We start from the raw sequence: 71012 nt of genomic DNA on the forward strand, positions 1-71012 counted from the left end.
CTTTCTTTCCTTTTCTGCCCACAAAATAGTGAGCAAATAGACATTATTTCTGAGAGGTTTTGTTTCTTTCTTCTGTATAGCTACAGGTATCTCTACCGGTTGTTTGGACTCTAGAATATCTTATCTTGCTTTCCTACTTGCTGAGTAGCTGAGGTTCCTCCTGTAGCTGTAACCAAGAAGCACTGTTATCCTTGTTGGAGAAAGGACCAGCACCCACTGGGGCCAGGGGGTCTATCAAAAAGGAGGCCATAAGATGTGGGAAGCAGCTGGCCAACACTGCAGCCTGTCTGCATGATATGGTGCTCTGTATCTTGTCACCTTTGCACAGGTAGTGCACAGGATTAGTGCTCTGTGCTCCTGCTGCCAACAGGCTAGCAACCAGGACGCTTGCTCTCCACTGTGGCTAACTATCTCCATAATGGGTGGGCAGGAGGAAGGAGGCTCTAGAAGATGGCAGCTGGGACTGGATGTATTGTTGCCAATAGGGAAACCCCTCAGTGAACAAGACTTGCTAGAGCTGAGGCCTGTTCCTGGTGAAGAAAATGTAATGTAACAATGAAAAGTAAATTTTAAACCACTTGTGATTCACCTTTGCTGTAAGAACATGACCAGCTGTGGACTGTCTCCTGAGAAGTCTGGGGTTGAGGTGTGTCTGGGGGAGGAGAGGCCTTATCCTAGCTTTGGCCTTTAATTCTGTTAGTTGTAAAATGTGAGCTTAGGTGGCCTGGCTTGAGTAATAAGATTGGGCTGATAATACCTCTACTGAGAGCAGTGTGCTTGGAATCAGAGTTGATTCACCTGCGTGGCCCTCAGCAATTCATAGGGGAAAGTGTCAGCAGATGTGCAAGACAAGTCCCTTTTAGGCTGTTTCATTTAAGCAGTTGTCGGATGCCCAACAGAGCCCTTGAATGAATTCATACAACTAATTGCTCCAAGTGAGTAAATGAGTCTTACTTAAAAATAATACACCACTTAGCTGTATTTTTTCAACAGAGAGGACACAGGTGCTCATGCCATGTCTAATCTGGGAGAGTGGAGTCTGTGTGGTTCTCAGTGCTGGAGGAAAGGGGTGGTTAGGACAAGGCTTAGTGGCCTTGGTGACCTACCAGAGTAGGTCAGATAGCACTGAAGGAGCTACCAAGCTGTTCCTGAATTTCGTGTCCACTCCTGCCTGTGCTTGTGCGGAGTGGTTGCCTGGAGGTGTGTGCACATGCGCAGTGGGAGGGTTGGGTACCTGATTTTTGTGTTTGAGGGCTTCCCCTCAAGAGGTAGGTTTGCAGAGGGCCTCCATTGCTTGGCGTGTACTCACCAAGGGACTGGCATGCTGTGGTGCTCTGTCCTTCTTCGTTTTTCTCCAATCCTTCTCCTCCTATTTGCACTTATTTGTTCTCTGTGGTCTCGGGTAAACAACTTCTGCAGTCAGTGCCTCTGCCTCTTAATGTGATCACAAGTGAGCTGTTTCTGGGAGTGTTTCTTACGACCATAACGGCTGCCTGAATCCCTGGTTTTGGTGGTGGTTTCTTTGACAGAAACTGTGGCTGTGCACCATCTGTTAAACCAGGACCAGAAGTGATTTCTTGAGTTTTTCTTTGCTTTATTATGTTGAGCTCACACCTGTACAATCCATCTTCAGGCACCAGGCTGGTCCCTTTCAGCATCTGAAAGTCTTTGTGGTTGCATGTGTACTCTGAGACTTTTGCATCCCTTGCCAAATGCCAGGCTGCTGCTGTGCAGGACATGAGACAAAGCAGTGCCTGGAATTGCCTGTTTGGCTAATTCTTGGGTTTGCTGCTCGTGACTAAAGTAATTATCTAAAATATATGCTGATTTAAAGCTTGAGCTCACCACTGGTGTTTTTTTATCTAATGTGTAAAACCTTGTGTAACTGCTCAGAGACTCTAAAACACAGAGATGAAAATGACAGCTTCAGTATTTAAAAAATTCTTGAAGTTTGGACTTCTGAGTTTTCTGGTTATGGATCTTAATGCCTCTGAAATTAAAAAATATTCTAAATTTTTTTTGTTGAGAAAAAGATTGTAACTTTTGAAGAAATAACTTTTAAAAAAATTAATCTGTACTAAAAATTCATGACTCGTGTTCCTCTGAATACGCACCTTCTCATGACTTGCAGCCAGAAACAACCCTTTGTGCCTTGAATTACACCGATGCTGAGGTTGAAGTAGCATTAAAAGGAAATGCTGGTAGCGTGACTGAATGCCAGAAAGGCTGAGCCTACTTCAGCAGTGCGAGCTGCTTCTCATCAATGGCAGCGTGAGGCTCACAAGGGGACAGGGTATGACACTGGTGGCTGCACTTAGCAGTCGATGGCTTCAGAAGTGGGAGGTGAATGTTCTGCCTGGTTTCACCTGGGATTTCAAGTTTTACCAGGGCTTGGTTTGACCAGTGGTTGCAAGTAGCTTTCACTAAGAATGCAAAAGGATGTAACAGCTGAAATATCTGAGAGCTTGCCCTAGGGATAGGGAGAAAACCTTGAAAATTATTAGTACGGTCAGCAAAACTTAAAAAAAAAAGAAAGAGATACAGCTCTTTGACTTTTCAGGTAACAATCTTTGGGTCTGGAGGTAATGTTTGCCTTGCATCAGCTACAAAGCTGTGCCAGTGACCCCCTAAGAGCGATTACTGCTGAGCTGGCAGGCACAGGAAATATAAATATTTAAAGTTTCAAAGGCTCAAAGTAATGAAGTGAGACCTCTGAGATTCTGCTGCAGCCTGTGATGTTTAAGAACAGTCACTGGGTGTGTGTTATTGGGGTTTTATTTGCTGTAATATGTGCTTTCTGTTGCTTCACTCTCAAAGTCCACTTCCAGCAACAGCAGTAGAAACTGTGTAGGTTTAGGCTGCATTCATTAGACCAGCACGTATGGTGCAGTGCCAAAGGGCTTAGGCACTGCCTCTACATACTGACTGAAATGCTCCTTTAATCTTTGTAAAATTACTGCTAAGACATCAGTTCCAATGGTTTTCAGTACTGACATATTTAACGGTTGGACTCAGTGATCTTTTCCAACCAAAACAATTCTATGATTCTCTAGAACAACTCAGTGAGTTCTCCTAGAGCATCAGCAAACCTTGCAGAGGATGAAACTGCTGTGGTATAAACTCCAGACTGATGAAATGCATCCGGTTTCATCCTTAATACTGTAGGTGTGGGAAGCTGAGGTGTCACTATATTCACTTGTCTTCACTTTACTCTTATAACCACCAAATCTTCAAGGGTTTTCCAGCAGAAAGCTGTATGTGGAGTTGAGAAATGCAGCAAGCATGGCAGAGGGTACTGTCTTATGAGAGTGTGAGAGCAATTAGAGAAATTGCAAGAACAAAGACTTATTCTCCATCCCAGGTGGTCAAGGACTGGAGAACGTTCAGTGGCCCACGGGCAGTGTCTGCATTGGCCTATGATCGAATGCTCATTTCTCAAGGGACATGCAGACAAGATCTGGAGGGAATTAAAGCTGAGTCTCTGTTGGTGTCTGTGAGCTATGGATCAGGTCTCAGCCTCTGTCAGTCTGAGCAAAATCTAGAAGCCTTTCTCCTGCCTCTGTCAGCTGATGTCAATACAATAGTCTTCTGCATATGTGATGAAGAAGTTACCAATGGAGAACTTTTAGGGAGCCTTTTGGTTTTGCCAATGTCGTGCTGTGAGAGCTAGGGGAAAAAAAAAACCATGCTGCTTTGAATTTAGTTGGGTTTTCTTTTATATCAAGGGATATCATTAACTTTCATCTGTTACCTGAATGTCCAGGAAGCAAGGGGTCAGGAATAGCTCCTCAGTGCATGGGATGCTGTTTAGACTGTTTTCAGCGTACAGGCATGTGATAATGCTGGACAATTTACATTTTAAATGAAAATGCATCTTGTAATTATCAAAACTTCACTCACAACGAGAAATTATTGTTCTCCCAGTTGTCTGGGAACAGAGCTGACTTGATTGCTGGGAGTGAAAGTGGTCTGAAGATAGTCATCTAACAGCAGCTCTTAAATTTCCTCTTTTCTTAAATAGTGCATATCTGTTTGCTGTGTAGATTAAATTGGATACAACCCCCTCCCTCTGCCCCAAGGTGCTTGGCATCTGGAACTTGCTGGTAGGAGAGTCAAAGTTTAGTCCTTAAATTGTGAAGAGTCTTTCTCCATCTCGCCCCCTCTCAAGTTTCAAGAGGTTTTGTGTTCTTGGGGGTTTAACTATAACATTTGTCCTTTCTAAAAACATGTATATGTATGTGCCCATAGGCTTTTTCTGTCTGCTCTGCAAGCTCTCTCTAAAAGTCTTCTCAAACTTCTTCAGTCTGGTTAATCAGAGGGAAAAAAGTGTTATCCTGATTAGAGGTGGTGTGAGCTCTGTTGCTGCAACCAGAAGCCGTCATAAAGCTGCAGACAAAACTTGTGGCTTCTTCCCAGTGCTGGGTGGTGTCTGGGTCATCTTCCAAGGAAAGCCTGTATAATTCCTGGGGACATGGAAGGCAGCGGCAGTAGGGCAGCAGGCAACACGGCAGAAACACTTCTTTCTCGTTTTTCACATGTTCTCCATTTTGTTCTGCCCTGTTTTTGGTTTGAGGCAAAAGCTTCGCCTTTCATCACTTCCCCATGTGCCACAGAACCGCTCACCACAATGGCTTGTAGGACCTAGTAATTTGTGGCAGGGTCCTTGTCGGCAAATGCCAGCAGCTGCTCTCTAGAGAAAGGGAAGGATGCTTTGCTCTTTCAAGAGCATGTTGTCCTTGGTCTGCATGGCCATGCCTGTTGTTTTCTTAGCATAGATGAAACAACAACTTTCTGTTTTGAATATGTCAATAACTGAAGAGTCTCTTGGGTTTGGGAATTTGACCTTGGAGGCCTTCTGCAAAGTATTGAATTTCGAGTTGAATTCCAGTTGCTCTTCACAAATTTAGTGGCATTTCCTGACCTAATGCTTCAACTACAGTCTCCAGTGCAAAGAGAATGTAGTGAAAACCTCAGACCTCCTCAGAAACCCAGAACTCGGGGCACTTTGAGTCTGAAAATGTAAAACTGGTTCCACTGCTTGAACCTACTGAAAGCAGAGGTTTCCCAAGAATGCTTTTTTTACACCCCCTGCCCCAAAGGAAAATACCCCATCCTTCTCTTGTTGTTTGCACCTGGCCCATTAGCACTGGGCAGGTGGTACCTGTGGAGATGCATTACCTGTGAGTAGGGACGATGCTGTGACCTGCTCAAACTTGCCTTTCCTCCTGCCAGCACTTGCCCGAGGCTGTTTTCTCCACAGACCTTCCCTTCTCCCCTTTCCCATCCTGCCCACCCCCAGTTTCTACCTCATTGCCATCTCGTATCTCTGTTTGGGTTGAACACCCTCAACCCAAATGTGCCTCTGATACAGACAGTGGATGAAACCAATTTTGCAGTAATGTGAATCTACTGGAGTGTGTAATATATCTGTGGAGAGACAGGAGAAACATTTAACAAGTTCGTTACAGACCTAATGAGCCAGGATTCAGAGAGGTGGAACAGCAAACATCTCCATTCTCTGGATGCCGCAAAGCCAAGCCAGGGCTCTGAAGAGGAACTTTCATTTCATTAAACAATTTTATTTTCAAGCAGCACTCAGCATTACTACAGTCGTGCTGGCAGCATTTCCTAGTAGCTAGTCTAAGAGGAAAATCCTTAAACCCTGCAGTTAGTTCAATAGCTAAAATTACTGTTGGACTGTCTGTAACACTGTGGCTCAGCAGTTAAGAAGCCGTTTTACACATTCAGCTTCTGGTGGAATATTAACCAGTCCTGGCGCACAAGAGGCAGATGATTCCTTTTCTAGGGATGAAGTGGAAAGCTAAATGTTATCCAAACTACTGCAGCAAGTTAGTGGTGAAGCGTGCTGGAAAACAATAAAGACCTGAGGCTCTGAATGCCAAGTTCTTTCCATTCAAGTGGTTTGAGTTGTCTCATTTCTTGTGTTTCATTACCACAGCAGCAGCACACTTGATTGCAGAGAAACCACTGTAGAAGCAGGACAAACAGTGTATCAGAAGGTTTCCTCCTTGATCTGAGGCTGCATGGTCTTGGTTCTGGTTGCAGAAAAGTTGGGCGTAGCACAACAGCCTCTGTTCTTGAGGTTTTCCAGCTCATTTTAAATCCTCTGCATTGTGGTGCTCTGGCATGGCTGTAGCCACAGAATAATATTATTGGCCTCCCCGTGGCACAGACAGCAGTTAAAGAGAACTGGGAAGCAGGAAAGGCAGATCCTGCTACAGATGAGTGTGTCCAAGAGCCGGGAGAGAGTGTCTTCAGCTGCAGTGAACAAGGAGAATGGAGGTACAGAAGAGGCTCCAGCTCTTGACTGGGCAAAGTTTCAATTGGTGTCTTTGATCATGTTCCCAATGCTGAAATCCAAGTTGGCTGGTAAAAAATGCCCACGCCTTTTTTTTAGAATACACACCCACATCCATCTCTCTCAAAGCAGTGCTTGGGTGGGATGGCACACACGTGGTGTGGCACTAGCCAGTAACGTGGCCCTGGTGAGGTTCCTGTTTGGCGCTGTGTCTGCCTGTCCCACCCCAGGCATGGTGTGTTCCTAGCACAGTCTGTGCTCATGTGCAGCTCTGCCAGCTGGCACACAGACTCTTTCCTGGGGTGTACCATGGCTCCACAGGTCCCTTTTCTAGGATCTTGCAGCAATGATGGGGAATGACCCCAACTGACTTCCAAGGCCCACACCTGGGCAGTTGTTTCTATTGTGTCTTAGAAGTGTGTTGCCTTTATGGGTCTTTGCCTTAAAGCATTTGCAGTGTGAGTGATACTTACCCAACTCTGTCACCTGAGGAGTCAGATCCCTGCAGTGTGCAACCTTGTGATCGGCTGCTGTCCTGCAGTCTGACAACCTAACAGCCAGAAGTGACTTCTTCCTCTTCCTTATGAAATCTGAGCCCTGGTACTTTGCATGCCTCCTTTCCTCAAATGTTTGTCATTTGGGAAGTTCTTAAAATGACCCTGTGCCACATAATTCAAGTGGAACTGTGATTTGAAGGTTAGTGGAGGAATGTCACACAAGGGATCTTCAAAATTAACGTGGTTAGATACGTCTCTGCCTTGTGAACAGTCAGCAATGGGTGAACTTGTTTGAAGGCAGCAGTTTCCCCGCCAATACCCATGGACATCCTTTAAGTATTTAAAACCCACGTGTGTCTCTGACCCTTACTAGAAGTGTTTCAGTGGCTCTGTTGTGGGGTGGTTGTGGTAGAGTGGTAAGATTCGTTGCCTGTATCTGGCAACTGAGACTAGCAAGTGGCTCCAGTGAGCTAATCTCTGGGGTGTCGTGTCTAGCTTGTCCCTGTAATTCCTTATGGTGTTCTCAGTACTGAAGTCAGGCCATAATTTTTTAAAAAAGCCCATTAATTTCTGTGCTGAAACTGAAACCTGAGCATTGGGGGGCAGCTGATGGGGGAAACCAAATGTCCACAGCCACTTGCTTGTTTGGTTAGCTGGGCTCAGGCTTGGCAAGAGTCAGAGCAAGGCGGGAGCTCTTCTGGCATGTGCCAAATAGCAGAGGTCCCAGGAGCTTGCAAGGCAAAGAGACCTGGGGTGTCCCAAGGGTCTGCCGTGTGCCTGGGAGGCTTCTGTTGGATGCTTTAACCTGCAGGGTGGTGGTGTCGGACAGGTCTGCATAGGTGGATTCCTGTTCCATGCTGGGGAATCATTCCCTCCTTGGGAAATGCCAGCTTGTAAGCGCTGTCAGTTGCTGCGAAGACACAAAGGAGCTGGGTCCGGTGCTAAGGAAAGAGTTGACTCACCACATGGAAAACTAATGACTAGAAGTGAACGAAATAACTAGATTCTGCCTTTGGCTATGGGGATATCAGGAATTCAGTGCTCCCATTTAGTTGCAGCCCTGGGAAAAAGACACTGCAGCCCATCTCTTATCAGAGAACTACTGCTAAATGGAGAAAAGCTGACAGCAAATATTTACCCTTGGATCAATTCTGTTTAAAGTGCAATGTTTGTAGCAGAGCCTGGACACAGGAAGGTGAGGTGTAGGATCAGGGCTACATTTATATAAAGACAGAAGAATATCCCTTGCTTAGAAAGGGAAAGGACCAGAAGATTTTGAAAGTCACGCTATGAGGATCTTAATTTTTGTCCTCACACTGAGTGTTTTCTCATGTTCAGGTAAGTTGCTCAGGATGGAACCATGTCTTCTTTCTCATGACGGTTTCGGGAGCAAAAGTACAAGGACACACTGAATGTCTAATGGAACTATGTGTCTGTCTCAGGGTTTCCAGTGTATGACTATGAACTCCCGGTCACAGAAGAGGCTCTCAATGCTTCCATTGCAAGGATCAATTCCCAGTCATGGGGGAGAAACCTGTATGGTGTCGTCAGGAGCCATGTCACAAGAGTAAGTGTGCAGATGACAGAGATCCTTTACCTGAAGTATGCTTTGCCGTGCTGGAAAACTCTTTTTCACCCAACCCTGGAAACCCAGATTTAGTTGGCGTTTTCTGATGTTGCTTGGAGGAGGGTGGGTTTGGGGCATTATCTGAAGCTATGGCTTTAGGAACCTAAATAGTCTTTGTATGCAGGTTTGTAATTAAAAATACTTCAGGAGTTTAAATTTTCCACCCCCAGAATTGAAATCTTTGAGGGATGTCTTGTAAGATTTTGTTCAAAGCTGGTGTTTTTAAATACCTCCGGTTAACTGCTTTGCTTTGGCCATAAAGTAACCTGGTTCATCTGAAGGTCTCAGCCGAATGTCTGCACTGGTAATTAAATGCCACCACAAACACATTTGGGATTCTTTCTCCAATCTGTGTTTACATTGTCTGTCTCTACACACCAACTCTGGTTTAAATCTGCTAGTGTCTAAATGCAGGCAGGAAACCCTTATCTGTTTTAATTTGTGTTGCTAAGATTTATATTGGATACCCAGCGTTAAGGAGTTAAAGCTTCCTAATTTAAACTTAGCACGCCTATGTTCCTGAACATCTCTAGAACCATTCTGTTTCTATAGATAGCATGTATCAAGTCTTCTGCAAGAATAAATGACAAGATGACTTTTGGATTCATCTAGTTTGGAAAAAAAAAGTGCGCTTGAAAGCAGTGGGGATTTTTTTGTTTGGTTGGTTGTTTTTTTTTTGTTTGTTTGGGGTTTTTTTTGAGTCTCCTGTCTGGAGCTAAAACATTGATTAGACTGTGAAAAGGAGCAAAGAAAATCCTAATGTGTCAACAAAAGGAGCCAAACTCTGTAAAGCTTGCAGTGTGGCATGCCCACTGCCCAGTGAGGCACCTGGGCTGACAAGGAGTGACTCTATAAACCGCATTAATTCAAGTGCTTGCAGTTGTGTGATTTACTTTCCAAAGTCATGTATTTGCAATAGATTTCCCAGCAGTCTGTGTATCCAAAGCTGAGCTGTTAGCACCCTGGTTCCCCCAGAAGAGGAAGTAGCATGCAGGGGTAATGCTATGCTTGTCTACCTTTGACAGCTACAGAGACCCCAGCCGACTCTTGAGCAGTAGGAGGGTCCCTCAATGGCTGTGGGGTTTCAAGTGAAACCCCCATGGAAAGCTGTTCTATGTTGCTGCTACCAAATCTGCCTCAGAGAGTAACGCCTGAGCACAATAAAATACTCTTTCTCACACACAGTAACCTGCTCCGAATTGGGCGCTGACCCATAATGCCCTTATGTCTTGCTTCTGCTTGACAACGAAGCAAGGTTGCCATGTCGTGGGCATAGAAGAATGACAGGCACTAATGATCTGTTGTGTTGACCTTCCTTTTACCAGGTTGACATGTGGAACAGCGATGCTTATAGACTAGAGCTGCAGTTCAGCATTCGGGAAACTGTGTGCCCAAAAGCTTCAGCAAGAGACCCATTCACATGTGACTTCAAAATAGGGCCTTTCGTGGTAAGTGCCTCTGGTGTGAATATGAATTCCCCCCTGCTCTGTGCAGGATGTTCTCAGGGCGTGTTGAAACACTGGTGGTGCTGAAGAATGAAGAATGGCCTGCCTTCTGAAAACAAAACCAAACCCAAACAAATACAACCTACAGCATGGAGTGAGTGTTAGGTGGGAAGTGTCAGTGCTGGGAAACTCTTCTGCCTGGTCAGTGGGGAATACAGGAACTGCTCTGAGCTGAAAAGAGGACGCGTGTCTTGGAGCAGCATGTAGTGAAAGTGTCTGTGTGCTTTGGGGCCAAATCCTGGAAGGAAGGTATGGCTTCTTTTCTAAGATAAGAGGGTTGAAAAACTGACGTTCGACCTGCTTTTGTCTATCATGCATCTAGACACCACATAAAGGTTTATCTTCCTACATAGTGCAGATTCCCACTCTGTGCTGACAGTGCTAATCTTTTTCAGATTTTCAACTCTCTTTTCAGCCTGAAATAAATACGGATCAGGCTCTTGATATAGCTCTGCTGCACTCTGATTCTTAGATGTCCAGCTTCGGTGTAAATATATCATCTTTGCATCTGGGCTTCTCTGTGCACAATTATTTTTGATAAAACATGGCTCCCATTGCAGGCTTCTGCGTGGTTGTGTCCTAAATGCCTGCACAAACCTTACAAAGTGTGTGGAGTAGCTCTTGGTCCCTGTGTGCAATGATGCTGTACAGTGTGTCAGACTTCCACAGAGATTCTCTCTGGTTCTTTGTGCTGCTCCAAGCTGAGCTCTTCTCACCTCTTTTTCCTCTGTGAATGGCTGCCAAACTTATCTGTCCTTCCTGGGAACAGTCTTTAGGGAAGAGGAGGGATTCTGGGAAGGCACTGAGCAGATGGCGCAAAGGCTTTCCTCATAGCTTATAAGTCATGCTACTACCTCAGGAGGTAGTTTACCCCATGGAAGAGAGCGGTAAATGTCTCTCTGAGTATCGCTACTCTTGAGCTAAGCAGCGTCTGTGTGGGTGTAGATGGGACAACATGGAATTGATGGTTGGTGTTAGGTTTTCTTTAAAGACGCAAAGGTTGGCGGCTGCGAAGTTATTGCTGTATCCTAAACAGACACCATACCTCTTCTTGGGGCAATACAATATGAAAGATAGTGTGAGGATCTCTCTTTTCCAAACTTGGGTGCAGATTTTGCTGGAGCTTCTGTCAAATCATGAAGACAAATTCTTTAAAGGGAGTTTAACTTCTAGAGCTGGAGATGCCATCAGCATAGCCCTGCACAGCTCTTCTATTTGTGCTTGGTGATGCCAGAGCCATGAAAAGGATTTGGGGATTTTCTTCTACCTCGAGCAGGCTCAAGGCTTCATACAGCTAACATGCAATCGTGGAGCAATAACTTGTGTTTAGTCATATGCTGCCAGAATATATTCGTCTGGCTGCAGTCTGCTCCAGTAATTTGTTAAGTGTATAATCTTGCTTGAGTTTCTTCCTTTTGGAATTTGTTTTTAAAATCCCTTTACAGGTTCCCACCCACAATGAAACTCCCATGAGAGGGTTTGTACTGTGGCTTTGCTCTACAAGATTTGCTCTGTTTTGATCTGTTACAGCCAACCACTTTCTGCAGAAGTGTTGTGGAAGTCTCCGGTGAGCTGATCTCGAACGTTATTGTGCAGTGCCATCGTGGCACATCCAGCTCCGAATCGATAAGCAGTGAGGAGGTAAGGAAGGGGAAAACTGATTTTTGCTGCCTGGGGGAGGGAAAATTCTGCTCATCCTCTTTTAAGGAGAAGTCACATGTATATGTGTGAACTGCAACTCCTGTTGCCGTTGGAGGTTTTGATCAGAAAACTGTGTGGTCTGAAATCCAGCTGTCTCCTGTAATGCTTCACTTTCTGTCAGCTGAGAGGTTTGACCTTGCTCGATGGATGCCTGGGGAGAGTGTGAATCTCTGTGGCGGTCTGGCACATCCACCAACTCCGATGCTCTTTCTTCATTGACATACAGAGTATGTGCCTGGGGAACAGCGATTGGCACGTCTTACAGACAGAAACAAATACCGATGGCTCTGGCTCTGTTACCAAACCCAGCTCTCAGCTGAGCGTGTAATCACAGTATAGCTGAAGAACATTTGCTCTGCTGAGATTTGTGTTCCCTTTTTGAGCTCTTACTTGGTTTTTAAGGTGTCATTAAATGCTGACCCAGCCTGTGGATTCCTGCTAGCTGTTTTCAAATCATACCAGTGTCCACTTCTTCCGTGAACTGACACTTGAACCTGGGTGCCTGCACCTACAACGCAGATCTACAGTGGGTATTGTGCTTGAGGATTGTGTTCAGGGACCGAAGATAGTTTCACAAGCAAGACGCCAGAGGATATGGACAGCTTTTATTTTTGGAAAGTGCAAGTGACTAAATTGATAATGTCAAGCAAATACGATTCTGTGTCACCTTCTCTTGGTGTGAATTTCCAAATTAGCTTGTCATTTATTTTTTTTTTTTTGTTCAGAATCTCTATTCAGAGCTAGCTAGTGAATGCACCACAGGAATTCTTGATTTGAAGAGCAGAAAGACTGCATGTGAAGGACTGAAATATGTAAGGTAGTCTTGGATGTTCAGTCTGTCCTCTGTGGGTTAAGCGTAACTCTTGTTTAATAGGGCACTCAGTATAAACACTTGCTTTTACAAGCAGAGATCTTCCTGCAAGTCGTATTTAACCATCGCTTAAAATTCAGTACTGCTGCCAATATTCTTGCTGGGGAATATATTTCCTGCAATGTTAATAAGGCAAAAATGCCAAAGGGAATTATTGCACATGAAAAGGAAAGTATTTCTTTCTGCAGAGGGCTGCAGCAACTGCACTGCAGCTCTTGCTCTAGAGCTGTAACTCAGTTCAAGGGATCTCAGCCTGGATCACGGTGGATGGTGCTGGTGTAGCTCCCTTGGTGCTGGTGGCATTTGGGTAGGAGAAGGAATTGTGGTTGGCTGAGGCTGGGATCATAGTACTGAGATAGAGACCAACAAAAGAAGAGTATATAGAGCTTTTAAAAGAGTAATTTGAGATAAATGAGTCAAAGAGGTGCCCTGTGTGACTGCAACAGACTAACTCTGCTTTCCAGGCTCTGCTCTCCTGGCTGTATCTGCACTACAGTAAGATATTAAGTACAAAAGATGTTGACCTGAGAGCCTACCTGCAGCTGCAGCCTTCCTTAGCAACGTCACTGCTTTGCAATAGTATCAGCAGTAATCTTGTTTTCACAGAAATTAATAATGAGGTTTAAAATTACTTCAGGGATCACATAGTACCTGAGTAGATGAAGGAGAGGTGGACTTCTTGACAGATGAGCTTTTTAAAGAAACTTCTTTAATTTACAGATGATGCATATGCCGATAATGGGCCCCAACAGGAGAGGCAGCAGTCGCAGAGAAGGTAAGCCATTTCTGCCGTGCTGGACTGTCCTGGCACACGTTGGTTTGCCTTTTGGTTCATCTTTTTGGGCCATATGAAGGTCATCTGTCTGGGGGAGAAGAAAATATGGAAGACCAGCAGTTTGCTCAGGTCACGGCCAGCTGTTTTTTCCTGTGCAGGGGAAGCTGTGAGGGCATTAGTCTTCAACGTTGAGCAATGCTGAGGTTTGTATACTCTGTGTAAGCGTCTTCTGGAGTGCCAGATTTGTGCTCTCATAACCAGTACTTGTGAGCATCCTTGAGGCTGTCTTGATGTTGTGCAGAATGCTGAATGAGCACGTGTTTGAAAGCATATAACACTCATGTATGTCTCCATATTCTTTCTTAAAAGACATATTTGCTCCTGAAGCCTTCCCTTCAAGGGGAAGAGGCGGCAGCCATGGCGGGTGGTATAAACCCAGATATTTCAGCTCTGACAAGATTGAATAATACAGTTTGGGTGAGTACAATTCAAAGTGTAGCTTTTATGCACCCTAGGTCTGCAGGTTTTGCAGCAGAGTGGCGAAAGTGGCTGCTCAGGATAAAGGAGCTCTTTGTGAATCTGCTTCTTGGCTGCGAGCATGTTAAAAGCCATTTTACTGTAGGCATTTGTAGGACTTGCTTATGGGGAAATTCAGTGACAGAGTACAAACAGTGCTGTCGGCACCCTCGACATGTTGATGGGGTGCCTGCCAGTCTCTGGTGCCTACGGGAAGGCTCACAGAGCAAGGGTCAGACCAGTTGTCAAGGCAGCAGAAGACGTTTTTGATTTTTCCTCTTGTTGCTTCACTCCTAGGAAGATATCTCAACTACAGAGCTCACAGCTTTTGTTCGCTCTCGAGTAGTCCATCCCATATGCTCATGCAAACACCAGTGTCCTGGTGTGCAGGTAGCGTGACCAGTGTACAAGAAACTCAATCTGCTGGCCTGAGTTTGGCGTAGGGCTCCAACCCTGAGCTACCGTTCTGCCTTATTGTCTCCATCTCTCTTGGCTAGCAGAGACATGTTTCTGTCTAATGTTTCACTGATACTTTGAACTTTACCCAAGCTGGTTGCCCTTAGCAGGGGTGTATCACTTGGCTGTGGGATCTGGAACATGCCCTGGCTATGTATTGGCAAAATCACAGATGAGTTATTGGGTGTCCCATTCTGCTGCAGTCCTTCAGCAAGTCACCTGCCATCTTTGCGCTGGTGCTCTCCTCCCATCCATGGCTTGTTGTGTCTATTTATACTGCAAACTCTTGGAGGAATGGCCATGTCTTTGTGCCAAGTCTAATGCAACAGGGCTCCGAGGCCACACACTTCAGCAAACAAAAAATGAATGTGGGAGAACCAAGATGCAGTTTACACAGGGCATGTTTGTTGCAGAGCAGCTGTGAAGGAGATGTTTGGAGCCCAATTAATGGGAATGATAATGAAAGACACTCATGATTCATTGGAGCTGGCAAGGCCTATCCTACACAAACCACCTTTGCTGACCTACTTCTGAGGCTCTATGTGGAAGCAGCTCTAAATGCTGCTGATATTTTACCTGCCATTTTATGGAGTTAATCTAAAGGGAAGTGGTTTTGAAAGAGTTATAGCAACACAGAATGGAGATCATTCCTTGGCATGCTCAACAGTTTTAAAGTAGTTGGGAAAGGAAGAGGAAATTACTTAGCACTACGTTTTTGTGGTTAAAAAGGTTTCTCACACTGTCTTGGATACATATCATTAGCAAGTCTCTGTCCCTGTAGAGAGTGCCAGAACTGAATGCTCCATGTGTGTGGAGCTCAGTTCAGGCCTGCTGCATTGGAAACAAGACAGCTTTAGATGTAGTTTAGGACCGATGACTCACCAAAAACTAACACATGTTATTCATAAGCGTATCCGTGATAAACCTGTATGTGCCAAAGGAGACATACCCGCTGCTCTCCTAGAAACTAGATATGAAAGGAAAACTGAGTCATTCTGCTAGGTCAGGTCTTTGTTTGTAAAAATTATTTCATTAAATCCATGTGCTATTTTAGTTTATCTATGAGCCAGTAAAGGTGATATGCTGTTTTAATCACTGCCTTTCCCCTTACAGGAATCTCTAACTTTTCTAAAGGTCTTTGATCTTCCTTGAGCATACTGCAGTGGCATTCTGGTGTGCCCTCTGTGTCCTTCTGGGTACCTTTAATCCAAGGACATAGTGTGGAAAGACTGAGGATACTAAAGAATAGCATAAAGTTGACTTTCTGTTCCAGAGAAGAGAGGGACAAATTTTTTAAATGCGTGACCATTGCTGGCTTCTGAGAACCAAACCATCTCAGTCTGGCTGGGTGAATTTGGGTTGAACCTTCTTCAACCGATATTCAGAAACGTTGTGGGGAAGGAGATCTATGTGCTCGAAATGGGGAGACATCCTTTTCTTTGCATTTGGAAAATGGCAGGTATCTTAAATTAATTCTTTGGTTCTCAAGAGAAGTTATCCTCATTAAGCAGTAATCACAAATGTTTTGTGTTCCTGAATTTAATGTCTAACAAATCTCTAAATCAGAAGCAAGCTGTAAAATCTTATTGAAGGAGAACATGAAACAAGTGGGGAGAAATTTATGGTTCTTGAAATCCTGTGCAGTTTGAGTTTTAATAATTTCTGCTTGCTCTTGAAGATAGGTTGCAAGTGTCATTTATGGAGCTGTGTTTCATACCAATGTCCTAGGTTTTGGACATCTCAGAGGCCAATACATCAGGAGATTAAGGGAGAATTTCAAAACCCCTCAAAACTCCTTGTTTCTCTTTTTATTGATTTGACTTATTATTAGCTGTAAAGTCTGGAGAGAAGTCTTACGTCTCAATTTCACTTGTATCTAGAATTAGGTGGTTTCATCCACGGGTTTCATTTGGACCCACACGTATCCAAATTATTTCATGTGTTTGAGGCCAGGGAAAGTTATTCATGGCTTTTTTTTCCTGTGTTTTGGCACCTGTGTGATCATGGCTGGCATTATTACAAGCTGTACTGTTATGGCAGTGTTTGGTGGGGCATGGGAAATATGTGCTGTGTTTTGAGATGGCAGTAGCTCAGCTGGCTTGGCTTAGCTGAGAATATTTTGGGGGAGGCTGGGGAAACAGCAATTTAATAATAGAAGACTTACCACTCTTACTCAAAGAACCTGTCATTGATAGGCAAAGCTAGACAAGTTCAGGTAAGAAATAAAATGTGATTTTTTTTTTTTTTTTTTTTACACAACAGTATGGGTAACTGACTGCTGCAAAAATTACTAAGCAAGTGGCTGACAGAGGTTTTTCATGCTGGAATTTACATTTTCTGAACTACATCTTCTTATCTTTTGGGCTAAAGGAATTATTTCAGGGGAATCCTGTGCCTGACTCTGTGCAAGAAACTAGGCTAAACAATCTCACTGGTGCTTTCTGTCTCATTTTATTTATTAGAATGAGCTGAATATTCAAGAGGAAAAAAATCAGTGCAATTCTTATAAAAAGAAGAAATCTTTAAGTCTGCAGTCTTCAGACCTACCAGTTTGCTGATGCCTGCAGGAGTTAGCAAACTGCATATGAAAGAACCACATCAATGATTAATGAGCTTACTCCAGTGACAAGTCCTAATCAGATTTTCTGGATTTATTTCCTAGTGCATCTCCGGAACTGGGGAGATTATAAAATTCACATGTCATGCTGTGGACCAATCTTCCCAACAAATAGCTCGGGCACATGAGTGAGTGACAGCAGGAGAGCCAGCTGCTGTACAACAGCTGATCACTGGTTAACAACCTTAGCCTGCAATGGGCATTGAGGTTGTTCGTTAGCTTGGCCTGCCAGGTATGTGCAGAGCTTGTCGGAGCTGGGTCAGTTGGGGCACGTCAGTGATGCAGTCAATCCCCTGGTGGAACTCTTGGGGAGGAGGGACTCCTGCTCTGAAAGGATGCTGTTTAGCACACACACAATATGAAAGGCTTTTTGAGTGTGCACAGGTATGTAGAATTATGGGTTCTATTAAGCTGGAGCGGCTTAATGGTGTTCATGGCTCTGAATCGCCAAGAGGAGCCTAAAAAATGGCTTAAACTCACCTAACACCTTCAATCCCAGAAAGCAAAAGAAAAGGGCCCCAGCGCTTTGCTCTTCCAAAATCAACTGCCTAAGGCAGTTGTCTTTTGTGGGAGGGAGTCCAACCTATGACTTATGTCTGGAGTCTCACCAGCAATGCTTCATTTCCTTGAATAGGAAAATTAAGAAGCAAGCTCCTGCCTTTGCTTGCAATATACACGTAGATCGTGAACGTTGATTTTCTCTTACTGTCATTAATCACACAAGGAAAGTGTTTTTTTAACAGACAATCAAATTCCTTTTGCATCAAGCCAAGGGGCTGTAATTTCCCCCTCAGGTTTTCTACATTTTCTTAAAATGACTCTCTGGCTGAGTTCTCACCTGGCATAGCTCACTGCTGGCAGGAATGTGGTGATGGCAGTTGTTAGAAGCTGATTAGCAGCTTTGCAGAAGCAGAAGTGAATAGACTGGTATCCTTGAACATTAGGCTTTTTTTTCAATGGAAGAATAACTGGCAGCATTGGGCCTCTTCTCATACCCAAGAAATCCAGGGTCCAGCCTTCAGAGTGAATTGCATGCTTGTTTGTCTGTCTTCTAGAAAAATAATAATGGAGCAGGGTGCATAACCCTCACGGGGCTTGGAAAGAAGAGCTTTTATCCCCAGTGACCTCATTAAGAAGCTGCTTGATTTTAGTTCCAGTCTTGTATTCTAATGGCTTCATATATTCTGTCTTTGTTTTTTCCTCTCCATTCACCCACCCCACTTTCTCCAGGTCTCAGAAAGCAGCTTATTTCTTTCTGGGGGAAAAAATGTGAAGCATCAGAGGGAAGGAAAATCCCTGCAGAATGGGATCTGTTGCACAGTGCATGAGCTCCGTATCAGATCATCTTTGAGAGTGAGACTAGTGCAATTCATTGCTTGGGCAATGTGGAGGAAATGACAGGCTACCGTTATATTCCTCCTGCCTTGGACTCTGTTGTAGCTAAGTCCTTAGTGTCACCTGGTGTCTGTGATATGCTGTAGTAGAGAAGACAGCGTGCTTTCATCTGCTTGGAAGTGAAGGACTGAAATTGAAACAGACTCAGGCAGGACCTTTCCTGATGCTCAGGTCAGGTCAGGGTGCAGGGATGAAGCAGGGGTGTTACAGCAGAGAGGAGAATCGCTGTGACAATCGCTTGTTGCTATTCTGAACGGCAGCGATTTTTGCCTTGCCCTTTGTCCACCTCTTCTGGATCTATTTTGAAGGATTAGACCCACTGCTGCACTGAAGAAACTGTTCCTGCTTCTGGAGGATGCAGAGCTTGGATGATTCCTCAGACTTTACTGTGTCTTTAAGGCCTGATTGCAAGACCCTTAATATAATTCCTGGAGAAAACCAACAGGACTTCACAGGAGGAACAGAAAGGGCTCAGCCATTTTCCAGCATGCTGCTCCATGCTGCATTTTGCAAGCACTAGAAATGAGCTTGTCAAATAATCATGCAGGTTGGGAGGGACCTCTGGAAGCCCAACCCTGACTTAAAGCAGGGCCAGGTTCCTGAGGCAGCATAGCTGAGGTTTGAATATCCTGGGATATAGATCCCTTATCATCTCTGGGCTCCAGGTTCAGTGTTGGAGCACTCTTGGGGGAAGATTTTTCCTTAAACTGAGCTGGAATTTCCCATGATCCCACTTGTTCCCCTTTCTTCTCTTGTCACTTGGTCCCCAGTGATGAGTGTAGCAGCTGGTCCTGGTTCTGTGGCCTGCATCCCCCATCTCCAGGGCTGGGCAGGACCCAGGAGCTCCTGGACAAGCTGCTCTTGGAGGGTCGCTATATCTGTCACTACCACATCTGTGAATGCTCCTTTCTGGCACAAATCTATCCCTAAAATTTTACTAAAAAAATTTGTCATACAGAAAAATTTCAGGTTGCCATGGTGACAAACATGCTGAAGATACACTGTGGGCTACAGAGTGCTGTAGAAGCAGTCACATGTTCTCTTAGAAAAACACATCTCAAATTTGTTCTGCATATTGTAGCTCCTAATTCAGATACGTTTCTCAGAAGACCATACACCAGCTTATAGCCTCAACTATCTCTGCTCTGGAGACTTTACAATATGTGTTGATTTGTGTCCCGTGTAACTTATTTCACTGCTGTTACCTTTTCTACCAGTCTAGTTCTTTTCTCTTTTTTCCTTACGCTAATTAGCAATTGACATGACATTTGTGCACATGTGAAGTGTTTTACCTGTGCAGGTTTCTTTTTACAGATTCCTCATGGCGTGGTTCTGATGCTAAACAAATTAATAAGCAGCTCAATGAAGCTGAATGCATTTTTTCTGAGGCCTACGGATGTGTGGTTAGTTTTGTGGACACAGATTTTGAGCTGTGACATTTCTCCCCCCTCCCTTTTTTTAAAGTAGATTGGAGAATGAGAAGAATCAAGATTCAAAGATCCAGCATATGAAGAAAGAACCTGATGCCATTTCCTTTTCTTTTTCATGGAAAACTATTCTGTAATGAAGTGAGTGTCTTTCCTTAAACTCACTTTCTGCTGTAATGTCAAATGGCCATCGGATGAGTTCATGAGATGCTGAATGCCTGCACTGGTCAGTCGGTAGCTGCCTTCCGATGTGTTAGAGCTCGCTGGGAGGACTCTCAGACACCTAGCATAACTGTGTACACCGTGTGTTGTACCATCTCGTAATGATGCTATTAAAGGATCATTATTCCATCTGTTTGTTCTGCCTTGCTCTCCGGTTGCTTGTAATTTTCTGTAATGCTTGTAGCTAATTATCGATTCTTTCAAAGTAATAAAGGCACTTAATTCCTTTTTCTCTGGGGTGCAGCAGCTGTGGACAAGATGTCATGGTACAATGCCAAAGGTGTGAGTTTTAGCCCATCAGTAATATAGCTTTAATGGGTACTTGACCACTAATGTGGGGAGCTGAGGGATGTTAATGACAGTGATTGTCAGGTGCTAACAAGGCCAGGTTAGAACAGGTCTTTGATGCCACCTTCTCCTGGGAAACAGGTCTTTGTAGTTTTGTCCCTTTCTTTCCCCTCCATGCAACTGAAGGGGAGGCCCTTTGGGAAGGGAAAGGTTACCGTGCAGTTTGGGGTTTTGTTTGTTTGGGTTTTTTAAGGATTTACCACCAATTTTGCTCTTTGGTTATAATTATGGTGTAGGCTGGTATTAGGGCTGTGCTGCTATGCACACCTAGGTCACCTAGTGAGGGTGTGACCCCACTGGACATACGCAAGTGTCCTGGTTTTGCAGGGATAAAATTTATAGAATCACTTTTCTGTTCCATGTTGTTTCAGTTTGTGGCCAGCTGTGGGATGGTGATCAGGGCCATTAGCAGTGAAAGCCAGGGCAGCTGCCCCAGGCTGGCCCACAGGTGTATGCTATAACATTAACATCAGGGTCACTATAAATGGGAAAGCTTGGGGGGATGGGGGCTCTTTGCTCTGCTCTCCTTTCTCCTTTTCCTCTCTTCTCTTCTCAACGGTTGCTATCCTGGAGGGACTTGCCACCACTCTATGAGCTAAGTATAATTTTGTGTCTTTTGTATTAGTATTGATATTGTTTGTTTGGGTTTTTTTATTTTATTAAATCTGTTTAAATTTCAACCCATTGGTCTCCCTCCTTTTCCCAATTCTCTTTCTCAGCTGGGGAGGGGTCTTGGGTGATAGAACAGCTGGTTATTGTTTAGTCCTGGGTGCGGGCTAAAGGGAGACAACAAGTCATTTATAAATAGGCAACAGAAGCCGTTCCTACAGAAGCAGTCATGTAGGAAAGTGTTTTGTACATAGTGAAGGTGCTGAAGGAGTGTTTTGTAGGTAGTTTGGGATAACAGCAAAGGTTCAGCTATATGCTGCGCTGTTTGGTGCAGGGGCCAGATCAGCAGGAGTATAAAGAGTGAGCAGCCCTGCGGTGCAGGGGGTCTCCCTGATGGAGCTGCAGCCCCTGCTTCAAACTGCGCACTGGAGATTCTTGATGCAGCCGAGCTCTTTGGGCGATTAGATTCCCTGCCTGAGTGTTACCTGATGCTGAGATCCCAATGAAATAGTTTTCCTCTTCCCAAGCACTGTGAAGCATGGCTTTCCACTGCTCTTGGCTGCAATGGAAATAAACCAGATAAGGCTTTTGCAGTTTGGGGACTGAATGTGTTTTTCTGTCTTTCTCTGTGTTTTTCCTTCCCTGTTTCCAGCTCTGTTTTTCTCATATGGGAGGGAAGAGGTCTCTGGGAGAGGTGCCTGAGCACTGGAGATCCAGCTAGGTATTTTCTGTTATGCACATGATGGCTTTGTGCCAAAGTGGATCACAATAATAGGTGACTTCCCTGAAACAGAAACAGTCAAATTAGTTGGATACCCGGTGGAATACAACAGTGCCGTTTAGTGCTGAAGAAGTCTTTAAAACATGCTGCCACAACAAATCTGTCTTCTTTAGGAAAAAAGTCTCATCTGGGTTTCAAGATCTGCTCCCCATCCCTGTTGGCTCCCACCACACAGCACACTAGTTTGCAGTTTTGCTGCTGCACTCCCAGTCACTTTTGCTGAGCATCTTCTTCTTGATAGGAATGACTTCACACCTTTGTGCTGATCTTAGGTAGAACCATGACTCTTCATTTAAAAGCTGGTGGAAACAAACAGCTTAGCTGTTTTCAGAAACTCCAGAGCTCAAGTGATTGTGGCCTTTGTCTTCTCATGTAGACATGTATGTCCTCCTGTCCTAGGCAAAGGCTTGGGTGAGCAGAACAGCTTCCTGGGCTGTTCCTCTAAGACCATAACTTGTCTCCTGGAAGGGGAGAGGTGGATTGACACATGAGCCAGATTCATCTGTGCTTATATTATACCCTTTTTTATTTCACTCCTGCTTTTCCCAGTTCCCAACAGACAGTTCTCTTGGCCTAAAAGCAGACATACTTTGCTGATTGAGGGTAGTCACAGGCCTCTGTGTCAGTGGAAAAGGAGGGGAGCATGTTTGCTACAAAATCCTTATGTCATGGCTCTGTATGTCTGGGAAAAGAGACAGAAGACACCACTGAATTTGATAGTGGGTCTTTCAAGACCTAGAGTAGAAAACCTGTCTTTGAGCTAAGGGCTGGCTAGCTGGTGCTGGAATGATGGACAGAGCCTGTCCCTTGCTCTTTTGGGTGCAGTGTGTTTGGGGAAATAACCCCCTGTAAGCAAACAAAAGTGGAGCAATGCTTTCCTTCAGGAAGCTGCCCTCAGTATCACTACTTTACCTTATCTGTCCTCTGCGGACAGAAGTTCAGTGGCAGGGATCTGTCCCCGCAGTGATTTCCATCACTTGTGAGATACACTGACACTGGCAATGTGTGGATGTTTAGTTTATTACACATTAACAGTTATTGTCTGAGCTAAAAAAATCTTACTACTGTTAAAGAATGAAAGCTGGGGTTGCCTCTGACCTCCAAATGTGACCCTTGTATAGAAAAGATCTTCTGATCTCTTAGCACTGCTAACACGGGTGTCCCACGAGCGAAAACTTCTCGGAAGGCAGGACTTTGCAGTCATATCCCTTGGGAATGAGGGCAGGAGCTTGTCTGCAGGCAAGCGCCATTGTAGTGCGTGCGTGGGCTGTGTAATATCACAGAATGTTAGGGATTGGAAGGGACCTCGAAAGATCATCTAGTCCAATCTCCCTGCCGGAGCAGGATTGCCTAGACCATATCACACAGGAACGTGTCCAGGCGGGTTTTGAATGTCTCCAGAGAAGAAGACTCCACAGCCTCTCTGGGCAGCCTGTTCCAGTGTTCAGTTACCCTCACCGTAAAGAAGTTTTTCCTCATATTTATGTGGAACCTCCTGTGTTCCAGCTTGCACCCGTTGCCCCTTGTCCTGTCAATGGATGTCACTGACAAGAGCCTGGCTCCATCCTCATGACACTTGCCCTTTACATATTTATAAACATTAATGAGGTCACCCCTCAGTCTCCTCTTCTCCAAGCTAAAGAGACACAGCTCCCTCAGCCTCTCCTCCTAAGGGAGATGTTCCACTCCCTTAATCATCTTTGTGGCTCTGCGCTGGACTCTCTCTAGCAGTTCCCTGTCCCTCTTGAGCTGAGGGGCCCAGAACTGGACACAATATTCCAGATGCGGCCTCACCAGGGCAGAGTAGAGGGGGAGGAGAACCTCTCTCGACCTGCTGACCACACCCCTTCTAATACAGCCCAGGATGCCATTGGCCTTCTTGGCCACAAGGGCACACTGCTGGCTCATGGTCATTCTGCTGTCCACTAGGACCCCCAGGTCCCTTTCCCCTGCGCTGGTCTCCAACAGGTCTGTCCCCAACTTGTACTGGTACGTGGGGTTGTTCTTGCCCAGATGCAGGACTCTACACTTGCCCTTGTTATATTTCATTAAATTTCTCCCTGCCCAACTCTCCAGCCTGTCCAGGTCCCTCTGAATGGCTGCGCAGCCTTCTGGTGTGTCAGCCACTCCTCCCAGTTTGGTGTCATCAGCGAACTTGCTGACAGTGCACTCTAATCCCTCATCCAAGTCATTAATGAATATATTGAATAGTACTGGTCCCAGTACCGACCCTTGAGGGACTCTGCTAGACACAGGCCTCCAACTGGACTCTGTCCCATTGACCACCACTCTCTGGCTTCTTTCCTTCAGCCAGTTCATAATCCACCTCACTACCCAATCATCCAGACCACACTTGCTCAGTTTAGCTGTGAGGATGCTGTGGGAGACTGTGTCAAACGCTTTACTGAAATCAAGATAGACCACATCCACAGCTTTACCATCATCTGTCCACCGGGTTATGTCCTTATAAAAGGCTATCAAGTTGGTTAAGCATGACTTCCCTTTGGTGAAGCCATGTTGACTGCCTGTCACGGTTTAAAGCTGGGCTGGCTATTAACCAGGTGGCAGATGCTCTCTGTTAATCCTCTCCCCCCCCCGCCCCAAGGGAAAGGGAAAGGGAAAAGGGAGAGAGACTTATGGGTTGGAAAGTTAAAACAGTTTTAATAAACTATAATAATGAAAAAGAATATAATAACAATAATAATAGAAATAACCAAATATATACAAATATGTACAAAACCAAGATCAAGAGCTTGGAAATCCTCCTCAGGCAGAGTTGCTCCCCCCAGTACAGGCAGAGGGGAAAAGGCAGTACCTTTCCCCAGCACGAGCAGAGAGGAAAATGCAATAGCTCACCCTGCCATCACACCTGCAGGCTTTTAACTGGAAAATTGGCAAAGCTGGTACCAATCAGTGGGAGACAGGAGGGCCCCTCCCTCCTGGGCCCCACCTCCAGGAGGCAGTGGGTTAGTGATAAATAGGAAAGTGAGAATGACATGTATGGGATGGAATACCTCGTTGGTCAATCTTGGGTCACCTGTCCTGTCTGCTCCCCCCTGCAGCTGCGACCCCCCTTTGGCTCTTCACTCGTAAGCAGTGAGGAATTTAGCAGTGACCTTGGTTTCTCTAAGACTAATGGGCCTGGTTTGGGCCAAACCAGGACATTCCACCCCTTATTCCATACCATTCACGTCATACTCAGATCACCACTACCTTTCCATTTTCAAATATATATACACATATCACTAGTTTATGATTCATTTCTATACAAAAAGTCCATTAAGTTCATTTGGTTCAGGATTGTGGGTTTCCATCTGGCTAGCAGTCTCTCAGCAGTCTCCCTGGCTAGCAGTCTCTCTTTTGTCATGGTTCGTGCCCACGGGTTGCAGGTTAAAGATGTCAGACTTGAGGAGGTTACTGGACACCACTTGATGAAGCTAGCTCCGGTCTCATCACCACTGTCTTAACCTGAAAGACACTTATGCAGCAACAACATACAGTTCAGAATTAAGTATTCTCACCCAGAATCAGATCACCTTCAGGGACACATCGGACTTCACCATCTTGCAACATCACCCACCAAGTACATCCAGGTCCCTGAGCAAAAGCAATCCCACGAATGGGTTTACCTTTGCCCGTTACAGGAAGAATCCAGACAGTTTTTCCCAATAGATTCCTTTCATGCACCACAGGGACTTTATCTCCTTCTACTGTATGTAGAAGGTCTGACTGAGCAGGGCCAGCTCGATTGATAGATCCCCTGGTGTTAACTAACCAGGTAGCTTGTGCCAGATGCTTATCCCAGTTTTTAAAGGTTCCACCCCCCATTGCTTTCAGGGTAGTTTTTAACAGCCCATTATACTGTTCAACTTTCCCAGAGGCTGGTGCATGATAGGGGATGTGATATACCCATTCAATGCCATGCTCTTTGGCCCAGTTGTCTATGAGACTGTTTTCGAAATGAGTCCCGTTGTCCGACTCAATTCTCTCTGGTGTGCCGTGTCACCACAAGATTTGCTTTTCGAGGCCCAGAATAGTGTTCCGGGCAGTGGCATGGGGCACAGAGTATGTTTCCAACCATCCGGTGGTCGCCTCCACCATGGTAAGCACATAACGTTTACCCTGGCGGGTTTGAGGGAGTGTAATGTAGTCAATTTGCCAGGCCTCCCCATATTTATATTTCAACCACCGCCCCCCATACCACAAAGGTTTTAACCGTTTGGCTTGCTTAATTGCGGTGCATGTTTCACAATCATGGATAACCTGTGCAATAGAGTCCATGGTTAAGTCCACCCCTCGGTCACGAGCCCATCTGTATGTTGCATCTCTCCCTTGATGACCTGAAGTGTCATGAGCCCACCGAGCTAAAAATAGTTCACCTTTGTGTTCCCAGTCCAAATCTATTTGGGAGCCCACCGAGCTAAAAATAGTTCACCTTTGTGTTCCCAGTCCAAATCTATTTGGAACACTTTAGCAGCTTGATCCGCTTGTTGGTTGTTTCGATGTTCCTCAGTTGCCCGACTTTTAGGTACGTGAGCATCTACATGACGTACCTTCACGACTAGTTTCTCTAGCCGAGCAGCAATGTTATTTTGTTGATCACCTCTATCGGAATCTGGCGACGCCTATCTTGCCATTTAATCCCTAAAAACTGGATCTCCCGGGCAGGTCCCTTGACCTTGCCCCTTTTTATGGCAAAACCAGCTTTCAGAAGAATTTGGATTATTTTCTCCCCTTTGTCAAAAACTTCTGCTGCTGTATCACCCCACACAATGATGTCATCAATGTATTGCAAATGTTCTGGAGCTCCACCCTTTTCTAGTGCAGTCTGGATCAGTCCATGGCAAATAGTAGGACTGTGTTTCCACCCCTGGGGCAGTCGATTCCAGGTGTACTGGATACCTCTCCAGGTAAAAGCAAACTGTGGCCTGCACTTTGGTGCCAAAGGAATAGAGAAAAATGCATTAGCAATGTCTATGGTGGCGTACCACTTGGCTGCCTTTGACTCCAGTTCGTATTGAAGTTCTAGCATGTCTGGCACAGCAGCACTCAGCGGTGGCGTAACTTCATTTAGGCCACGATAGTCCACAGTTAATCTCCATTCTCCATCAGACTTTCGCACTGGCCATATAGGACTATTAAAGGGTGAGCGAGTCTTGGTAATCACTCCTTGATTTTCTAATTGTCTAATCAGTTTATGAATGGGGATCAGGGAGTCTCGATTGGTGCGATATTGTCGTCGGTGCACTGTGGTAGTAGCAATTGGTACCTGTTGTTCTTCAACCTTCAGCAACCCCACAACAGAAGGATCTTCTGAGAGGCCAGGCAAGGTAGACAGCTGTTTAATGTCCTCAGTCTCTACAGCTGCTATACCAAAGGCCCATCTATACCCTTTTGGGTCCTTAAAATACCCTCTCTTGAGGTAGTCTATGCCAAGGATGCACGGAGCATCTGGGCCAGTCACAATGGGGTGCTTTTTCCATTCGTTTTTAGTTAGGCTCACTTCGGCCTCCAATACAGATAACACTTGAGATCCTCCTGTTACTCCTGAAATACTGATAGGTTCTGCCCCTTTATGATCAGATGGCATTAGGGTGCACTGTGCACCAGTGTCTACCAGGGCTCGATACCTTTGTGGTTTTAATGTGCCAGGCCATCGAATCCACACAGTCCAATAAATCTGGTTGTCCCTCTCCTCCACCTGGCTGGAGGCAGGGCCCCCCTAATTAAGAAATGGATTCGTGCTGCTCACAGGGACTGGACCTTCATTTCTCCTATTCACACTTGGGAAAAAGTGATTTGAGGCCCATCTCCCCTGACTGGGGTCCTGCTCACTGGTAACTGGAGCAGCCATCCTTCTAGAAAAATTCTCTCTGGTATTTCTTTTAGCTTGCAACTCACGTACTCGTGCCTGTAGGGTACTGGTAGGTTGTCCATGCCATCTGCTCATGTCCTCCCCATAACCACGCAGGGCAAACCACAGGATACCTCGTGATGTGTTCCTTTTCCTTTGAGCTGGTCCTGTAGGAGAACGTTTTCTCTTAACAGCTGCAACGCGCGCCTGTGTAGGTAGAGAGTCAAGTTTATTCTCGATCATGGACAGTTTGTCTGACAGTTGTTTAAATGAGTCCTTGTTCTCCTTAGTCAGTTTTTCCACAGCCGAGATGCGTGCCTGCAGTGGGGAAGAAATACTATCTTCATACTGTCTCATACAGTTAGCCATTTCGCTCACAGTAGAACGTGCCATATCATCTTCTCCCCGTACTAATATTGACAATGTATGGGTATATGTCGGTGGAGCATTCTTCACGACCTTCCGGAACATGGATCGGTTGCATTCCACTTCATCAGGATCTACAGGATCTACAATGTCCCGTGGGTGTCTATAAATAATCTCTTGCACAGCCAGTTCTCTAAGGTAGTTAATACCTTTTTCTATAGTGGTCCTTTTGCTTAGGTGGCTCATAACATCATCTTTATAGGGATACCTGCTCTTTACAGCTGACAAGAGTCGCTTCCAGAGACTGACAGTGTTTGACTTTCTTGCGAGCGCCTTATCAATACCACCATCTCTGGACAGGGATCCCAACTGTCTGGCTTCTCTGCCATCTAATTGCATGCTGTCTGCCCCATTATCCCAGCATCGGAGCAACCAGGTAATAATAGGTTCACCGTCATAACGGCTGAAGTCTTTCCTTATATTTCTCAGGTCCTTCAGGGATAAGGAGTGGTAGGTTATCTCTACATCCGAGTCCTCCTCCTGTGATAGTTCTGCTTTAGAAGGACCTTTCTTCTGTGATGGGTCTGCTTTAAAAGGACGATCGAGGAAACCCCCATCTGTGTCAGGCCCTAACTCTGCCTGAGAAGGGCCCTCACCTGGGTCATATGATGGCTCTGTCTTAGAAGGCTCCGAGTCATCATCCTTCACTTCACGAGCTGATTTCTTTTGGTATTTCTTCCTGGTTACAGGAGCAATTGGTACAGATTCGATAGATGCTGGGGTCTGAGTAGATGCAGTGGTTGTCGTGGGAGTGCTGAGAGTCTGAGTAGCTGCAGTGGCCATCTTGGGGGGTGTAGCAGTTGTGGTACAGGCTGCCAAGGTTTCAGTGGGTTTAGTGGCTGTAGCGGCAGTACACACTGTAGGATCTGAGGCTGTAGCGGCAGTACACACTGTAGGATCTGAGGTGGCTGCATAACACTTACAACTGTCCCTGCACTGATATTTAATCTTATCCCACATCAGAAACACATTCAGGACAAACAAAAATAAAAACATGCCACCTAGACAGCACCATCCTAATTTCGCAAAATCTAGTGGAATCAGCTTGGCAGAAAAGGAAAAGGTACTATTTCCCAAAGTAAAACTGGAAGTGTAATCATTAACAGAATCAGCTAAAGGATGCCTGGAGCGTGCAGATGAAGTCGCTGCTACTGATTCGCGATTAAAGCTGCCCATCATTGTGTCATAGAGATAAGAGATCGGAATAGGAACTGCCCAGTTTATCACAGCATAAATCAGTATCAACCCGCATACCAAAACAATACATTTCGACCAGCGCCCACTGCTAAACTGCATGTAAACATTCATAAGAAGCAAGCAATAACACAGTGCCCACGGCAGGTAAGGCATCATTGCAATACTCAACTGTGAAAGAAACTCCATAAAAAGATGAGATAACACAGCATTCAAAAATGACATCACCATCTTCGCTATCTGTTTTAACTTTCCAACCCCTCATAAATCTCAAAGGAAGAAATCTGATACTCTCTCAGCTGAGCTCTCTGGGTCTCCTCCCACCAGAGCCAGGATTCAACTTATCAGAGCAACCTGTTGGAGCTTCTCTCGAGCCCCACGTTGGGCACCAATAAATCTGTCACGGTTTAAAGCTGGGCTGGCTATTAACCAGGTGGCAGATGCTCTCTGTTAACCCTCTCCCCCCCCCGCCCCAAGGGAAAGGGAAAGGGAAAAGGGAGAGAGACTTATGGGTTGGAAAGTTAAAACAGTTTTAATAAACTATAATAATGAAAAAGAATATAATAACAATAATAATAGAAATAACCAAATATATACAAATATGTACAAAACCAAGATCAAGAGCTTGGAAATCCTCCTCAGGCAGAGTTGCTCCCCCCAGTACAGGCAGAGGGGAAAAGGCAGTACCTTTCCCCAGCACGAGCAGAGAGGAAAATGCAATAGCTCACCCTGCCATCACACCTGCAGGCTTTTAACTGGAAAATTGGCAAAGCTGGTACCAATCAGTGGGAGACAGGAGGGCCCCTCCCTCCTGGGCCCCACCTCCAGGAGGCAGTGGGTTAGTGATAAATAGGAAAGTGAGAATGACATGTATGGGATGGAATACCTCGTTGGTCAATCTTGGGTCACCTGTCCTGTCTGCTCCCCCCTGCAGCTGCGACCCCCCTTTGGCTCTTCACTCGTAAGCAGTGAGGAATTTAGCAGTGACCTTGGTTTCTCTAAGACTAATGGGCCTGGTTTGGGCCAAACCAGGACACTGCCCCTAATGATCCTCCTGTCTTTGATGTGCCTAGAGGCAGTACCAAGGACAAGTAGTTCCATTACCTTTCCGGGGATGGAGGTGAGGCTGACCGGTCTATAGTTACCTGGGTCCTCCTTCTTGCCCTTTTTGAAGACTGGAGTGACATTTGCTTTCCTCCGGTCCTCAGGCACCTCTCCCGTTCCCCACAACTTAGCAAAGATGATGGAGAGTGGCCTAGCAATGACTTCTGCCAGCTCCCTTGATAGACGTAATAAAAGCAATGAAAGGCCAGCCCTCGCCAGTATACGTGGGACACGTATATGCTAATCAGATGTGCACTTCTCTAAAAAAAAAAAGCAAAGAAAACACATCTCTCTCTTTTCCTCCAGCAAAATGGATTACAGGTACTTTAAGCTCCTTGCTGCACGTATGCAAATGCCTTCACACCTAGAAGCTGATGTGGCATCTGCTGTGCAGATGTTTATCTGGCACTAGGGAGTAATATTTTCTTTGTCTGCATTTCTCAAGTCTTGCATGGTCTCAAGTCGCTGACTCAAGCACTCGTTACTCCAACATACCAATGATAGTTGCTACGGATGTTCCCTTCCAACTCCCATGTCTGAGAGTTTGGTCTGAAATACCACAACTGTGTCCAAGAGCAAATCTCACTGTGATGGAAGCCTGAAATCATACCGGGGTCCTGGTTCTGTTCATGTTCAGCCGCGTCTTCATGCTTGTGGACTCCCAGCCTCCAAGTACGCTGGTAGGCTCCAAAACTGGCTCCCTCAGAGGGAGCAAGCTCAAATGGAGAACTTCATCATCAAGCCCTTTTTGCACTCCTGCACCAAGAAATATTTTGACTTGTCCATTTGCATGCTACGTTATCTGTGGCCACCCTCCCCAAACTATTACTGACAGTAGCTTTGCTAGGTGAGAAGCAGGGTGTGACACTGGAGTTCCTTAGGTAACATACCACCTTTCTTCGATGTCGTACAAGGTGTTCTGCGTTTAGCATAGAAAGGAGGAATGCTGTAAAAAGCAAGATGCAGGGCAAAGTACACGGAGGAGGAGGCAGGCTCTGTGTAAGCGGGCATCTAGTTTTGTTGTTGGATTTTGCTTGGAGAGTGAAGATTTACGCAGCAGCAGGGACAGGGAGGGAGCTTTCCCCTCACCTCTCAGAGACACTACTTGCGGATGGAAGGAATGTGCAGAGTAGAAATTCTCCTCTTGTAGACTCTGAGGTTGTTCAGAAACTCTGGGACAGCAAAAAAGGGAGCTGTGTCTGAAGGGAGACAGCAAAACCATGAGGTATTAGACTGGGGCTTGCTCCATACAGGGACTTTGTGGTAGTTTGAGCCTTGGCTCACCAGAAGGTAAAAATGTAGCCACCCTTTTACTGCAGAGCATCTGCTGTAGTTGTAGGATGAGGGAAGAAGTGAGGACTTATGTTGATTTGGACTCGTGCAATAATTTGGGGAATGAGTAGGAGCAACTGCAGCTACCTGCTGTGGCGGGGTCAGTGTCAGGAGATCCGTCCCTGAACGCAGCGAGCATGTCCTACGCAGACCTCCTGCACCTCAGTTTGTCCCTCGGGAAGGAGGGAAGCAGCTTACTTTTTACCCTCTATGAAAAGGTAGTAAAACCTGCATTCATGGCAGAAACAGTCCTTTTATATGCGCACTGTCTTTTTTTCTGTACACCCTGACACTTTTTATGCTGATGGTGTCTGAGCAGGAATTCCCATGGTGTAGTATTGATGAAGGACAACACCATACATTGGCATTGCAGAAAAACTGGGCTCAGTTCCCTTATTGGGGGAACACTTGGGGAAACACAGCGGTATTTGGGCTCCAGGGTGCCCCAACGTTTTGTTTCCCAGACCCTCTCTTTGCCATCACACCATAGATGCTCGGTGATCATTGCTGCATGTAGCACTTGACGCTGGCATGGTTTGTGCCACCACGGGAAGCATGCTGGTACGTTGGTAGCCTCACAGCAATTCTGCTCATGTGGCTAGCTGGGAATGGGTGGAATTACCAGCAACAAAGAGGGGCTCAGTGAAACTAGTCTAAAAAATTCCTCAAAGGGCAGAGAACATCTCGAGTGAAAGCTGGATGGAGCCTGGCCCGTGTTAGAAAGAAGATTATTGCTCATCCTGAAGGAATGTGGAGATTTCCTGGCATACACGCTACTGTCAGCAACCTAATCTCAGGTGGGTGACAAACCAGACCGACCCCTGGATGATCTCTCTGGAATGAAGGATAGGCCTTAATTGCCAAACCCTGTGCTGATTCAGAGGAGTGAGATGCTGGGATCCAGTCTTCACTCTACCGTAGAGTGTGCAGTTGTCAGTACGTCTGCAAGCACGAGTTCAGTGTGGAGGCTTGGGAGGGTTTTAAGGAGATGCAGCTGTGCTAGGGATGGAGCCCATCCCTCGTGGCAGAATTAGCAACTAATGCTGAGTATCAGCATCTCTGCTAGGGCTGTTGGTGAGCGTGGCTGGCCGTGTCTGCTCCTGCTTCCCACTGGTGATGCCCACTAGGTGTCAGAATTGAATAAATACAAGGCTGGCAAAGGGGAGACAGGATCAGTTTTCAAATAATTCTGCTTCTTTCTTTTTTTTTTTTCCTTCCGATTTCTGGCCTGCCGTGTGATAAAATCACCTTTGGGGAAGGAGGATCTGTTTGTTTAAATGGTGAAGAGAACAGGGGATGAGGAGGAGAAATGACTGAGACAAAAAAATCCTGGCCAGGTTAGAGTGCTTGTTTTGCATGTGGGAGCCCAGAGCTTAAATTCTGCTCCAGGCACAAAGATGGTTTTGCTTTTTACTCCTAGGGACAGTAGAGTTTCCTTTCTTCTGCATGACAAACTTATCCTTTATGATAAAAGGGCTTTTAATCAAATTTCCCAGCCATCCCCTGCCTTGGACTACAGGCTGTAAGGTGCCTTTGGTAAGAAGCAAGCTAGAGAAATACTGGTTGCAGAAAGGATTTAATTTTATAGTTGAAGTTTTCTACCTGTTACCCTCATCTCTGCTCCTAGCTCTCGTCTCTCCTGTTATTCAAGAGCTCAGCTCACTCACTGCAGCTGGTTAACATTAGCGAGGGCATCCTAATGGCTCTCAAGATGAGGTGCATTAATTAATGCTTGCACAACCAGGAAGAAATTTGCTGCTGTCTGACACTTCACAGCCACCACTGTGTTTTCTCCTTTCAGATCTTTTCCTGGCTTTAAAATCCTCTTTTCTTTCCCCTCTTCCCGGGACAAATTGTTGCCTCAGTCTCATGGTGTAGTGGGGACTCTATGCAGGAAACAGCAACAGCAGATCACGGGAACCTCAGGACAGTTTTCTTGAACGAGCATCTGTGCATATTGCTTGTGGGATTTGGTGGGTCAGCAGTCGGAGCTGCCATGTGAGGACCTAAGAGGGTCTCCCAGCTGGCTTTTGGCCAAGGAGACGTGTTCTTGTAGTTTTCTTCCTGTGGCATTGGTGGGGAAAGCTCATTCTCCTCTATGATGTTCTTACATGCCTTGTTGGCTGATGGTATCAGTCAAGGGTGGCTCAAAACATCTCTCAGGGAAGGAAGCTCTGTGTTGAGTGACTTGTTGAACATGCTTGTCCTGGCTTTAGCTGGTTCTTCTCTTTCCAGAATGTAGTGTTCCTTTCCAACCTACTCTGGGTTTTCTTCATACTGCCTCTGTGTCACTTTCTTGGTTGCAAAGACCAGCAGCCGATTTCTCCCACAGCTTCAGTCCAGGTAGCACCACATGGCCATTAGTGCACTTGGCAATCCTCCATGTGGTGAAGGCTTCTGGAAAGGTGGTGATGATGTGTCTGTGGGCATTGCTTGTTCTCTGTGACAAGCAGGGAGTCTGTGCCAGAAAACCAGTGTTAGATCAGTGCTAGAAAGGGAAGCTTAAAACATGGGTCTTCACTCTTTCAAGGAAGTCAGGCTCCTGGAAGTGGTCTAGGTGTTCATTGCAGATTAAGTCAGGGGAGGTTAAGCTGGAAGAAATGGAGCCCAAGAAGGAAACTGGGATTTCTTGTTGGCCTCCAGAGACCAAAATGGTTTAGGGCATTAGCTGTCTGTGAGATATGGAGTTGAAGGAGGAGACCACCAGGAAAACCGCAGAGGCTGGCAGGATCCCAGGGCTTACAGGCCATGATTAATGAGAACTTAAAAAGAATCTTATGTGCTTTTGGAGACTGAATCCTCTTCTGAGCAGTGGGGAGGTGCTGCTGCTGGCTGAGCCTCCTGATCTGGAACGAATAATGGAGAAAAAAATAACAGCCTCCCAAAGTGAAGGCTGTTGATTTAAACGGGAAAAAAAGCCCATAATCTCATCAAAAAGAGGTACTATGCAGAAGAATGGGTCCAGAAACATTTAAACCTAGAAATTAAAGCAGTAAGCCTCATGTCCACACCAAGCATATACATTGAAATTACCTTGAAAGTGTACCTGGAGTATAGTGATGTAGTGAAGTCTTGGCAGTGCTGTTCTGCAGAGGGAAGCCTGGAAGTGTTTGGGAGGGATGAGGAAAGTAGGGGCCTGATCTAGACTTCCCAAAAGCCTTCTGACAGGCCTTCTTAAAGAGAATATCAGAGAGGTGAAATAGGCATGATACAAGGCAAAGAAGTGTCACAGCTCAAAAACTGGCATGGACAAAATTACGAAGTGAGCGCACGGCACTTGACAAGCGCAGCTGGTGCAGAGCTGGTTGTTTCAGACAACCTCCAAGACTGCAATGAATAGTTTTATAGATGCCCTTACAAGCATTGTGGTTCTAGAAAAGGGCTACATGGGACATCTGTGAGTTACTGGGATGGGGCAGCGAAGGCCCAATATTTTTTCTGTGCGTGTTCTAAAGGTCTTTAATTCTCTTTCATATTTGAATACAGAAGGCAGTCTTGTTCAACTGTGAGAAATCTCCATTAGGCAGGTTTGCCAGGTTCTTTGTGAGATCTAGAGGGGGAAAAAAACAGGAAACCCTGGGACAGTCTGTGATGCAGGGGCTACTAAGGAATATTTTTATACCTTTCCTGCTTAGACGAATGGTCTTGCAGAGTATTTTGAGGGGAAGAAGCACTGACTATAGGAAATGCTAGAACGGATTGCAAGAGCCTTTGACTTGTTTGGTTTTCTAAATTGGTTAAGAACTGTTGTTTTATTAATTGTAAACTTTTTATCATCTTGGAAGGAACTGAAATAAACACTTGTCCATGGAAACATGGGAAGTTCCACCTAAATATGAGAAAAAACTTTTTTCCTTTGAGGGTGATAGAGCACTGGAACAGGCTGCCCAGGGAGGGTGTGGAGTCTCCTTCTCTGGAGATATTAAAAACCCACCTGGATATGACCCTGTGCAACATGCTCTGGGTGACCCTGCTTTGGCAGGGGTTTGGACTAGGTGATCTCCAGAGGTCCCTTCCAACCCCAACCAGTCTGTGGTTCTGTGGATTATTTTCAGCTTCTTGAGCTCCTAAATGCTTTTAAAGGATTCACAGGTCCTGATGGTGAATTTTCTGGAATAGGCAGTATCAAAAGATAACCCAGTGATACAAAAATCGGAGCTCTCCAAACCCCCTTGCTTTCTAACTTTCCTCACCGAAGTGGGAAGATACGTGCGGCTGGGTAAGGAGTCCGAAAGAAAACTCAATAACACCAGAGTGTGTTATTAAGCAGGCATTCTTTATTGCAGCGCTGGGCAGCACTGGGGATTATCCACCATGAGTGCTCCGCTGCTTTGGCAAATTTTCAGAGAATATATACCATAACGTTATACATAGTCATAGGATTTCCGAGAAGTCATTTACATAGCCATGAGATATGCAAATGTCCGTTCGCATGCGCAGTTGTTTTCCCTGGTGGTCGACGGGGGTCTTCAGATGAAGGATTGTAGTCTTCCTCACTGTGTTCGCTGATTGACCCCTGCTTCTGCGCAAACTCCGTCTGAGGATCACGTAGGCCACGCCTTTCGAGGCAGCTGTTGCAATTCCCTTATCTCATGCATCGCCCATCCTACGGCCCAGCCATCTGAAGTGAGACCATCCTGGAGCCTCCTTATCTTACAGCCATTACCACTTTTCAAATTGTAAAAGCTTCCCTTTTGTTTTGTATATCTATGTTAATTGGGTGTCTAAGGTATTTTCAACATCCCTTGCTCTTGGGGCCCCCAACCATTTCACCAGGCCCCACACCATCTTTCCTAGCAGAAAGAAAATGATTCAAATAGATGAGGTTATTGCATTGAGAAAGACTGTCACAAGAACAGGAGCAGTGTTTGAAGCCTGCCTCTTTCAAAGGCTCAGAGCAGCAGATCTCTGCATCTGCAATGTGTCCAGTGAACCAGAACACAGGGGTTTTTTAGTCCAAAAAGCTCACATGCCAAAGCCTGCAAATGTACCTGCTGAAGTGGAGGTATCTGGGGAAAGATCAGAAGTGAATGGTTGGGTGCTGTTGCCGTTTGCCCATGGTTTTAAGAGTGTCACAGATTTAGTTCTTTCACTGAAAGAGGATGGAACAAAAGCCTGAAGCTGAAATATTAGGCCTTGGCTTTCTGCCCCAATTACATGACTGGATCTTCTTTAAAATGACTATTCATTATGGCTATTTCATAATGAAATTACTATTTCATTGCTATCCGCCATTATATAACACGCTATTTTCTGACACTTCTGAATTTCTCGTCCCCCTCTGGCTGAAACAACTTTGCAAAAAGTTGCCAATAATCTAGTTTCCCTAAAAATCCTATTTTTAGGAGAACTTACTATTTATTGAAAATGTTGCATGGTCCCACTGTGAACAAAAGCACAGATGCTCAGCGTGGTGCTCATGCCTGTCATCGATTGACATTTGCGGTGTTGGCTCTGCTGGAGAAGAGCAACTTGGAGCAGAGGGCTGGAGTTCCACGGGGCACGCTGGTAGGCTGGAGTCTGTCACAGTTTGAATGCGAATGCTGCCGGCGATGCAGGAGACTCCATCTGTTTTGTATTCCTACCCATGCTCTGATGATGCTTCAGGGCTCTGGGCTTGGCCTTGCAGGGGCTTCAAAAGCCAATGCGCCCAAGAGCCTGGCTTGTGGGAGTGGAGTGTGATCTCTGCAGTGTGCACCTCTGAGCAACCAGAGAAATTGCAAGGCTCAGGTCTAGGTTTTAAAACTATCTCTTTGTCTAGAGTACTTGATGCTAGGGCTATTAATTTAAGAATAAGGCATCTGTGAGACTTGGTGTTAGTGTTTTTCTGTCCAAGCCTGAGGGCTCTCAGGTCTGCCACCCTTTATGCAGCCCTGGTAGCACAGTGGTGGAAGGAAGTGGGCTTGTTTTATCTAGGAGCTGTCAGAGCCAAGGGCCGATTTGGCAAAAGAGAGGGTTTCTCGTGTTTGTGCCTCCTCTTTCCTTCTAGAGAGAAAGAGAAGCGGAAGAGATCTGTGTTTGCACGGAAGAGCTGCTTTTCCATTCCCAACTAAAGGGAGGCATGACGGCTTTCTTTGCCCACATGCGTGCTTTGCCAGGAGTGGGAAATTTACTCTTTAGCAGCCCATGACATATGGCAGAGCTCAGTAAAGGCTAAACTGAAAGTCTTGTAAGCACTTTCTCTTGTCCTTCTCCGAATATCTTCTCTCTTACCTGCTCTCCCTGTAAGTGCAGAGTATGATGTAACTGCTGTGCTGCTGGTGTCCTGAAAATACACCTCCCCAGCCCCCGATGTGTTAAAAAACATTGCAACTGCTCGTTACAGAGTTGGTAAATGATGTTCTGAATGCCTGAGCCTAGCGTGGGCCAATACTCTTTGCCAGTTTCCCTTGCGCTAATCCCAATTAACGTAACCACAGGATGTGCTGTTGCAGGAAGATACAGTGAACAAATGCTTTGCAGTTATTAGGGACACGTAGATACTTGCTAGTGTGGAGTGCTGCCCAGTTTGAAGTTACTTGCTCTTTTGAGTCCACTTTTAGAGTAGAATTAAACAAGTCAGCCACCATCTGGTTCCAAGACACTGAGTTTAGAAAAAACAGTAATAAAAGTCTGTCTCCCTTCTTTTCTCCCCCCTCATCCTACTCTTCACTGATCAGGGACAGACAGTTTGAATGTGCAAGTAAAATGCGAGCTGAAAACATGAAAGGCAGGGAGACAGGGCAGCTCTGAAAGTAGGTTAGAGATGAAATGAGCCTGAAATTTGGCAGCTGTAGGCAAGGCTGGGTGGCCTTAGGGAAATGGCTCAAAATGATTGATGAAATAAATGATTGATGAAATGGTATGATTAGCCTATCACGGGATTGCATTACTGTTTGGATCCCAAAGACAGAAACTGAGAGGAGCCATGTGGATGTGAATGATGTAGAGGAAAGAGTGCAAGAGCAGCATCTCCCAGAAGGCAAGCAGATCCCTCAAGTCAACCTCATGGTGGCTTTATTGCACCCCATGGGGTCTAAAATATGCCCCTCACTACTACCCTGTTCAGAGGATTGACTCATTATTTGGTATTGGGATTTACCATCTGCACAGCTATCCTTTCTCTGTTTAGGCAGCTCAGGAAGAAGGCATTTCATTTTACACATTGGTATTTGCTCTTACCTTCGCTGCCATCCACTGAACGCCTGGGCAGAGCAGGTTTTTTTTGGTGTAACAGGAATCTTGGGTCTCCTGGGCTTCTAATGGCTTTCTGTGTAGGGGCAGTAGCAACCTTGGGGGTTCAGATCTTGTTCTGTTTTTTCCTGGCAGATACTTATTTCAGGAAAGCGGAATGTTGGTGTGAGTTGTTCAAGTAACAGTTAATCTGTCATGCCGCTAGTTGCGTCACTGTAGTCTAAATAAGAGATTGATCCATGTTTACACCCACCGCCAACTTCTTGAAGAGGGAAGATTTCAGAACTTAGAGAGTGGCTTGTGGAAACTCGTTGCATCTGCCATTAGATTAATAGATTCAGACTTTAGAATGACATAACTATGCCCTCCAGGGTTTGTTTTTTTTCTCTCCAGTTAAAAACAAAAATACATCACTGTTACTCAGGTCCAAATGTTTACAGTGCAAAATACTGCCAATCAAACTCTTGTTCATTAGGAGTTAGCTTGAAGAACCAGTCTCTTTCAGCCCATCAGAAGACTTCTTTATTTCCAGAACTGCAGACACATGTGTTGGCTTTCCATGGCTAGCGTGTCCTAACAAGTGGCTACCTCCTACTGTACAAGCTTAGAGCAAAAGCCGCACCAGGAAGATGCTGTTTCTCCCAGAAATTGCAGGACCTTCTGGTTATTTAATGCCGACTGGCTGGAATGTCTGGAGACTAAATATGTATGTGCATGTACACACATACACATCTATGTATATATAGATATAAATGTGGCTGTCTTTAATATCTAGAAGATTTTCTTCTCCCCCTTCACTCTGCAGTTCTTCAGCTGTCGTTGATTAAGAGGACACGGTTGTCTAGAAACCGTACACTATAGAAATGACAGATTTCTTCACCTTTTTCTTTCCGACATGACTTCTCCAGCACGGCCTGGTAGCTGAGGTGGTGTTCTGAGCAACACAGTCTGGCCTCTGTTCCTGCTTTTGTTGCTAAATAGAGAGGCAGCTAGCTTTGCAGCCCCATATTGCCTCCATGGAATGGATTGTCAGAGGACTAAAAGTTGGATTTTTAAGCAGTCTTGAATTTAGTCCTGGACAGCTGTGCTGTAGAAATGGGGTATGCCTAGCTTTTCATAACTGTGTGGGTGGAGAGCTCATGGTGTTGGTTACTCGCTAGACTAGATGTAAGCTCTGGTCTGACTTGGAGAAAGGTTAAGAAGAAACCCCGTATTTCTGTGTGTCTGCCCTTTGCTCATTCTTTTCTTCTCAACAGCAAGACTGTGTTTTGGGGAGTGCATGCCCTTTCAAAGGCTTGGATGGGACTTTGGGGCTGGGTGGCATCACTGTTTAAATGCTGAGCTGGATTTCAGGTACTTATTAATTTGGTGAGCACAAAGCCATGAGCCAGTGAATTTGGCTGACCTTCTGCAAGGCATTGACATCAGGAGATAAGGATGTCTTATGAAACCATTGAGGTGTTACACAAGAGCCCTTCCCTTCTCTTGCTCCTGCTGACAACAAGGCTGTTGTGGCTCCTTTACGAAACTTCGTGGGTCTTTTGTGAACAATTACTCATAATGGTTTGCCTCCGAGGAAACTTGCTTTGTTTCCTGCCGTGCGCTTGGGCTGTGTTATGGTTAAATGCCAGTGGGGCACTGCAGCTATGCCTCTTTTTGGCTGAACATCAAGAGGCATGCATCCAAATGTCAAGGTTTTTTTCCATGTGCACAATCTAATTCTTTTTTAAATGAAAGAAATGAGATCTCCATGTGATCACTCCATGTGGTCTGTGCTGTCCTTGATGCTACAAAGGACTTCTGTGACTTCCTTTGGTCCTCAGGAGAGCCAGACCTTGCAGCCTTTCCTTTGCTGCAAAGGTGTCCCTTGCTGAAATAACCAAGTAATTGCCTTCAACTGAAACCTCCGGGCATGGAAAGCTACCAAATGCCATGTCATCAAGACCAGCTATCTAATGTTGGATTGCTGTCTTACTCTGCTGAGTCGGCTGGAAAGCCCTTGAGTCCAAAGATCGCTAAGATGGTCATCATCATGAGACAGAGAGAGAAAAAAGAGCTGTACAGAAGCCAGGTGCACTGGTGTCTTCTTGGATGGTACCGGTAGAGATTTTGTGAAACAAGGAAGCTATCTTTCTTCTTTTTTTTTCCAGGACTGCTTTCCTTCGAGGTCTTCGGAGCTGAGAAGCCTTAGGAGAAATGTCATGGCCCAATTTCTTGCTCTCAGACTCCTCTGCAACCATTCCCTGCTTCTGCAAGGGCACATCTTGCAGGCTTACTGGGATGCTGGGAATACAGAGGGTAATGCTCAGCTGCTCTTCATGCTCTTTGCCCTGCCAGTCCTTCTTTCATTCTGCTGGATATGGCATGCAGATCTCAGGGCACTAGGAATCCTGACAGTTGCTGAATTCGGTTTCAGAAGCCACACTGTACTTGTTATTTGAGGTTTCTTTGAGTAAAGGGAAGAATGAAAAAAAAAAATTTAAAAAGATAGTTTATAAGAAGAAAATAGTGCAGAGCAAAATAAAATGGCACACTGAAAGAGACTAACAGGGTGGTTTCATCAGCTGCTTTCTCTCACAATAAGCTTATACTTTTTTTATCAAAAAAATAAAAAAAAGCTTTTCCAAGTGAAAGGTATCTTCAGTGCAGCGTGCTGCACCTTGTCTTCTCTTGGTTTAAGTGAAAGGCAGTGATGACTGCTCCCCTGAAAGTGGCAGTGAACAAGCCAGTTCTACTGCCTGCAGATTCCCAGGTAAAAGGCATTGTGCAAGTGTCAACTTCACTCCTTCATTCCTGACTCCTCTACCTCCCCTGTTCCCCGAGGGATTGGAGATGGTTGCGGTCAACCCATAACAGCTCTTCTCTGCCACTCCTTTCTCCTAAGTCTTTTCCTCTGCTCCAGCATTGATCATTCCCATGGGCTACTGTCCTTCAAGGTAAACTTACCTCTACATGGGTTCTCTACAGGCTTCAGTTCCTTCAGGAAATACCCAATTGCTCCGGCATGGGATCCTCCATGGGCTGCAGTGTGGACATCTCTTCCACTGTGGTTCTCTCCATGGTCTGCAGGGAAATACCTGCTCCCCTGTGGTCTCTCCATGGGCTGCACCTCCTCTCCCTCCTTATTCTCTGGCCCTGGTGTTCACATGCTTTTTTTCCCTCACTGCTCTCAGGCATTTTTGCCCATTCTTAAATATGTTGTCCCAGAGGTGCCACCAGCTTTGCCGATGGGCTCAGCTGTGTCTGGCGGTGGGTAACGTGCGTTGCCACTTAGACCCAATACACCGTATCTGCAACAGTCGCTTCAATGCAAGATTCCCCATTGCACCTGCATCAGTGGGGGCCTCTCAGCCTTACTGGAATGTTTTTGCTTATCAGCCTCTGTTGCTTTGTTGATCCAGGGAACGCACTTTTACAATTTCACTCTCTGCAGCTAGCATCTCCTTGGCACTGGGAGACGCAGCAGACCAACTACAACAGTGGAGAACATGGTGTGAGACATCAGGAATCTGGACTGTAGGCAAATGGATTTGTCCTTAGGACTTTACTTTCTAAGTCCAATGCAGGAAACAGCGTTGACCTCTTGTGAAATATTTGGGGTTCAATTCATAACTGTCCTTGTTGAGGGTGTAATGAGATTGCCAAGTTATTTAAAATTCCTACTTCCCTGTTCGTTCTGGCCTTGCAATGTAGTGTTTAATAAATCCTTTACAACACTGCGAATTAAAGACCACTTAATAGGTTGTCACTTCAAGTTTATGTTATTTTAGCATTTGCATAACTGCATTCAGGATTTTGGCACTTAGCCTGAAGCCACCACAGAAGTTCGAGCTTCTTCACTCACCCAGCAACAGAAAGCAGGGTTGGGGGTAGATTGCAAGGGTTGATTTTCCTGTGGGGTGGGCAGGAATGTTCTCCATGCTGGTAAAAATAGGCTGCTTCTAGTTCAGCCAGGCTAGCGTATCTGAAGCAAACTCATGTCTGTGGTCCTCCCACTTCTCTTCTTTCCTGGCAGCTACTGCAGCAGTAACAGCTGCTTGTGGGCCTGAGCTGTACGAGCTGCTTCTTCAGTCCAGGCAGCTGAGATCTTGTTCCAGAACAGAAAAATCTGGGCCCAATTCATCATCTGTGTTAAATGCCTCCACATCACATCATACCGAGTTGAGCTGGATGGCTCATTGAGCAAAATCTCCAAGTCTCTGGAACTTGCCAGTACTTTAGTTGGGTATCTGAAGTAAACAACCTTTTTACCCTCCTTCTGGTTTTGATTTTCCCTGGTGAGCCATCAGCCACAATTTCTCAGGAGAGTGTGTTTTTAAGAACACAGTCTGCAATATGTGGGATGTAGACCTAGCTTTTTGTTTGGAAGTCATTTTTTGGATATACCAGTCAGAAATAGCTGAGGTTCCTTTTTCAAAAGATTTGTAAACATGTAGAGTAACCACAGTGCCCTGACTTAAAATCAGAAAACGCATGGAGCAAAAACCAGGCATATGCAAGACAAGATGCACACTCCAAGCATCTCATATTGCACAAAGCCTTCAAAAGCATATTAGATAGCAGAAAAATTGATTTGTCATTACTTCTTGATGGTGTCTGGATGAGACAGACTGCTGAAGTAATGGGGAGTAGAATACTGTGAAAGCGCTGGAGGCAAAATGATCTGGGAGTTGTTCATAGCCAGACTCCAGAAGAAGCTGAACTCCCAACAGTGATGCAGGTGTACCTCTGTCTCACAGAGCTCAAGATGCTTTCTGCCTGCCAAAAGATGATGAAAAAGGACCTTTGTTATGGAATGGATGTTGAGCTCCTGTTTATGCAGAGTTTCTTATCTGTAGTTGTCCTGAGATTGCCTTTGTAAGCTAATTTCTAAATCTTAGAGAAGAACTTCCCCAAACCCCTGACTACGTGGCCATGACCTTTAGAAGTATTTAGTGCTCTGTTTCCCCTTGTCCCGGTTATCTCTTATTATGCTGCATTGCTATTGATGGTATCCAGCCTTATCTAGGTTGTTCTAAAATCCACAGTAAACTTTATTTGGTCTATTGATGTGAATGTGTAGATACTTTTCTTACTGTAAGGCAGATTCCTTAACCTCTTCTAGTTCCTAGCTTACTTCTAGGAAGGAGCAGGTGTCCAGTCAGAAAAGCTTCACCAATAGAGCCCATTGGCAATCTTGTTTTCTGACAATTTTCCCACCTTTGAAAAATCTTTCAGAGAGCTCTTTTAAAACCGGTCCTTCTATTTTTGGAGACACTGTAGTTTAATCTTGACCTCAAAATATCTGACTGAGCCAATATCAAAGTCGATACTCTTCATGTTTTATTTTTTTTTTGCCACTTCCACTTTGCACCAGCTGTGATGAAGGAGATTTCTTAGGATTTCTGTAGGAACATGCTCCTTTGCTAATGTGTTAGGAGGCTGGTAGCAGCTGCTGCGAATTGGCAGCGTCCCTGGAGGCTGCTGGAGTTCAGACAGTAAGGGCAGAGCGAGACAAGAGGAGGTGAAGCCAGCAGTTGGAGGGACGTGGAGAATGAAAACAAACGAAGAATACCCTTTAGTCATGCCCGGTGTAAATGAATGCTCCCTATCGCTGGCATCCAACTAAAAAGCGGAAACGAATGAGCTAATGAGATGCTGAAATTAATGCAGTATGCAAGAATGCTGCTGATCCAGAGCCACTCTGAGCAGGGATGGGAAGCAGGTGAAAGTGGAAGTGAAGTGATGGTTTCAGAACCAGCTCCCTCCTTATGCTTGGAGCACGCTTGCAAAGCCTTTGCTGAATTAGAGGGGCTTGAAGTGTGTATCCTACCTTGCGTGTGCATGTTTGCTGCTGTTTGTGTTCTCTGATTTTAAATTATTCAGGCTGAATGGCATAGCAGCTTGTTAAACAAGGTGTCTGCTAGAGAGCAAGACCTGTGCTTGGAAGGAGGCAGAGGGAGAGGACTGGTGGAGCTGTGTTGGCTCCTTAAAATGGTTTTGATCCTAACCTTGATACAAGGACATGGGGTGGAAATGTGAAGGTCCAGGCTGTTTGTCCACATCCTTGCCACTGCCTTTCCCCATTTGCTGCCCTGAAGCAATCGATACCCTTCCATAGCAGGAACAACTGCTGCTGCAGCATCGACACTCCTGACCATCCAGAAAGGGTTCCTCTTTCATTACCCTGAGAGTGACTTAAGCAGACACTAAAATTTGACCCCTGGCTTAGAAACTTGAGTAGTAAATGAGCCTAAAATTATATTTTTAACTTTCTCTGCATTCATCAGAGTTAAAAGCTGAACATTCTCTGAGTAAAAGTGGAGATTTTGTGTATTGCTTGAGTGAGAAGTGGAGAAAAGAACCTGTCTTCCCCTTATCCTTCCTTAACCATCAATGACAGACTGTAATTGTTAACAGTGTGAACGTTGGCATCTACTCTACTCCTGCATTGCCAACCAGAGCTGCTAGGAGTCACTTTCTCCAATATTTAGTTCTTACCATGCTATGACATGAGAAAGGGTTTGCTGTGCTCACAGGAGGAGTTGGGCTATGCGTAGGGTGCCTCTACCCTTCAGCAGGAGTGGCTGACCTTGGCTGCATGTGGGTGTGGGATGTGGCTTTGGAGATGCTGTGGAAGCCCTGTGTTTGGAAAACTGCTGCTCACCATCTCGTGATAGTCAGTGGCAGATGGCAGTGAGCATCAGTTGCTGGTCTCCAACTGCACAGTGACAGCTTCTCTTATTTCCAGCCTTTTCACACCAAATGTGTGCAGTAGTGGATGGATCTTGGGTCTGACCTAGTACAGCCTCAAGAGATTTCCCACAGTAGTTAATTTTCTCCAGATTCTTCATAGCATTAACAGTCCATTTAAATAGTGGTCGTGTCTCAGACTTTTGGGGGTGGATGATAGAGGCTGCTGTAAATGGTGTGACTTCATTAAATAGCTGGGACAGAGTTGCGCTCCACGCAAAAATACTACTAGAGATATCAAGTATACAAGTTTTCTGTCTTCAGCAACCTTCAGGATTTTTCTGCCCAAAGATAACTTTTTTATCTTGTAGTATGAATCAGTTGTGTCCTTACAAAAGCAAGAAAAGCCACCAAATCTGAGTCATGGCGCTTTGCCTTCAGTCATACCCTGGAGAGGCCAATACAAGTGGCTGTCGAATGGGGCAGAACATCACTGGCATCTACCAGTCCCTCTATACACTTCAGTTATGTTGGGAAGTAGGGGAAACTACTCCTAGCCAGGGCTCCCTATCCTTCTGGCAGGAGCCTTTCTGTAAAGTGTTGAGATCATATGGGGAGCGACCATGCGTACATAAGTTTCTGTCAATTCCTGTTTCACCCTTTAATTTGCTTAGTTTCCAGAAGTGTTTGTATCACCCAGTTATGTACCAGTTAATATTTACCCCTGCAAAACCAAACTTGGTTCTCCGTATATAAACGAAGAAATGTTAGGACTTTTGAATGAAAGTCAGTAGTGCTGTTGTGGTGGTAGAGCTGCTGATTCCCACGGACAAACCCAACACCATCCTTTCCTGATATTCCTGGCTCACGTCTGACTGGGAAGAATGAGTCAAGCCAAGCTCTAACAAGCTGTAATACCTATCGTTCGTTGCTCTTATCTGGAAATGGTGTTGAGGAGTGACTGTCAAATACCCAGTTACACTTACAGTCCCAATTCCACTTCAGCTTTCTGAAAGCAAACCACTTGGTGTCACACGTAAACTCTCTATTTTGGGTTACGTGACTGCAGGCTGATTTTCCAGTAAGCCACAGAAAAGCAAAAAAAAAGCTACCCTGAAGTTTTACACTACAAACTTGACTAGTAGTTCCAAAATCAGGGTCAGCTTTGCTGCTTGTCACTTTTCAGCCAAGGTGATAAAATGCACTTGGACAGGGATTTTGAAAGCTTTATTTGCAGCGGTAATTGTGGGAACTTGGATTCTGCAGGACCCGAATGCCAAGCAGCCTGCAAGGAGTCTTGAAATCACCTTTGATATGCTAGGGCTTCTTCTCCGTGAAAGGTTGTAAAACCTGCCTGAGACATCAGCAGTTTTTCCCAAGAGGAACTGGGCAAGCAGGCAGGAGGCTGTATGCTCCTGTCACCTTTTGTGGGCTGTAATAAATGCCAGTGGGAGTTGTGTGCTTAAGGTATGGATCCACAGAGAGCATTGAACAAAGTCAGCTCATGGTCCACAATCTTTCTTTCCTATCTATGAAAATTACTGAGTAGAAACCTCTGCACAACATGCCTAACTCCAGTCTTTCCCACAGTTTTCAGCAAGACTTTTGGACATCCTTGTTCTTTCCTTCATTTCATTCAATATTGAGACCTTTGCCTCCTACAGTTGTCTTCTAATGTGGCATCTTGCTAATGGTGAGAGGATGTTTTTTGTGTCTTGTGGGTGTTTTGGCAGACGGTAACCAGGATTTAGATACGGTTTGCAGCAGGTTTCTGAGAGACATCACTAAGGAAAGAGCAAAACTCAGCATCCTTGGCACTCTTTGTGTCCTTTCAAATTAATTTAGCACCAAAATGATATTATCTGCTGAGGACCTAGGTAGGATGAGACTAACCTGACCACCTAACCTGTGTACCTGAAGAATGACCCCTCTGCAATGCATGTAGCTAGAGATGCTTTTCCAATTGCCAAATGATTGTTTAACACTCTGACTTGCTCCTCAAATTAAAGCGTTATATTAAGTACATCACTTATTATTTAACAGCAATAATCAATTGCACTGTAAGATAATTATTTTGCCCAATAACAAAATACTTCCCAGGAACTCTCAACTTTTACATCAGCTCTAGCTTGCCCCTACCTTTCCTGCTGCTTTCTTTCAAACTTGACAGCTGTCAGTGGCTTTGTAGAGGCTTTTTCATAAGAATGTTTGCTGTCACGCTTCTGCAATGATTGCTCCTCTGAGCTAACACAAGTGTGTTCCCTGAAGGTCTTACCGAGACCTGTTCATGCAGCTTAGACCCTGTAGCTGTCAGGTATTTCAAATATGCATAAGCTATTGCCGTACTTCTGGACTATTTATTTCCTACTCAACTGTTCTGTTATGGATTTTTTCTTTGTTCTCTTTTTTATTGCTTTGGGGGGTTGTGAAATTCTCACTGGGAAAGTGCAAGTGGAGAGTATAGCTGAATCTTAATTCTGCCAGTCACTGGCTTGATATATGGGCTTGAACAAGTCATCTAACCTGGCTGGGTTTGAAGCTGTGTCAACAAATTGAAAAGCACTAATTGAAAGCACTGTAATTGGAAAAATATAGCCTGGGAGATTTTTCAGGATGCTTCCTGTATTTTAACAGCAATGCCAATGGGATGTGCAGTACCTTATAGGAATAACCGCAAGAAATCCTAGATGGAAAATTAGAGGCACAACTTTTGTAATCTTACCCAAATAGCAGTAGGGAGCATTGCTGAGAGGTGTCTGTGAGGGAGGATCCAACACATGTCAGATCCTTGCTTCAAGTTGACAGCTCAGCTCTAGACATGCCTGCCTTTCTCTGCTGCTTTCTTCAGTGTCCCACCTGGTGGCAACTCTGCTGAAGTGTCCTCCAGTATGGAGAAGCTGCCAAGTGGACATTTGTAGCTTATTCATTTAAAACACTAGGAAGAGGATTTATGATTTTTTTTTTCTAAATGCACCTCTCCCATATCTTCCAGTGATACAGCTTACACCATGGAAATTGAAAAGCAAACTCGGAGCTTTGTGCAAGCTTTTGAACTGCAAAGGACATCTGTTGTTAGTGCCATCAGCAGGCTCTGGAACAGACAGGGCTGCTGACAGCAGACAGGAGAAGATCTGTCCGGACAGCGTTAATCACAGTCTTTGGCAGGCTGAGTGTTTGAAGCCAAGCACAGATGGTTGCCCATTCTGCAGTCGCTTCCTTCAAGTACGAACTTGCCATTATTTGTAGCTTGGTGGTATTTTGTGAATCTATCTCATTTTAGCACATTTGATGTCTTATGCTCTCGCCAGGCAAGGACTGCCATAGTTTTCCTCTACAGTGATGCTGAACTGGCAGCTCAAATTTGATTCCCCACTGCACTTCTCTCCCATGTTGGGGTATGATGTCTGTCCTTGTGGCCAGCATCTCATGTCATTTAAATGTCTTTTCCTTGAAGGGGTTCCACTTAACAAGAGAAATAGATCTCTTTCAGCTTGAGTAATGCTGCTTTATCTCCTTCCATCCCAATCAAAATATCACTGGGAACTTGACAAGGAGGAAATGTAATGCAGATCATTGATGAAAATATACTTCAACAGCTTTGCATCTGGAAATGATCCTAGAAATACCATTGTTCATTGACATACCTGATGGAGGGCTTTGTAATAATCAGCTGTGTTAATGCTTTCATCAGGGTAACAAAGGAGGCAAGTCAAATCTCACAGCACATTTACAATGTCTCTAACAGAAATGTAACTGTGAAGGTAATCATCTCCGTTGCCTAATCTGAATGGTACTATAACATCATCTGGGCACTGAGAGCTTTCCTGGTCATAAGACCAAAAGTGGACAATAAAGATCTCAGCCAGCTCCTCCGGGACTCACACATCATTGTTACCCAGGTTAGTTTTAATTCACTAGCACCCGCTGGCATAGCACTTAATACCCTTTGTTACTTCCCAGATGGAAGTAGTTTGTTTTAGCCCAACAGCTGCTCTTTGAGTACAGGTGAATCCTTTATTGATCCCCTTGTGATAAGTGGTTTGTACTGGGTGCAGGTGCCCAGGAGCTGGCGGGGGTGGGGGAGCCTTTGTGAAGGTTGGACCTGCTGCAGGGCACAGCTAAGCCTGTCAGCCACAGATGGGGCACCGCTGGGAAAAGGGTATTTAGGCAAGGGCAAAAACACCAGAGAGCAGGAAGGAATGGAGAGAAAAGGTGAAGAGTAACTGGGCTGAAAAGCTGGTGTTAGCAGCCTATGTGTAAGGTACAAGTTATTAGTGAAATAGCTTTAGTGCAGAATTGCTAGGTGCTGGTTAAACTGGCTGGTAACTTGTTGAAATAAAATTATCTGAGGAGTATGGGTGTTTGTAAGCTCTGTACTTGCATGTTTACGAAGTACCTAATGTAAAGATGCTGTTCTGTTGAGGACAATCTTCATCACTATCAAAATGCTGATCTCCTTTTGTAAAGGTAAGTCTCTGTGTGTGCATGTAAAATGAAATTAAGCAGAGAGGGTTTGCTTGCTGATTAAAATCAGTATCTATAAATAATTCTAAGGTTAAATGCTGCCTGTGCCCTGCGGAGTTGTCAGTTGATGTTTTCCATTACTTCAGCACTTAAACAGGAGTCTTAAGAGTGAGTGTAACATTATGTTTGAGTGGTGGCTAACTCACTGCCCATAGCCCAGGGGGGTATAGGTTGGTATTGCATATAGTCCTTGTATCAAAGTCTAGCTGTGGCAGAAGAGCAGGAAAATATCCCTCCTGCTTTTGTTTCTTGGTGAAGCCCTTTGTTTGAGTGGGACTGCGTTATCATGCCGAGCAGCCTGCTGGGACCTCGGCTCTTGGCAGTGTCTGTGTGTGGTACATCTGTGCAGCAGTTGCACAGTAACCAGGAAAGCTCATTTCAGTGCTCCACATTCGTGTTTTGCCAAATTATTCCCTTCAGTACTTCTTGTTGCAATGATTACTCTGATAAGATGCTTAAAGAACCTCAAGGATTCTCCCAGCATTGTAATTGTTCTGGAACAAATACGGGGTATCTACTGGAAAAGGAAGGATGGGGGTTATTTTGTAGCATGGTATTTCTTCGTTCAAAAGCATCACTTTTGCAGGCAATTACACTGTGCTAGCAGAACAAATTTCAGTGAGCAGTTGATAAAATTCATAATTAATGAGCTTTGGCTACCACAATGCTGATTCTGTTCAAAATAAGCTCACATTCCACACTTGCTTTTCTAAATATTCACGAGTCTGCCACTAGTAGAATCAAATGTCATTTAGACATATATAGCCTGGGGGAAAGTACATTCTTCAGCTGTTTAGTACCTGTCCCAGTCTGTTTTCAGGGATATGTTGATTTTGGCCTTCTGGGCACAAAGTAGTAAGAAGAAGTTTCTTCTATATTCTATCTAAAATGCTGTCTGTAGGGCAAGACAAATTTATACCAGGTGAATACCTAAAGCATGAAATGGATGGAGATGCCTATGTGAGCTGTCTGTCTCCCTTGATATTGGTGTCTCCCTCCCATTGCTTTCCTCCCTCCTGGAGGAAGTATCTACAGACCTTTGCTGTGGCTTGTCTGGAGACATCTCTTCCCAGCCAGACAGCAGTGCAAGTGGTGGGCTAGGAGGATTAGAAAGGCTTTGAGCTCCCTATGGAAAGGGGGAGAGTAGTTCTGAAGAACCTTCACCGTTAGAGCCTTGGGGGAGAGAGCCACAGAAGTACCAGGCTCTTGACCTAAAGAAGGAGAGCCAAGCAGTGCAGGAGACAGCATAGAGAAGGAAATACAACTTTCTATGCTGGAGTCAGCAGTGGAGAACATCACCCCTCCTCTTTCTGCTGTGTTGTGCAATGAGTATCTTGGTAATTGAAGCTGGTAACTGCAGAACAAAATCTTCCCTGGCCTCATGGGCTTTCTTTGGCATTTCTTGCTCAGGAGCTTCTTCTACTTGAGGTTGACCAAATAATCAGGCCATAATACAGGAAGACTGACAAGCTTGCGACAGTGGTAGCAATGAGTCCTGTCTTGTCAGTGACAACAGTTGAAGAAGTGGCCAAAGGTGGTGGTTGTGTTGTTTTTAAGCAGTACTAGCTGGCCCTGCAAAGCACCTGGGAGATACTATAGATATTTGTATTAGGTATTCATGTACCTTGCCTGTCGCTATGGTGCTGTGTTACCTCCTTCTCCCCAAAGCAACTTTATTTTGTCCCTGTAAATGGCCGTGAGAAAACTGTTGGGCTGGGAAAGAGGAATTTTGAAATGAATCTGTGAATGCTCTGGAGTTCAAGTCTTTTTACAGGCAACTAGACATTCTGGAATTGCGCACTCTTAAGCTAGCAGACACTTGTCAGAAACTTGGTTAAACTCCTTGTACTGTGTTTGCTGAGGAGAGTCCCATGTAACATCTTGCAAAAGGCAAACTCAAACACTGGTGCAAAGCTCATGAGGCCATGGAGAGCTCTGTGTTACTGCTTCACCATGGAAAAGTTTGGTTTTCCCTTATTTGGCTCACACTTCACAGAGCAAATAAAATAATGTCTGGGCTTTGAAATGGCAACGAGGAAGGCTTGGGCTGTATGTTGGCAGAGCGGACAGGACCATGTGAGTTTGCATTGAGATCAGGCAGATATGTGTGAAGTTGGAGGGTGAGATTAATGGTAACTGAGCCTGAGCTGTTAAGGTGATTAGCATAAAATTAATTTTTATAGGACTCATTCCCTCCTGTCTTCCACTTGAAGATTAGAGATAAGCCCTGTCTACAGCTGCTTGCTCCTCACCAGTCAAGAGGCATCTGCGAGGCAAAGTCGCCTGCCCCGTTTCTCACTGTACAGAAGCAGTGTCGTTCTGGCCAGTGGGAGAGAGGGAGGCTGCCTTCACAAAGTGGGTGTTGGACACTGGGAGAAGAAGGAGGAGATGCTTGTGAGTCTAGCATCTGTTTGGGGGTTTTTGGTTTGGGGTTTTTTCTGCTAGTGCAGGTGGCCCAGTTCACTGAAATGGCTGGGCTAGCAAGAAAAACCTTGAGCTTTATCAAATGTAAGGCTGCCAGGAGAACTGATGTGTCAGGTGAGCCAGCCTTGCAGACAGCGCTTTGGTAGAGGGTTGTTTCCTTGCTGGTGTGTTCAGTGATCTGAGGAAGTGAGTGTGGTTGGAGGATGAGCAGTGGAGCCAGTGATTTGCTGCAGGGAACTGGATGAGTTTATAACACAGGGCTGTCCAGGTTTTGACTTCTTGATTGTTCAGGCTGACATCAATGGATTAATTGCTTGCAGAAATCTGCAGAATTATAAATTAGCCCTGGCTGCTCAAGTAACCAGGAGAATATTCATGAAACAATCAAAGCTGAGAAAAGGTGAGCTGGGAAAGTTTAATTGGTGAAAATGAAGGAAACCTCTGCAGCCAATTCAAGTAGGGTTAAGAATCACAGTGTAATTAGATGCTCACACCTGTCAAGCCAGAGCAGGGTTTTTAATCTTCAAACCAGCCTTTAGATTAGCTCTGCCCTGGCAGAGATGCTATAATTTATTATTTTTCATGTAACTGAGTGAGATGGTTGCCTTAAGTGTGGCGAGAACATATCACCCAGGGACCTATTGGGGAGGGCAGAGCATTTTCCTCGCTTTCAGATCTTGGAGACTCTGTCTTGTAGGAAATTAATATATGTCTAAGGAGGCTCAATTTTTCTAATAAAACTACTTTGCTTCTTCCCTTCTGTTATCTATTGCAAATGTTTATCTTTGGCCTGCTGCTGGTCCTGTTGGCAAGAGAAGCTGGCTGTGCAATTTTGTGTAGCTTTGTTAGGAGCCAAATAAATTCAGGTGCCAGGACATGTCCTGTGTGGGTACATATGCCAACCAATGTCATGAAGACATACATGGTCACTTAAATACTGTAACTTCCATTTACCTGTGAGCAGAGGTGGCGTCAGGCCAGGACAGAGACTCCCAGGAGCTGCCTTCAGGAGCTCAGATGTCCTGGGGGCATCTGAGGTGGCATACGAAACGGGTGACAGACTAGAAGCTGCCCATTGAAAATAAGAAACCCAGCTCTGGATGGGAGCAGAAGTGGAAAAGTAACGTTGATTCAGGACTTGGTGAGCTTTTGGAGTTTTTAAAGACTTGGACTTTTGCTTTGGGACAAGCAAAACCCATGGGTATGAAGCTCTCAAGAAGCAATATCCCTATTCACTTGCTTTCTTATTTTTCTTCTTTTAAATCCCTATACACCTGCTTTTTTAGCTTTAAGAACTTTAAACAATCTTGCAGGTGGAGTGGAGCATGCAGTGTGGACATAAGCACCTGGCTGCCTCCCACAGATTTTCATATATTGGCAAAGGATTTAATATTCTTTTAGTTTCCCAGTCCCTTTATAGTCTAATGCACTTTGCAGGACATGAAAGAAAACTCGGCTTCCTAGCAGGATTCAAAGGGAAAATAATGAATTGTGGTCTGTTTCAAATAATTAAAATACTCAGATATTTAGTGATCTATCAAGGGGTATGAGAAAGTAATACAACACTCTGTCCAATTTGTTTTAGAGCTAGAGCACTCTAGTATTAAAATTATAACCTACAAATGAATCACAAGAAAGTTAACTGTATCTAGGTCAAATCCACATGTGAACCTCCACAAAACTTGCTTCATTCAGCTTTTTCACAATTATCTTTACTTTCTGGTGCCTCAAGGGAAGAAGAAATCCTTTGATTTTAAAAAAAAAAAAAAGGGCATTTTTTCCAGTTTCTCTTTAACTTGTCCTTCCTGCCTCATTTTTAAAGTAGAAAGCTTTTTTCTTTAAAAAGGAAAAAAAAAAAGAAAAGTTTGGTTTATGTATGTTTTTCACTGACAGTTGCTCAAATTCAACCAGTCCTATTGTGGCTATAAAGGAGCCATAGAGTTTCATTACTGCTTTTCCACAGAAACCAATTCAAATGTCCAAGGCTTAGTCCTGTGGTTTGAAGATCTCTAGAATTGTTGTGTGCCTCTTTTCTATCCCTGTGCAGCTGCCAGGTTCGGTTCTTGCTTACTGAAGTATTTCTTTTGGGGCTGAAACCAATTAAAACTGTGAAGAATTAGAGGTTCTGCTTTTGGGTTTGCTCTTAAATTTTGGCTTCATGTTCGTGAGCATCCCACTTTACAGGTTCCCATGAGGCTGGATGTACTCTCACTTTGATTTTTACAGAGACTGAAGAAGAGGGAGCTCTGCTATCATCTAATATTCTGTTTCTAGCTGAAGATCTGAAGGGTGGTTGTGTTTTTGTGTTTTGTTTTTGTTTTTGTTTTTTTTTCCCCAGCATCATTTTTTGTTGATGCTTCCCTGATGAGGTCCAGCCTCAGGACTCTGTTTGAGAGACTGAAATACTGGGCTGCAATTAGCTTTACGTTTTCTCCAGGGAAATTTTTTAACTGGATTCCTGTGTCAGCAAACGGAGCTATTCTTTGTGTGAAATAATGTAGTTTGTTTTAAGTATTTGCACTCAGTTCCCCTCTGATCTCCTTTCCTCTTTCTCTGATGTCTCCAGCTGGTTTCTAGTCAGCCCTCGGTGACTGTGAGCGCATTGAGAAAATGGAGTTGCATCTGCTTGGGTTGCTGTGATGCTCATGTTTCTGCATGACCTCGGATGTGCTGGTTGTGCATCTGCAGGGCTTTGCTGGAGATGCAGTCCTACAAACCTGTGTGCAGTGACAGAAGTCTCCAGCCTGTCCCTGTTAGCCTAGGAGACCTTTGTGAACATGCATTGTCTTTTTAGTGTAACTTGTTCTGGCTGTAGAAACAGAGAGGATTTAGCATGTGTCTATAATGGTATATCTATAAACAGAAAATGTCAAAGCTCATATGGATGCCATATGCCCAGCATTGCTTGTTTTGGGGTCTACTCCTGCATTAAAGTCAGTCCCTACTTGATCTCCAGTTGAGTCAGAGGGCAGCAGCAGATGCCTCCATAGTGCTGGAACGAGATCAGTTCCTTCTCCCTAGGAACACTGTGTAGGAAATCTTTTATTTAGTTATTTTGGGGGTGGTGGTAATGCATTGTAGTCCTTTCCTTCCTTTCCTCAACTATAATGCAGGCACAGCAATTCACCAAGCCTGTCTGCACTAGGGAACAGTGGGATGAACTATATGGGACATGGTAAATGGTGCAAAGAAATCATATTCCACTCATATACTAGTGATTGCTCTTCATTAATAGCCCTTCAAAGAGCTTTAAAGATATAGTGGCCATAAAAATAAGAAACAAAACATTCAGTTTTAGCTCCTCTTTTTCTCTTATGTTAAATCTCTTAACATCAGATTCCTCTGAAAATGTAATGTCTTTTCAGGTTTGAGCCACTAGGAATAAGTTTCCATAAATCTTCCACCTTTAGAGGACACACATCCAGAAAACTGGAATTTGAGAGCGTGTCTGGAATATTTTAAGGCTTTCTTTTGGCAAATGATGTCTGGGATATGCCAAGGTGGAGGGGTGAACTCCTGGACCTGTGAAGCTGGAGCAAGATGAAGAACACACCAATTCTTTGGTACATTCATTACTGTGGGAAGAGAACCAGGGTGCCTCGATTTTGGCAGCACTACACCAGTGTGAGTTGCAATGCAACTTACCCATTGCTAACCCAAAAATTGCAGAAGGGCATGCACACTCCTAGGCTGAAACCTGCTTATGGCAGCTTTTTTACTGAACCATACACAAAGCCTAGTGCTGCATCTTACACTTCTGCCATGTGCCAATCAAATGTATTTGGTAGCCGTACAGCTGAGCTGGCATCATCTCAAAGTGTGCATCTTATTTCCAATGCTATTCCAGCTTGTACTGGCAATGCACGAGGGCTTATGGCAGGGTTGGCTTGCTTCTGTTAAACTCCAGCTACTTCTGCAGCTCCTTTCAGCCTGGTCCCAGCCTGCATCTTTCAAACTCCTGCCTCCAGCTGGGCAGGAGGAAAGAATGAAGCACAACCCCACTATCCTGTGGAAAGCTTTCATCGACGTTGCAGGAGTTGCTGGTAGTGGATTAACTGATCCTCCTCTTACTCCCCTATTGTCCTCAGATTTGCCTTTTGACTTGTGAACTTGAAAAGATGGCATCGATTTTTCCTTTATGAGGCTGCTACAGCCTTGCAGAAAAGAAACTCTTCTTCTCCACCGGCCTTCATTGGCCACATATTCAACTTCTGCATGCTGCTGCAGGGAGCTGAAAAGCACAGTGTGGACTGTTCTGTGCCTTTGCTCCTGCTCTTTGCATTTGCAAGGAACACTTAAGCTTCTGCTTTTTTCCTGTCTCTTATGAGTTGCTGTTTTCTCTCCATGTTGGTAAGTTCAGGTTCTAATTTTCTTAGCAAGAATGCTAAGGAAAAAAAAAAAAAAGAAAAAAACCCAAACAAACAAACAACCCCTCCAAACCCAAATCTTGGCTGGGGAAGTGCAATATACTCATGTCCTGACTCTAATCATGTGAGTTATCTATGCAACTGGTCACCCTAAAATACCATCTTAAAATATCTCTTTACTCTTTCCAGAGATTGCAATTTGAGTCTGCCTATAAATTCATCTTGACCGTTCTGCCTTGTCTTAAACTTGGTCCCTGCGCCAGCAATTGCTTCAGTTGCTGACCGGTGCAATGAGGCCTGAGCCTTTCACTCTCGAAACATCCTCCTCTCGTGTCCTGCAGTGATTAATTGTCTCCTCCGTAACGCTTCCCCCGAGCAGCAATGTGAGAGCAGTGGCACCGTGGCAGGACGGTTGCGACCACTTCATTTATCTACTGAAGGCTTGATTAAACTTGAGAAGACTCTGGTGAAATTGCTGCTTGTTCCCTCATGTAATTACTCAGCAAACTGCTCCTCAGGAGCCCAGACACAGCCCTTGCCCTTTGAGGCTGCTAGCAAGCGCTGCTCCGTGTTGCTGAATTGCACAAGTGGTGATGGAGGTTCGTGCCGGCTATCCCATGTGTGCTAAAAACGAGATGTCACTGCATGGCTTCTTCACCTGACCCACGTGAGGAGCAGCTGTGCTTTTCCAAGTGCCCCTGCTAGTTGCAGGCAAGGCTACTCATGCCTCCCAGGTGACCTGTGGGCAGTCCTAGCCCTTAATTAGAATAGACCCTTCTGACAGCCGTTGTCTGAATAAATATCTCTTCCTCACCAGTTTTCCATTCTGATTTTGCTTTCCCTGGTGACTTGCACTCTCTCACTACCCCCAAGAAAACAGATTTATTTTTCGAATGTGTAGCTAAGCTGGCAGCATTGTAACACCTTTTCAGCTCTCGCTTGTTGTAACTGCAGGAGTCAATAACTGCTTTCTCTTTCTAGTCCCAGGAATGTAGTCCAGCGGAGGGCTACAAAGATGCTCAGAGGACTGGAGCATCTCTCTTATGAGGAGAGACTGAGGGAGCTGGGTCTGTTTAGCCTGGAGAAGAGAAGACTGAGGGGGGGCCTTATCAATGCTTACAAATACCTTTGGGGTGGGTGTCAAGAAGATGGGGCCAGACTCTTCTCAGTGGTGCCCAGTGACAGGACAAGGGGCAATGGGCATAAACTGAGACATGGGAAGTCCCATCTCAATATGAATAAAAACTTCTTTACTTTGAGGGTGCCAGAGCACTGGAACAGGCTGCCCAGGGAGGGTGTGGAGTCTCCTTCTCTGGAGATATTCCAAACCTGCCTGGACATGACCCTGTGAAACGTGGTCTGGGTAACCCTGCTTTGGCAGGGGGTTGGACCAGATGATCTCCAGAGGTCCCTTCCAACTCCAACCACAATGTAATTCTGTGAATATTTGAGCTTCCTGTGACTTTTCAGTAGAATATGATTTCTAGGTAGTTGTAGCCATGTGTTGTTTGCATCTGACCCGAGGAGATTTTTATTGCTCTGGAGAGATAACTACAAAGGGAAACTGAAACCCCCAATGTACAAGTGTCAGTTGATCTCTTGTCTTGGGCATAAGGGCAAGGCAGAGAGGTTTGCTTCTGCAGAGAAACTAAGAAGACCTTGATGGGCACAAGAGGGCTAGTGGCTTCACGAGGTCCAAGATGTGAGCAGGGGAGCTCACCAAAGTCCATTGCTGCACCCACAGACCCACAGCTGCTGCTCTGGCTGGGCTTTGCCATGCTGGAGGAGCTGGGCCAGTAATAGAGGTACTCGTGGTGGTCGTTCCTTAATGGAAGAAAAACTGGAACTTGGACATGCCGTCTGGGATGTGCCCGAGACAAGGACTTAGCAGGGCTGTGGTAGCTGAAACTTTACATAACAACAGTTAATGGAGCGAAAAGCGTGGAGTTTGGGTAGAGAGAGAGACACAAAGGTGTTACCTGCTTACAGGAAGATAGTTTTGAGTTAAAAGGCAAATACTGAAGCAGTGGGGGGATCTAGCAGTTGCTCCTTTGTGTGGAATTAAGGGGTTGCAGCAAGACCTTTCAGTCTCTGCAGCCCCAGCCCTCGCCCTGAAGGTACCTAATCTTGAAACGTACTTTTCAAGAACGGAACAGATGATTGAATGTTTGCTGGTTTTCTCTGCCCGTGGGAAGTGTAAGGCAACTTGTGCTTGAACTGCATGTGCTTCCAGTTTGGGCACTTCTAGGTCGATAAGTCTTGCTATTTCTTTGGGGTGACTGTGGGAGAACACGATCTCTGCTGAGAGGCTCTGCCTTCTCTTTGGTAGCACTTGTCATTGCTTTTCAGACAAGTTTCTGCAGGTTTATGGCCATCTGGACAAGGGTTTGATCCATGGCAGGAGCCTGTGTTTTTGAGTGTGGGTAAGTCTGAGCTGGAGATGTGCTGTCCCCTTTCTTACTGAGTCACACAGTGCCTGAGAATGCTGGCAAGTCGTCGCTGGGATGTGCACCGGGGGCTTGGAGCAAGAGTCTGGCAATGGCTGCCTGGGGTGGAGAGGGGGAAAGCTGTACTCCCACTTGTCCCCTTGCAGTGCACTGAATGGGGAATTAATGGGGTAAGGCTGGAAACCAGCACTTCCCTCTGTCAGAGCCGTTCCAGGCGGACCACCTCTGCTTGCTGAAACAGGAGACAACCTGCCCTTTTGACTGCATTTGCTAGCAGGTTTCTGGGATTTTTTTTTCTTTCTGTGGCCTCCCACGTGGAAAATAATCCTTTCTACATGCAGATGGCAACTCCCTTTGCAGAGTGGCAGGCGTGTGCGGAAGGCTGTATTTTTACTTTGTTCATGGAACATGTGTATGTGTCATTTGCAGGGTGTTACTCTCAGTATTATATTAAAAATAGCTGCTGTGTGAAGCTTCTAATTCTCACATTTTTACTTGTGCTTCTGATTTCAGAGTAATTTATGATTTACAGTGTAAAACTTCTCTGTGGTTGGGAGAGCTAGTCTAGCTTTCTATGAAACAGCTTTCTTCTAAAACCTGGTTCTGTGTTTCCAGGAACTGATCATTAAAAACATGAAAAGACTTGACTTATTCTAAAACTGCCAGAGTGGACACTAGATATCTATGTTGGGGGTTGAATGCTGGGTGCCTAAAAGCACAGAGTAAGTCTGGAGTTAGTGCTATTGCTGCATAACTGGACACTCAGGTTGTGAGTGGGAGAAGTGGCAAAATCCCCTAGGAGACTGTCAAACTGCTGAAAGTTGGCATTAGGAAAATAAAAAAAGTGTGTTTTTTTGATCTTCTAGCCTTTCTCCCATTATTTGTGCAACACCAGCAGCTGCCTGCCCAGAATGCTGCTCTGTAGGGAGAAGAGATGAAGGAGAAAAAACAGAAAGAGAAATGAGGTTTATCTGGAAGCAGTATAACTCCCCCCTTCCTCTTGCATTTTGTCCCACTTCATTTCCTGATTATTAGAAGCCTCCTGCTTTCCTTTCAGCAGAAACTTGACTTAGGCCCATGAAAAAAAGTGAACCCCAAAAAGCAAATGGAGTGAACTCCAGAGGAGGCCACGAAGATGATCAGAGGGCTGAAACACCTTTCCTATGAAGACAGGCTGAGAGAGTTGGGGTTGTTGGAGTCTGGAGAAGAGAAGGCTCTGGGGAGACTTTCTAACAGCCTTCCAGTACCTGAAGGGGCTACAGGAAAGCTGGAGAGGGACTTTTTACAAGGGCATGTAGTGACAGGAAGAGGAGTAACAGTTTTAAACTGAAAGAGTGGAGATTTAGATTAGATATTAGGAAGAAATTGTTTCCTGTGAGGGTGGTGAGACGCTGGCACAGGTTGCCCAGAGAAGCTGTGGATGCCCCCTCCCTGGCAGTGTTCAAGGCCAGGTTGGATGGGGCTTTGAGCAACCTGGTCTAGTGGAAGGTGTCCCTGCCTGTGGCAGGGGGTTGGAACTAGATGATCTTTAAGGTTCCTTCCAGCCCAAACCATTCTATGATTCTATGAACTCATCACATAGGGGACACTGCTTCTCCGCTGGAGCAGCAGCAAGGTACTAGCCCTTAGCCCAGCAGGCTACAGACCAGCCTGCACATCCTTGGGGCTCAGTGTGAGTGGCAACCGTGTGGGCAAGGAGCAAGCTGCCAGTACTTGGTCCATGGCTGTCCTCAGCAGGTAGCTTGGCATCTGCAGCAAGACCCCATGACAACAACATATTGTATGTCCTGGCATTGGTTAGCTGGGGCAATGACTTCTGGATACAGGAGCCCACAAGACACCCGGGAGCTGTTGCGGTGGCTCTCATGTCAATGTATGCGTAAATTCTAGCATCATCTTTACCATGAAGTTATTAATGGAAATCATCACCCTCATTTAGTAGCTGCCATCACTTAGTAGATTAACCTTTATCAAGCAACTTTGCTATGCCAGCTGCACAGCAAAGTAATTACTTTTCATAGAATCTGCCCTTGATTTAAAGCCACAGGGGAAGCAATTAAATTTAACAAAGGCAAAAGCCGTGACTTATAAATGAAGATGGATGGCTTTTGTTATCTGTTTCATGAATTTTATTGTATACGAGTATTAGAAAATATTCAGTCATCACATGTTTTGGGGGTTTTAAAATGTGATATTAGACTTTTTTTACTCTAAAGATGAATTGAATGTCATCGGTACTAGCCCTGGGACTTGGCTCAGAAATAGAGCTTAGTATCATTCATACTCAAGTCATAAATGACTTGCACGGGGCTTTGAACTTGAGCTGCCACTTGCTTCTTAAACCTTTAACACTTGTGTCCAGCATACTTATGATTTCTTGGATCACCTGATCTCTTCCCTAGCATTTATCTTTAAACCAAAAAGTGCACATGCAGCATCACAGCTTCTGCATCAACAAATTGCCCTCTGTGATCTGTCAGCACAAAATTCAGGATATCAGTCCCAAAAGAGGCAAATCCTTCATTGCTGAACACTTGAGTTCCCGGTTCAATGGGAGGAAAGGGGGTCTAGGACTGAAGTGGTGGCTGGGAGAGTCCCTCTCTGCCACTGAGTTTCCAGAAAGGTTTGTGGAAGTCTTTAACCTCTCACTGTTTCTCCAGTCTGTAAGAAAGTAGGAGAAAACATCTCCCACGATGGCTGCTTTATACAGTTTTCCTAGAGCTGAGCCTCGATCTTTCTCTTTAGCGTCGGTAGCTATGGAAGAGGGTGGGGAGCAGGAGGTGGGAGCTTCCTTGGGAGCTGCTTCTACTCCAGAAAGCAAATTGAACATCTCTGGAAAAAACTCAGGAGCCCCAAGTCCTTCCTACGAGATGGCTAGTGTCCTGAGCAGCCTGTCCCACACCTCTGCAGCCACGCTGCATGCCGAGGAAAACACGGACACCCCTGCGTGAACTACAAAGCAGAACAAAGCCTTTGGTAATTGGTCATCTCTCTTTGAATTTCCACTGGTACAGGTAGCCCCAGCTGTTCTAGGAAATTCCCTTCACCAAAAGGGTTGTCAAGCATTGGAAGAGACTGCCCAGGGAAGTGGTAGAGTCACCATCCCTGGAGGGATTTAAAAGATGTGGTGCTTAGGGACATGGTTTAGTGGTGGGCTTGGCAGTGCTGGGTTAATGGTTGGAGTCAATGATCTTAGAGGTCCTTTCCAACCAAAACAATTCTATGATTCTATGAAATGAGGAGTCTGAAGGCTTGCACAGGACAGGGGATAGAGTCAAGGTGATCCTTGCAGGGTGCCATGCCAGTGTGGTGGCCTGCTCAAGCTCCTCTGCCATGCCTGGACTCTGGAGAGACCTTGGTTTCCTCTAGGAGCTGGTTTCTAGTTAGTGCAGCTAATGCAGGAAAAAAAGTGTGACAGCTCTTGGGAATGGAGCAGCTCATTAAAGAGGAAATAGGTTTCATCCTGTGCTAGGCAGTGTTGCTCTCCCAGGAGCTTTGCACCACCTCTCCTCTGCTGCTGCTGGCAGACCAAACCCAGGGTCTTCACTACCTGCATTTTCCTCACTTCATGCTGACCCTCACCTGGGAGATGCAGTATCGCTGCTTCTCGGAGTGGGTACAGGACATACGGATATAACGTTTCTGCTGAGACTGGTAAAGGTGTCCAGTTGGTTACGACTCTCCTGGAGGGAGGGAACAGGACAGAGCTTTGGATTACTTTTGGTTTTGTCTCTGCCACAAAGCTGCTTGGGTTTTCTCTGCCAGTGGTTTAGTACCTGTCCTTATTTTTGATCCAGTGGTTTTATTTTCCTTTAAGGAGATAAATTGCAGTGGAGAGGATGTTCTTTGACTGGTGGAATCAGTAGTTTCAAATGCAAAAAAAGCATTTAAGGCTGCTTTAACTATCTTTTGTAGAAAAGGGTATAATAGGCATTTCTGAGCAGCTCCCAAAAGCAGCTATAGTCTGGCTGTGAGCAGCTGCCTGTGCACGTGCGAGGCCGATTAAGATTCAGTGCTGCTTCAAAGCTTTCAGTTAGTCTCAAAACAGTCTTTGAAAAAGCAGGAGAATTAGATGTATGAAAAAAGCAGCTTCCAAATTAGAATTGTTTTGTCCCTCTCAGAAGGAGCAGGAGCTGACTTGGTCTGTTTTCCTGAAGCCCTTTAGAGTGTTGCTAATCCTGCTGCAAATCTGTCCTGCCTTGGAGCCAGCCTCATAGAATCATAGAACTGCTTTGGTTGGAAAGGACCTTTAAGATCATCAAGTCCAACCATTAACCTAATACTACCAAGTCCACCACTACACCATAGATGGCTGCAAGGTGGCTTGGTCTGCTGCTAAACTTCTGTTCAACGTTGAGTCGAATGGATTTTTCTTTTCTTACATTTCTACTTGAGGTAGAGCTCGAGGTGAGCTTCACACCATGTGCTCTGCTAGCCAAGCCTGCTCATTTTGGAGTGTGTATGTGTTTTTAAAAGCAAAACAGCGCCCTGCAAGAGATGGGTAGGCAAGAGATAGATGGCTGCTGGAACACCAGGTGATTTTGTGATTTGATAATAAACAGGAGGTGGTTATGCAGAAGAAGGACCTGGTGTCTCTGTGAGTTGGGTGGATGTTTAGTATAGAAGGGGTTGGAGGCCAGTTACAGCCTGTCTGCAAGTTCCCAACACCCAGGAAAGGCTTAAACCGTGATGTAGATGTGAGAAAAGAATGAGCTTTACCGTGAACACGTTAATAAAAATCTTTTTACTAGTGGGGGCAATATGTTGACGTAAGAATACTGTATCTTATGTATGCAGTGGAAATTAATCTGGATTAATCTGAGAAACTAAATGTGATTAAAGTAACTCTTTTGGAATCAGAGTAGCTTTCTATTTGATTTAGTTTAATTGGCTTACAGAGTTAAGTGGCTGTTCTCCAAAGGACGTTCATACCCATGCTGTCTGTGGAAGTGTATACTGTGAACAAACCCTTGTCTATGTGGCCTTTGGACTTGCCTGTGAACAGAGTAGTTATAGGGACAATATTACACCACGTAAGTAAAGAGAACTGCCCTCCTGGCTTGCTCGCACCTGGGATGCTGTAAGAGGTAAACGCTGCAGATGAGACCTTCCTCTGCAGCAGGTACTGGGGTGCAGGAGTTGTTCTCAGCACCCCAACATGGAGAGGCCATCTCCTCTGTACCTTCAGTTTAATAAGTGGGGAAAAAGGCTATGACACCGTCAATGGCATAGAGAGAAGGGAAAGAGAATCCCATGTTTATCTTCCCTTCTGCCAGGAGAACAAAGAGGCAAAAAACACTGTTGCACGCTGGCGTTTGCCCCGTGATCAAAAGCACTTCTGCGTTTTATAACCAGCCCCAGGGATTTATCGCTGTAAGAATCTCTGACAAGCCAGGGCTTCAGGATTCCCAGGGGGATTATGTGCACAACTGACAATATCCCCCCCGAGTAAATATTAGAGTGAACTGGGATTTTGAAAAGTATATTAGCCTTCACGTCAGGGGCTCTGTCACATTCAACTACTTGTGCTTAAGCAGGCTGCTGGGAATCCTCCACCCACAGACACCAGACTCTTCAAAGAGAAGGGCTGGGACAGCCTCTGGCTGCTGGTGGGGCTGGAGACCCCAGGAGCTGCTTCTCCAAGCCCTGATGGCAGTGTCCACGAGTCCGCATAGCATGTGCTGGGTCTTACCCCACAGTCATTTCCAGCCCCAAGGGACGGGGGGGCCCTGCAGGTCAGAAGGCAATTGAGTGTGCCCCTGGCTTTGCAGTGTATCAGCCATGGGTCGTCTCTCTTCTGTGTCTGAAATGTGAGACTCGTCCTTCAGCATCAGCACGTTGGAGCCGGCTCGATGCTTTTCAGCAGCAACACTGACTTTTGCTGTTCTGAGGCCGGATGACCAGGCTGGCTCTGTCCCTGAAAGGGAGGGCAAGGCTCTGGAGATGCAAACTCGTGGCTCTTGCAGCTACCCAAGGAGAGAAAGGTGTTTGCTGTGGGTGGAAGGGGCTGTTCTGTGTTGCACATCTTCAGTCTTTCTGCACATGCAGCAATGCCCTTGGCACAAGCACTTGTGAGCTAGTTATCCATGGAGCACCTAACAAAGGCAGGTTCCCTCCTGGGGAGGGGTTTGACAGGCATCTCAGAACAGGGAGGAGGAATCGCTGATGACGTTGCAACACCGAGTGCAGCAGAGCACTGGAGATGTAGCTCTCTGCTGAAAATCTCCTTGGGGGATGCATGTGTGCAGGTCTTCTGCATGCAGGTGAAAAGGTTTGCTTTTAAAAATCACCTCGATAGAGTCTTGTCTCTGCTGCTGTGGGTCTGTTTCATGCCATTCCTCATTCCAAGTTACTTTGGGTTTGTTTTTTCCCCTTTTTTTCCTAGAAAAGCTTTAAATGGTTCTATATTTAGAACAGGCTGCATGCTGCCTGAAAATTTTCTGACAGCAAATAATGATCTTCATAGGGCCCCTGATACATATCAGGATTCTTCCATTTCTAATGCTCTGTAGTTTGAAGCTTGAAGAAGTTTGTTGCTTTGTTTTTTTTCTTCCCCCAAGTGATGACCACCTCTTGGTGGGGGGTACTTGACTTTGAGTCAGACAGGGCCTTCCTGAAAGTGGGCTTGCTGCAAAAATAGAGGCAACACTGAAAGCTGTGCAGCAATGGGGGAGTTTAACCCTTCATTCTCCCCAAGTATTTGCCAGGCAGAAACCATGTTATTTCTCAGTGGTGGAGATGGCTCTTTGCCATGAGCACCAAGCACTGCTTAGATTGCTGACCTGGCTGAGATGGAAAGCAAGTGTTGTATGAATGTTGTGGAGGAGCAGATTTCCTCCCCATGGGATGAAGCTCCTCTCCTTAGCCAGCAGCCCACAAGGTGCTGTATCCTAGAGCTGTGGGCTGGTGTCCCTTCGAGCTTGCTGTGTGTGAGGAGGTAGGAGCTCACGGAGCAGAGAAGGGCACTGCTGGACCAGGCTCTTGCCTCTTTAGTTTCTCTCCTGCTGCCCCAGGGAGTTCAGAGGAATAGCTAAAGGGCCACTTCTGGCTGAGCCCCATTTCATTTCAAATTCAAGGGTTGATCCCTGGTGCTTTGGGTTGACATTTTTTCTTTGCAGCCACTGTCAGGGATGAGGATTGCTGCCACGAATGGCTGTTCTGAGGTCTCCTGTCAGCCCTCACAGGACCCTGGAAGGGGTCTGATTCTCCCTGTATGCACAAAGTGTGATTATGCTCTTCTGCCCCCCATGTCTGCTCTGCTCAGTCTATGTGGAAACCTGCTTCTTCCCCCAGTTTTGACCTACAGCCACAGCCAGTGAAAGTAGAATCAATGTTTCTGGTTCTTAATAGCTCCCAAATGAGCTGGTTCTCTACTGAAACTTCTCCTGTGGCCATGTAACTTCTTTTTCTGTCTTTTGTGGTCAGCACGCCATGGCCAGATGGCTGCCAGTGCTCTCTGAGGACAGCTGGTTTGACGGATCATGCCAGCTCCTTATTTCCGGGGATGATACAGCTTCAGTTCAGCTATGGAGCATCGCAAGCTGAATCTTTTAAGAGCTCTTTTCAGTGGCTGTTCGCTTTGCAAAGCACCAACTTAGAGTTGTTGAGTTAGGCTGACAGCAGGCACTTCTTGCAAATGAGGGGAAGAGAAAATTGATGTTCTCAAGAAGCATTATTGTACGTGGGAAGCTTTCCCATGTTGTAATGTTCATCTGCTTGAGCACATTATTACAGCTGTTGTTGCTTTTTCAGCACACATGAAAAGTTGCAAAAAATATGTGTTCTCTGCCGTATGCTTTAATTTACGTCTGGAACAGGGAGATGCCATGGTGGGTAGAATTAACAGCATCAACTGTTGAATACTGCTGCTTTAACATTGCACAGATTATTGTATTTAAGTAGGTGGGATAAATATTAATTAAAATACTTGGTCTGAAAAACTTGTAGAAGGACTGGAAAATCAATTGCATTCCTCTAAGGAGATTTCTTGTTGAGATTTTTTTTTTTTTAATTCTTTGTAAATCTTGGTGTCTTGCTGTGCTTGCTAAACTTCTGTTTCTTCTGCACTGCTGTACCTCAAAGCTATTGCCCCATAAAACACCACAGTGGTGGGGTTGGAGAGCAGTGAATTTCAGTGGGAAACTTTAACATGCATTACATATAAAATGAAATAGTGAGGTTTTTAGATGTCTTGATGGAGAAATGAATATACAGCCACAAACCATCTTGGGAGGGGGAAGGGCAAAGTGTTTTCAGCTGCTGGCGCACAGATGAATTTGGCTTGCTGTATAAAGACCGTAACAAAAGAACTTGCCTTGTCCTTGTGCCCTTTCTGCATTAGTGGCAAAAGACATCAGAGTAACTGTGTATTTACTTGTCAGGAGCTGAGAAGCCGTGATGCTGATGATAAACTGCAAGGCTGAGGGATCTGTCTGTAATATTCCCAGGACAAGCAGGGTAACAGAGACAGTAAATCAGGTTTCATTCTCTTTGATGTCTTTTTGGTAAGAGATACACAAAAAGGTGCTGCTGCCTCTGAACTGCTATTCTTTGTTGTCTTGGGGAACTGCCACCACCGAGGATGGAGGTGAGTACCCACCAGCAATGCCTGTGAGCAGGAGCTGTAAGAGTTGGTGCAGTGAGTGGGGCGCCAGCTGGCTCCCCAACAAAATGCTGAGGAGGGGTGTCTGCCTGGGAAGCCTTCCTCTTACATCCTTGCCTCTATCCGTTGGACTTGGCCAAGGCTCTGCCCTTCCCACGGGGATCTTCCCAACCTCTGCCTCTTCTTTGAGGAGCTGCCTCGCCACCCCCGAGCTGTTCAGAGATGGGTGGGCTTGTACTGCCTGAGGGCTGTGATGGAAATGCTCTGGCTGACACGGCTTCTGCGTTGTTATTGAATTCGTTGGGGATATTCTACAATTAGCTGGAAGCTGATTGCTTTGCATGGTGAGTGTCACTGTGACGAGATAATTAGAGCAAGCACCTCAAACTCCTGAACAGGATCCTTCCTGACAGGTGCCCCATCTGAGGCGTGTTGGATGCGCTCCTCTGTTTCAGGACGTGTATCTGCCTGCAGATATAACATTAGACTTCTGGCTCTAAATAACGGTCAGAGAAAACCATGTTCTGCTCTTTCTTTACATCTGAACTTGTGCGTCTAAATAAAAATTGAGCTTGGGTGAGCATGGTTATGTTCCTCCTGCTTAGAGGTGCTTGCTTCTTCCTTGATCTTTCTCTTTGTGAAGCACTATTGAAAAGAATTTTTTAGGGAATGGATCACGCTTTTCCCTGGGAAGACTGGAAGTGGATACAGCTGTGTAGCTCCATGGTTGTCATTTTGTGTCTGGCAGATTGGCATTAGAAAATACTCTAAAAGTTTCCTTAACAGCCAGTCTGGCAGAGCAGCACCCAAGTATGGTTCTCTCTCTGTCTTCCACCTGAAGCTACTTTGTGTCTTGAGTAGTTCTGTTTTCCTATTCCTTCTCAGCTCCTGTCTGCCCTGATCTGCTTTTTTTTTTGTTTGGTTGGTTGGGTTTTTTTAACTGCTTGCACATTACATGGTTAGTAAGCAGATATCCTGAGTTAGAGATCATGACAAGTACATATTTATCGTTGTCTCCTGGCTGCCCTGCTGTTGGTGCTCATGATGCAGACCTTATGGTTGCATGGCTGACATCTTTAATCATAGTTATTATGTACTTGAAAAGCTCTGTGCGCTGTATAAGTTGCCTTGGGTTTTTGGGTCTGCATGCCACAAGTCAGCTACTAGTGACCATGTGTTTCCATTTGAAAATAGTGTGTCTTCATCTTGCTGTCCTACAGCCTTCTGCCTAGGGTTGATGGGGCACTCTTTTCCTGAAAGCAGGCACAATGTGTGGCCCTGCTGTTAAATTTGCCTCGCATGGTCTCTAGCCTCAGTGTGATGTGGGGCTACTTTTCACATCTGGGAGAAGTCCAGCCTGCAAGGAAAGACATTTTTGCAGTAATGGAGGATGTGAGTGCAGAGTCTGAGAGCAACACGTGATTGCAAGTACATCTACAAGAGCCAAAAGAGAAGTTGCTGCCCTCACCCAAAAGTTGTCACTCCTCTCTGATGCGCAGTGGCCAACCTGTCACCATCCTTGCTTGCATGCAAAGAAAAAGGCATAATTTGCTGAGGTGTTTAAGTGAATCCTATTTCTTTTGCATTGTAACAAATTTATGGTAATTATAGATGTAATTATCTAGGATAAATATTTTAAGATGCACTGCGTTAATAGAGAAGCTTGGTCTTTGTACGTAACAACATTATAGGTCGTGTCCAGGAGTAGCTGTACCCTTTTCTTCTTCAAATGAATGAACATGATTAAGAGGCTGAACACTGCATGGCTTTGTAGAAAAACACTTGCTGAGCTTTCTGTGAGTAGACGTCTTTGGCAATGTTACTGAAATAGAATTTTTAAAAAAAAGAAAAAAAAAAACACAACAAAAAAAACCCCCAAAAACCTGGACTGGAAGAGATAAGAGCACTTTAAACAAGCTTATAGATGAAAGAAAAGATCGAGCTCATAGACAACTTGCATAATACAAATTGGGTAGTAAGGGCATGTGCAGTAAGTTTTTTCTGCAAGTCATTAAAGTAATAGACCTCCTTCATGTCATTGGCTCTTTATGTGAAGAGGCAGCAGGTAGTCTTTCTGGAGATGAACAATGAAGCACCGAACATGTAGCTGCAGTAACAGGATAATGAGAGAGAACTGAAGTAAAAAGAAAAGTGTCTTTGCTGTATTATCGTCACTCTTTTTCTTGACACTACAGTGAAGATTTTCAGGCCAGGAGGATATCTAAATTGCAGTTCTGAAAACGGTAAGGAATCTAGTCTGATCCCCTGGACAATATAAGGTCTCCTGTCCTGCGGAGCTCCTGTCACCAAGTAATGTCTGCAGCAAGACAGGACATGACTGCAGCAAGGGTTGCTCATGAGTGTAGAGACTGTGAGTGATTTAAAGTAGACTCTAGTATCTGCTGTTCTTGGGAGATGGGCAAATAAATTTTCCTCTGCTTGTGACAAACTCTGTCCTAGGATGATATGGACAAGACGATTGTGCCTGCTGGAAGTACTTAAATGTGAAACAGGATATTTTGGGATGAATAATGTTTAATGTCACTTTCTGATATGTGGAAGGCTTTGAGTTCATATTTTTGCAACAAGCCTATGACTGGGCAGCATTTCTTCCAAAAGAGACCAGAGTGACCAGCCCAGTGCATACCTTAAACCTAGCTGCATTTTAGGAATACTCTCCGTGGACCTGCTGCATAGTCCACAAGAACATGGGCAAGCTTTGGAAACAGTGTCTCCCAGAGACATGGGAGATATGCCCAAATTACCTTTGGAGGTTATTCTGATTATCCATTGGACATTTCATTCTAGTTGCTGCATGCTTCATGTCAGTTTTGCTAAGTCCAGCATGTGGGGCCAAATATGTTTTTAAGCTTTCGTTTGTCATTCCTGGTGCTTCTCCAGAGCATGTCTTCAATTACTGCTTTACAGCTGTGGGACCCTTGTGGCCCAGCTACAAAGACCTGGGCTCAGTTTTCATGGGGATGCTCTTTTACAGTTGATTCTTTTGGGAACCTGTGGCAACCTGGTCTTCAAAATTCATCTGCAAGACAGGGGATGTGCATCCTGGGAGATCCAGACTCAGACACTGCTCTAAAACCTTAACTCACACTTCTCTGCTGCAGTATACTAGCTTGGTGCATTTATTAGGCTTAGATCAATTTTTAAAATTCTTTTTTCCTCTGACATCTGAGACTTACTTTTTCTTCTTAAAATGTTGGTTCATTGAG

At 45.2% G+C, this 71012-nt stretch overlaps 1 protein-coding gene across 3 annotated transcripts; it reads left to right on the top strand.

Moving 5' to 3' along the window:
- The first annotated feature begins 8090 nt into the window (after nt 1-8090).
- SPP2 (secreted phosphoprotein 2) lies at nt 8091-48482 on the top strand. Of its 3 annotated transcripts, none has more exons than XM_068408166.1 (7): nt 8091-8154; nt 8259-8383; nt 9769-9891; nt 11479-11589; nt 13241-13295; nt 13665-13772; nt 48414-48482. In XM_068408166.1, exons 1-6 carry the CDS (start codon nt 8106-8108, stop codon nt 13760-13762), a joined length of 561 nt encoding a protein of 186 aa, XP_068264267.1. In that variant the 5' UTR covers nt 8091-8105; the 3' UTR covers nt 13763-13772; nt 48414-48482. The 3 variants fall into 3 exon arrangements, with proteins under 3 accessions (XP_068264267.1, XP_068264266.1, XP_068264265.1); XM_068408165.1 differs by lacking the exon at nt 48414-48482 and adding an exon at nt 19747-19981; XM_068408164.1 differs by lacking the exon at nt 48414-48482 and adding an exon at nt 19744-19803.
- Nucleotides 48483-71012: the final 22530 nt, after the last annotated feature.

This window comes from Nyctibius grandis, chromosome 9 (genome assembly GCF_013368605.1).
Source record: "Nyctibius grandis isolate bNycGra1 chromosome 9, bNycGra1.pri, whole genome shotgun sequence".
Taxonomy (NCBI): domain Eukaryota; kingdom Metazoa; phylum Chordata; class Aves; order Nyctibiiformes; family Nyctibiidae; genus Nyctibius; species Nyctibius grandis.

Coding starts and splice junctions, on each gene's coding strand:
- SPP2 (XM_068408166.1), top strand. CDS start 8,106: ATGAGGATCTTAATTTTTGTCCTCACACTGAGTGTTTTCTCATGTTCA. Junction 8,155..8,258: donor GAGTGTTTTCTCATGTTCAG/GTAAGTTGCTCA, acceptor TGTCTGTCTCAG/GGTTTCCAGTGTATGACTAT. Junction 13,296..13,664: donor AGGCAGCAGTCGCAGAGAAG/GTAAGCCATTTC, acceptor CTTTCTTAAAAG/ACATATTTGCTCCTGAAGCC.